At 42.2% G+C, this 71,210-nt stretch overlaps 2 protein-coding genes across 5 annotated transcripts; one reads left to right on the top strand and one right to left on the bottom strand.

Moving 5' to 3' along the window:
- Positions 1–19,845: 19,845 nt before the first annotated feature.
- Positions 19,846–29,084, bottom strand: LOC308398152 (annexin A2-B-like). 2 transcript variants are annotated; one of them, XM_080884610.1, is made up of 13 exons: positions 28,981–29,084; positions 26,194–26,255; positions 25,548–25,641; positions 23,878–23,972; positions 22,698–22,811; positions 22,480–22,570; positions 22,294–22,373; positions 21,789–21,848; positions 21,241–21,334; positions 20,791–20,886; positions 20,535–20,593; positions 20,320–20,442; positions 19,846–20,211 (listed from the first exon to the last, which is right to left on the bottom strand). In XM_080884610.1, the coding sequence occupies exons 2-13, from the start codon at positions 26,242–26,244 to the stop codon at positions 20,152–20,154; spliced, it is 1,017 nt and encodes a 338-aa protein (XP_080740736.1). In that variant the 5' UTR covers positions 26,245–26,255; positions 28,981–29,084; the 3' UTR covers positions 19,846–20,151. The 2 variants fall into 2 exon arrangements, with proteins under 2 accessions (XP_080740736.1, XP_080740737.1); XM_080884611.1 differs by lacking the exon at positions 28,981–29,084 and adding an exon at positions 26,332–26,481.
- Positions 29,085–33,388: 4,304 nt separating this feature from the next.
- cngb1a (cyclic nucleotide gated channel subunit beta 1a) lies at positions 33,389–70,519 on the top strand. 3 transcript variants are annotated; one of them, XM_080884607.1, is made up of 37 exons: positions 33,389–33,472; positions 35,880–36,006; positions 36,563–36,602; positions 36,701–36,752; positions 38,771–38,873; positions 40,057–40,076; positions 40,507–40,606; positions 41,104–41,128; positions 41,213–41,285; positions 41,868–41,968; positions 42,514–42,571; positions 42,922–42,951; positions 43,139–43,199; positions 43,298–43,325; positions 45,709–45,842; positions 46,785–46,882; positions 47,034–47,171; positions 47,360–47,398; positions 51,794–52,007; positions 54,180–54,216; positions 55,648–55,789; positions 57,924–58,025; positions 58,113–58,261; positions 58,510–58,740; positions 59,894–60,102; positions 60,191–60,241; positions 61,200–61,286; positions 61,366–61,430; positions 64,109–64,231; positions 64,858–64,999; positions 65,094–65,253; positions 65,346–65,443; positions 65,612–65,695; positions 65,781–65,899; positions 66,229–66,375; positions 67,317–67,509; positions 68,783–70,519. In XM_080884607.1, the coding sequence occupies exons 2-37, from the start codon at positions 35,881–35,883 to the stop codon at positions 69,041–69,043; spliced, it is 3,840 nt and encodes a 1,279-aa protein (XP_080740733.1). In that variant the 5' UTR covers positions 33,389–33,472; position 35,880; the 3' UTR covers positions 69,044–70,519. The 3 variants fall into 3 exon arrangements, with proteins under 3 accessions (XP_080740733.1, XP_080740734.1, XP_080740735.1); XM_080884608.1 differs by lacking the exon at positions 47,360–47,398; XM_080884609.1 differs by lacking the exon at positions 66,229–66,375.
- The last annotated feature ends 691 nt before the right edge of the window (positions 70,520–71,210 follow it).

The raw sequence follows: 71,210 nt of genomic DNA, 5'->3' as shown, positions 1-71,210 counted from the left end.
TGTAGTTGGTTTGTCATTTTTGTAGTTTGTATTTTTGTGCATCTTTGAAGTTTTTGTGTTTCCTTGAAGTTGGTTTGTGTCGCTTTTCAGTAGATTTTCTTTCACAGTATTGTATTTTTATAGTTCTTAAGTCACTTAAATGAAGACAGCATTCCTTAACAAGCACAAGCTGGTTATTCACTGACAGCGGCCCTCCACATCTCCTAATCTCTGCATTCACTTACACTATGCTTATTATTTCAAGCACAAACACTGATGCCATTGTGATTTCTTTTTTCTTTCATGTGTGAATTGTAACCTGCACCTGTGTTCACACACACACAGTACTTCACGTGATGAGTGCTTCTTTAATCCTGTCAAGTTGCTTCTTTGGTGGCAGGAGGGTTAATTCAGGCGGCGCTGAGCGGAACAATTCGAGATCGGCGCTCTCTCGCTGCCCAGGAGTCACATCATTAACAGGAAGTGCTGGAGCAGTGGCGTCTCCTCCTCTGTGTGGCGTTCAGGTCTGGATTAATCCCACAGAGTCTGAGAGGAGTTATTATCTCAGCAGCGTCGTCTCTGCCTCTCTGCTCGTCAACCTTCGCTCTTCATAATCCATTACGCTGTGATCAGAATGCGCGCTGTGTTGATTGATTCAAATGTGTATTAGATCAGGGGAGCGGAGGTAGATTTAGAGTAATGGAGTCTCAGACCTCGTTCACTCAGCAGATGGATGATGGCAGCATCAGCGCTCCATCAGTCCCGACGCTATGAGATAATATTTGAAGTGCGATGGATGTTCACGTCCACCGCCATGCGTTTCCCCGTGCCACCTTTATTTTTACCCCCCGCTTCTTCAGGTGATGTCGGCAGGCCGCGTTGTTGCTGAATCGCTGCAGGATATGACAGTAATGGCTTCTCACATCAGTACACGCTCAGCGCATCTTATGTTAACTCGCAGCGCTGCAGAGGAAGCATAGTTTGAGGTTCAGAGTCAAAATAAAGCACTTTGTGATGTGCGAAAATGTACATTTGGTGTCAATCCAATACCAAGTAAATACGGGGCCGGTATTGCTGATACCGAAACCAATACTGACGCTTTTAACCTGTAAAAGTAGCTTATGTTGGGGAGAGCAGTGTCTCATGTCCCTTATTGCCACTGGCTGAGATTTTTATTTTCCACAGTAATTAGTTAATTTGGTGTGGGTTTTGATAATCGATTTTCCGATTTAAAATCGATTCTAGCTTGAGTAACGCGATATCGATTCATTAAAATCCTGAATTCATTTTTAACTCATTCATGTATTTTGCCCAAAACGTCACAATCTCAGGATAAATCCCACAAAATTTCAACAACCACTGAACAGCTAAAACAGTAAACGAGAGCAGGTACACGGATTCTGCACAAAGACATAAACACAGCGCGCGGACCCGACGCATCTTTTTTTGCGCTGGATTCTGGAGCTGCAGGTTTTGTGTCTCTCCAACCAAAATATCAGTCTGTACATGCAGAGAGCTTTTCTTCTAGTGATGGGTCGTTCACGAACGAAATGGCTCTTAGAGCCGGTTCTTTCTGCACACGAGCCTTCTGCTTTACGCTTGGCAGAGGGGGGAGGGGCGGTAGTTACACTCAGTAGCACCAGTGTTGCCAACTTAGCGACTTTGTTGCTATATTTAGCAAATTTTCAGACCCCTTAGCGACTTTTTTTCTAAAAAAAAGTCGCTAAAAAAAGACGTGAAAGCGCGTATCGCTTTTACTCTCAACAAGCAGCGGGTGCTGTAACGCAGTCAGTTCTTCTTTTACTCTTATGCTGTTTTGTGGATCACAAGGTTTAAAACTACTTATAAACACACACACACAAAGTAACTCCACCAGAGTGCCAATTTCGGGTCACTTTTGCCGGTCCAAGCCCGGGTAAAGGAGCAGGGTTGGAATTGTGACATTAAAAAAAAACAATAATTGCTAAAAGAAATTTAATTTGTAGTTCTAAATAAACTTTAAATGCATTTAGGAAGTTTTTTACTCACTTTATGTCTCTTCCACGATGTTATTTCTCTCTCCAACAACATAGGTTACAATTAGATTAGCATGACCAATTATGCAAATTAGGCGATGACGTCATTTAGCGACTTCTAGCGACTTTTAGGACAGCCAATAGCGATTTTCCTTACTGAGGAGTTGGCAACACTGAGTAGCACAGGAACAGAGCGGGAGGGAGACAGAGAGAAAGAGAGCCAGGGACAACAACGTCACATTAGAAAGGTATAGTAATCATCCACAACTATATTCAGTTGCAGATGATAAAGGATTCAGAAAGTTCATGCATGACAGAGAATATGCATGAAGCTGGACACTCTGGTGACAGTGGCAGAGAAAAGGACATTAAAGAAACTGATGGACATTATGGACAATGCTGGGCATCCTCTGCACACGGCCATAAACAATCAGAAGAGTCTGTTCAGTGACAGGTTGCTTCTCCCCAAGACAAGAACTAACAGACTTAAAAACTCCTTTGTCCCACACGCCATCAAACTGTTTAACTCCTCTCTGGAGGGGAGAGGGAGGGGAAACAGGAGGACAAAGGAGGGGGGAACAACTAAGCTGTAGTGCCTCTTCACCTCACTGTACAATACCTTGTGCAATACTTTTTGTAAATAGTCAACAGTGCAATAGACTCAATACTTGAAATGTGCAATTCACTTGTATTTTTATTTTTTATTCCTATTTATTCTATTTATCCCCTTTGTATATTTTATTTATATTTGTCTCTGTATTTATATATGTGTGTGTGTGTGTGTGTATATATATATATATATATATATATATAACAGTTCTGTAACTGTAACTTCGGTCGTTGCTGTGCTTTTTTTGGAAGTCGAATTTCCCAGAGGAACCCACCCGAGGGATTAATAAAGTTCTATCTTATCTTATCTTATCTTATCTTGTTCTTTTTGTTTTCATATTATAAGTTATATTTAATTGTGTTGTGGTTTGCGGTGTTTTGTGTTGTTTCACTTTAAATTTGTAAAAGGAAAAAGCTGAAAATTTAAATAGTTAAAATTTGAAATGTGAATAGTTGATTTTTGTATTATGATTTATTTATTACATTTTATGTGGAGTGAATAAATAAAAGTATATTTACGGTGGCCCCTAGAGACAAAGCACGTAAAAACTCCAAAACACGTACGAACTCTGAAGCACGTACAAACCCTGAAGCACGTACAAACTCAAAAACACGTACAAACTCCCAAACACGTACAAAACTCCAAAACACGTACGAACTCTGAAGCACGTACAAACCCTGAAGCACGTGCAAACTCCAAAACATGTACAAACACGTACAAAACTCCAAAACACGTACGAACTCTGAAGCACGTACAAACCCTGAAGCACGTGCAAACTCCAAAACACGTAAAAACACGTACAAACTCCAAAACATGTACAAACTCTGAAGCACGTAAAAACTCAGGAGCACATAAAAACTCAAAACACGTACAAAATCAACAGAAGTGCTCCAGGATGCTAGGCGCAGTGTTGAGCTTTTGTTACCTACTGGCTACACAAGCCAGCAAGTACCAACGACCGGATTTGGTGTGTGGTAGTAACAGGTAAATGAACTTTTTTTTTAAATTATTTGAATATATATGAGTGCCTGTGTATAAATACACAAATACACACATGCTTTCAATTGTGTAATTTAAGTGATCTAGTAGCTCTGCTTTGGAAGTTCAGTTCATGCTAGAAATGTGTTTTGGAGTTTGTACGTGTTTTGTCTCTAGGGGCCACCGCATATATTTATATATAAATAAAACCACTTTTTTTTACGTTAGTAATTCCTTTTGTGCATAATTTTATATTATTGTTAATAATAAATTAACTAAAGCAACAAAACAACCTGAAGAGCCGGTTCGGAGCCGAAAGAGCCGGCTCTTTTTAGTGAGCCGAACCGAAAGAGCCGGAAATCCCATCACTATTTTTTTCAAATTCTGTAATTCTCACTCGCTTTGGCAACTTTGTACTTTTGTGTTACTCGGAGCAACAACTCCACCTCATTGTTAGTCCATTTAAAAAACTCGCTGCTTTTCCTCAACATTTTGCTGCGACGTTTCAAAGAGCCGGAAAGTAAATAAGCGGCAGACAGAAATGAGGCAGGTCGAATCTTCTTGCATTTTACACATGCGCAGGACTGGAACCGTAAGCGTTTTCGGCTGTTTCAATGTGGACGCACAACTCTGTGAAAACGATTGAAAACACTAGTGTGGACGCGTTTTCAAATCTATCCAGGCTAGCTAGCTATCTAGGCTCAACTTTTTAAATTATGCAAAATGTTTAACTGTATCTCTAATAGAAACTTCTTTAACTTTGCTCTGCTTCACTTCAGCAGCATCAGGTAATGTTCAGATGTTGATTCATGGTTTTCTTCCGTTTCTGTTCGTCTGCAGAATATTTTTAAGGTTATCTGTTAGAAAAAGCCAGACCAGGAAAATTTCCTTCATGTTTTTCTGTTTTATCCTCAGTTACTTTGACACAAAGGCATCTGCTGTGATGCTCACAGCTCTGATAAAGTCTCACAAATGTCAGCTTTCTTTTTATATATGTAGAATATGTATATGTACTGATTAGTGATCAGAATTATAATATTTCTGACTGTCTGAGGCAAAATTTCCCAGATTCAAATCCATTTGAATTGAATTGATTCAAGAAATCAGTGATGATACACAGCCCTATAGTTAATATAATAAAATACGCCTTTCAGCTTTTTATATATTTAGTTTTTTAGGAGAGCTGGAATGTAATTGTGCCCGCCTCTGAAGCACTCTGGGTCAAATGTGCTATAAACAAAACAGATGTAACAGTCAACACAAAAAGGTTCAGACACTTTCCATGGCAATGTTTCATTTAAAAAAAAAAAAAAAACGTATTTAACCCACTCAGTGGGCTACATCTGTTCATGCCAGTATCGATATTATCGATATTTGGTTCAATCTCTCCACCTCGAGTCTCGAGTTGAAAGATAGAGGAAATCCCCAAACAGCAACAACACACAAAGGTTTTTATGTTTAACAGCCTGACGTCTGTCCAGTCATCAGGTTAGCATTAGCTGTAATCTAACCTACGTTTCTGAGAAATGCTAGTATTTTTTCGTGCTATAATTAAAACGATCACAGAGGCCGAAGTTCAGGCTTCAGAGCGATGTTGTTTGATGTCAGATTAGCTCCAATCGTCTTTTTATATACACTCTGTGTAGCACTGATTTCCTGGGTGAATCAAAACCCAACCTTGGACGAGTCACTAATGAGCTGCTGGTGTTGACCACGTCAGGATTCATCTTCTTCTGTGTGCAAACTCAAAGAAGGTGAAAAGCCATAAACTAGAACTGTTGGTGTTTAGGAAATTTGTATTGAATTTATATGTTGAGAGGAGCAGAGACTGGGCCAATAATCCAACACAGCAAAGAATCACGAACTCGTGCTTCTGGGTACAAACGGTCACGTTTGAGTTCGTTTTTTTCGTCCTGCTGGAGAGTCCAGAGAGCATAAATGCTGCAGACACAGAGTATACTTACTTTAGAAGTACATCCATTTCTGTGTTGGTGTCACTGATAGAAAAAAACTTGACATATCTGTGAAATCGATTTTCTTTTGTGGATGGTTTGATGTATAATTGATTATTTTTCCTCTTATGTACACAAATGCTACTCTAAAAACCTGATATGTAACTCCAGGGGAAGAGATGTGAAACTAAACCTGAACTGATTGGAGAATTTAATTGAGTTGGATGTCTAGAGACCACTTTTACGTGGTCTTGGTCTCGTCTTGGTCTCGGCGGACTTTGGTCTTGGTCTTGTCTTGGTCTCGGCGGACTTTGGTCTTGGTCTTGTCTTCGTCTCGCTGTCTCGGTCTCGCTGTCTCGGTCTCGCTGTCTCAGATCGACATAGTGTTCGGGAGATTTGGATTCAACCATCGGCGGAGCGGTGATCACTTGACCCATATTACGTTACTTGCTCTTCGAGTGAATCAACAAAAGGCGAAATGAAAAGCCGAACAACAACAATGCTGTTTTTTAGAGTCTTAGCTCACATGTGTTTGTTTCATATTTTCAGTTGTTTCCCTCCACGGCTGAACAAAACTCTCTAAATCGGTTTCAGTTATGTACTGGTGAACACAACAATGGACATAAGGAGCTTCTTTCAAAGAAAAAACTCTGGTAGATGTTATTTTATATATTATGCTTTGTATGTTGTTCAGTATATTTCTATGCAAAACAAGAGGAACTTCAATACACAGCAGTATATTCACAGCTGAAACCAGATATTTACACTTTAGGGAAAAAACATAAAAACATTTTTTTATTTTTTTTACTGTTGAACATCAATTTAGAGTAAACTTGTTTGTTTTAGATAAATAAATATTGAAATGTCTTTTGAATTAGTTAAATGTCAGAATAAAGAGAGAGAGAGCTGTCTATTTTGACCACTTTCATCAAATTTAGGTTTACATGTACACTAAGTTTATTGTTAATTAATAAGAAAACTCTGGACGATTCCATTCTGAGCTGAAGAAGCTTCTGATAGGTTCGTAGACTCCATGTGAGTAAATTGGTGGCTGCAGTTTAAAGACTCTCTTGTCTTGGTCTTGACTCGGTCTGTCTTGGTCTCGATAGCCTCTGGTCTTGGTATTGTCTTGGTCTTGGTTTAGGCGGTCTTGACTACAAGTCTAGAATTTAATAACAACAAAAACTCTTTGACTGTCAAATAACATCTAACTCTATAACCGGTTGATTTATATCGATGGTTTTAAGCTTTAAGAAATGAGAGTTTCTTCTAATCTATGCGGACGCTTTTATTAGTTTCTTTTCTGCTGCTGCTGTTTCCTGATAATTTCCTAAAAATGACAAATAATAATTTCCCCAGGGAGGGAAAACAATTAAAGCTGTTCAAAACAAAACCACATCTTCACTCCTGTCAGTCGGTAAATTAATATTTGTGGAGGCAGAAAATAAACCCAAGGATCCGGCGAGGAGTTTAGCGGCCGGGCTGCGTCTCCCATCTATCAGCAGAGCTAATTCGCACCCAGGATGAAGCAGTGCTGGCTGAAAAACAGCCATAATTTTGACCGTCCTTATGTATTTATCAAGATGAATAATCAGGATGAAATACCCCCCCACCACCACCACCCACGCCCAGGAGCTGAGAGTGGAGGATCCTTCACTGCCGATCGCTCCGCCACATCAATATTCAGACGATCAGCGGCCCATGAGTAAACAGGAAGAAGCGCTGGCCTCGGCATATTTAAACGCAGCCAGTTTAGCGCGGCAGCTATTAACTGATCTGCCCGTTATTTATTTCCTTTCCTTGTTATTAACGCCGGACGTGATATTATTCTAATTATATCCGGCCCAATCAGCAGTATGGCCTGTCTGTGGCTCATTTCCATTAGCTTTGTCTTTCACACTGTGATACTAATTCAATGAGACATCAAACATTTAAATGGAGCTGAGATGCAGAGGTCAGGAGTTTCTCACTGGGTTTTTTTCCTCTCTTATTGCTTCGCTGTAATTGTGTTTGTCCCCCCGCCGGATGACTGATCACTTCGAGCGGCCCGTCCCATCAGATGAGCCGCACACTAATGTGTTAGTTTGCTCTCTAATGCTAATATGTGTTTTGTTGTGGAAGAGGTGCTGCCGGACTCTGAGCACCATCCAAGGCTTCGGGTTCGACAACAGGACGGGAAGAAAAGCGAGAAGGAAAAGTTTCAGAGAAAAACGCCAAACCAGAGGATGGACGCTCAAAAGACACAGCGAGCCACAAGAGGGTTCGGGAGAAAAACTAAAACCAGGTTTTCCATCAGAGTGCTTCACAAGTTTCACAATCTAACTTGAATTAAAGCCCGTTTTCCTATTCTATAAATATTAGCTCGGTGGCCAATAGTCACGTTGATTTAAATGGCACTTTTAAGCACACCAAAGAGCAGCACAACAATCAAGAAAATGCTATTTAAAAAGCCCGTAATTTAAAGCAAAATGAAAACATGAATAATTACAGATAACAATCAATCAATCAATCAATCAAAGCTTTATTCGCTGTACACCCTGTACAGTTCACAGAATGAGAGTTACAAGAAAAAGTGAGCTTTGGTGAAGCAGACGACCTGATTCGGAGGCTGTTCAAGGATGATTGTTGGTTGGCCTGGTCTGCATCAGGACGATCCAACAGAAAATAGAAGCTCAGCTGCAGAATTTATTCTGCAGAACGTAGCGCTACGGGGGTTTTATGTTCCTCATCAGCTCTATGTGCAGGTAGTGACATCTCTGAGTCCTGGGACGGTAACAAAAAGAGCTAAATTGGAGTACTTAAAGAAACAATAAAATAGACGAATACTGGAGTGGCTACTTTTAAGTCTACTGATTATCAACTAAATCAACTATTGTCCCCATGGCTTTTAAATATGGAATAAAAAGATGGTTTTATGTCTCGTATATACACATATTTGTCTCGATTCGACTCGACTCGTTTTGGTTGTTTTCCATTACAGTGGTATTCCACCTCAATGTGCACGGGGTTGTTATAGCAACGTGGGACAAAAGTCTCGTAATGTCATTTGTATGCAAAATAAACACAACACAACAATGGAGGACATCCAAACAACGGTGTACCTGCTGCTAAACTGAGGTAAGTGTCTGCACCTTGGTATTGGACCATGGCGTTGGTTTGTGTGCTGCCTTTCACCTCATTGTGGGTGTCAGGAATGTCGGGTTGGACTCTTGTGAAGGAGTCGCTCTCATGACTCATCCAGTGATGCTACTCCCTGACCAATCAGTGGCATGCAGTCTGTTGACATCACATTCACAGCATTCATTGGAACCCCGATAGAGTAGGTGCTAAAAATGACTTGGTACAAGGTCCTGTCATTCAATTTTATTTATACAGCACCAAATGACAGCAACAATCGCCTCAAGGCGCTTTATATTGTAAGGTATAAAGTACAGTAATACATACAGAGAAAAACCCAACAATCATATATCCCCTTATGAGCAAGCACTTTGGTGACAGTAGGAAGGAAAAACTCCCTTTTAATAGGAAGAAACCTCTGAAGAAGAACCAGGCACAGAGAGGGGCGGGGCCATCTGCCACGACTCACAGGGGACTGTTGTTGTGATTTGGCGATATATAAATAAAATTGAATTGAATTGAAAAAATTCGAACACGTGGTTTTAAAGGCAGACTGCATGGCTAGGAGCTCGAGTCCGTGACAAGAAGTTGTTGTGATTTTTCAGGCCAGATCTTTAAAAAAGTTACTTGTGAAGAACAAAGTCAAAATTCTGCAGTTACGTAGAAATCACTCCCACATGTGAAATGCTCGCCTGGCTTGTGGTCATGATAAGTGCTGGCGTGTTCGGTTTTCCTGTGTAGCGATGAAGCTGAAATGAGTGAGGAGAAAAAGGTGGGGGAGGAGTCCTGATAATAGTATTTAATTTATCACTTAAAGTGGTGGTCGACCTCTGGGTGTCCCGGTCCCTCCATCACCTCCTCAGCTGCTCCTTTTAATTGTTGAAGCCCAGAGAGTAAATGAAAATCAACTGGCCTCATAATGAATAGAGGCCATTACTCTACTGAAACCACACACACAGAGCAGCAGCACAAAGCCAACCGAAGGCTTTCAGTCTGAGATCCAAGAAAACATTAAACACAAAGTTGTTGGTGAAACCTGTAACGTTACACTGAGTGGTCGAGATGACTGAAATACAAAAATGAAGCCAAACTGTAGAGACTACTACTCCCATGATTCATAAAGGGTTTTGCGTCAGATCTTGTACCAAAAGCAGGAACAAATCAGTCATAAAGAGAATGACCGATTTTACCTAGCAACAGCAAGCTTCCGCAACCACTCGCCGACTGGATAGCGGTGGGCGGATACCAATTCTGTTGCTGAAGAGCCAAAGGTAACACGACACTAAAAGGTACAGTCATTCATTTTTGAGGTTACTTAACAGAAAAAAATAATACTGTACTCATGAATATGCACTTGTTAGTGCGTAATTACATCTTAAAATGAACTGAATTCCAGTTAACTAACAATGAAACTATTTAAAGTACATAAGCGCGAGATTGCAGTTTGTGGTAGCCGTCATGTTCGGTCTTCCAACTAATCGCAGTTTGCGTATGTACCTAGAGACCAGCCACATATGTATGACACAGGCTGAGCAGAAGAGAAATCACAGGGTTTCACGTGGCGTGACATTTAAATTCATGGCTGCACCTTCAGGCTCAACATACGAAAGATCGTACCTATATTTTATTGTTGAAGAAGCGGTTCCCTTTACCAAAGAAACGAAAATGATCATAATCCTCTTCCTCCTCACTTCAAGCTGCATCTCATAAACTGCAGTCAGGACTCTAATACATGGAAAGATGCATAAACATGATTATTTATTCCCAATAATATCACAATTACTTATTCCCACAGATGCGTGACCCTCCAGTCTCTGAACAGCCTACAAGAGCTAAACAAACAACAAAAGGTGGTTATAGAGATAAGACAACAGTTTATTGTCATTGCACAGTGATGCCTAGTACAACAGCAGGCACTAGGCACAACTAAACACGAAACACAGTAACTTAAATTGTTTGGGGGTTTTTTAAGTGCAAGAAAGATATGAGCAAAAATAAATAAAAGAATGAGTGAATGTTTATTGCACATTATCATTATTGTTATTGCCCGCCCAAAAGTAAATCAACATTATGCCAGCTAACGTTAGGCTAACTTTCCCTCTCATAAACAGCAGTTTGATTACATACAAGCATCAGAGTCCAACAAAGTTACTAACAGAGGCTAACAGCAGAGCTTACCAGCAGTTCAGCATATCCTCAGCAAACATCACTGACACATCGACTCATATCACACTCCTTTCACACAGTTTTACAGCCAAGTGAAAACTTCTCACCCGGCATTGACAGCTGAGGTAAACAGCAGACTGATACGGATGGGGAAAAAGTCTGGTGTCGCGGTCATTTCGGGGTGCAGTCTAAATGTTTTTGATTTCTCTTGGCTGACTGAAACATGTTTGTCCTCTAGGCGACACTGTAGGGTTATGCTTGAATTGGGGGGGGGATAGAAAACAGAGCTCAGTTACTGCAATCTACTGACATCTAGTAATAAAGACGGTGCACACTATACCTTTAAAGAAAACATAGACAAATCTCAACTTCACTAATTATTCTGACCGTTATGTCAGGATGTGAAAAATGCTGCGTGGGTCTCATTTGTCAGTATTTAAGTTTTAAATGCTTTAGAGAATATTTATTTGTCTGTTTCTGTGTTTTTACGAGCTGTAAAAGTATATTTATTGTTATTAAATTCCTATTTAAATACAAGATATTATTCTTATTTAGGTGATGTACAATTATGTTTGCAAAGTCTCTGATTCAAATACAGTTTATAATCTTTGCTGTTCTGAGTGTGGGAGTCAAAGTTATGGAGGCAAGGCTGAGATGGTTTGGACATGTGCAGAGAGGGAGAGTAGATTAAAAAAAAAGGATGATGAAGATGGAGCTGCCAGCCAGGAGAAAAAGAAGACCTCTGAGAAGATTCATGGATGTAGTGACAGAGGACATGCAGAGGGTTGGCGTGACAGAGGAGGATGCTGGGATAGAGTGAGAGGGAGGGAGATAAGGAAGAAGAGGCAACAGTTGACACAAAGATACATACATCGCCTTTTCTCTCCCCGCGCACTGATGGAGCTCGTAAAAACACGATCACATGTGTGTATATAAACAGACTCTTCTCCCCGTGCAGACCTGGACCTGGACCCGAGGTTCATCGGTGAGCCGGTCAGGACAGATCCGTGGATCCCGAGCGTCTTCGCTCAGGACGGTGTAATGAAAAGCCTGCGAGCTTCCACGTGCTAAAGAGTTCATTACGCCCCGTCATCAATCCTTCCTCTTTCTGAAGACTTACATTCATCAGGAAAATTAAAAAAGTGTCATGTCTGGAGTGATTTGTATTCTTCCATCAAAAATACACACCGTCGCTCTGCCTCAATTTGCATATTCTCAGGATGTAATAATAACTCATTGGGGCCTGGCTCAGCCTGAAGAGCGCCAGGGACGAGATGGCGTCCCAGCAGGCGGCGAGACCAGGAGAGTCTCGTAAACCATCAAGATTGTAGAGCTAAAAACCCCCGAAATAAAGTCTGGTAAACACTGTGGTTAGTTCCGTTATTTACATGCTGTTTTTTAACAGAATAGTTTAGTATACCCTGTGTTTTTTTCTTTGTACCGCGAAATTTAAATTTGGTAAGAAATAATGGATGAGCTGCTGCGAGTCCTCTGACCTTTTTCCTCAACACTACACCAAATAAACTAATCTTAAATCAAAGAAGCAGAGCTGGCCGAGATGTCAGAATCTTACGTCGTCGACGTGGGTTAGTGACATCCTGTAATGAAGCCTGTGCTGGATCCCCTCCATGCCTTTGGTAATAAATCCCAGTGGTGCTGCCAGTGCCTGAAGGTGGGTGGAGTCCTGTGGTCACCCAGGGGCGGGTGAGGGTGGATGAGGGTTATTATGCTGATGATATATATATAGGAGAGGAGGATCAGAGATGGAGGACACAGCTGACTGAGTCCATTTACATGACGGCTTTGTTAGGAAGTTCAGTGACAGATGACGATGAGGGTCTTGGAGTGAAAAGCTGTTTCTCAGAGACTGAAGAGCGAGCACGTGGGAGAGAATCGCCATCTTCTGTGGAGATGGGCTGGACATACAAAGTATATACAAAACAAAAGTGAGAACTGTGACGAGGAGGTGAAAACTGCCAACAGAGTCGGATCAAAGCTCAGCTCTGAATCACATCATTACCCGTTTCTTCTTTAAAGTGGCCGCACGGTGACACTCCCGTTAGCCATCATGCTGTGATGATGATGCCTTTGTTTAACTTTACATTCTGCATTTGTCAGATAGCGACACCGTGTTTCATAATCCATGAAGAAGAAGGCCCACGGACACAGGGAGGCCTTCGGGACTGATCGTTACCAACACTTCTGTTCAAAGGTTTTAATAATGAAACATTAAAGAAGACCAGAAACAGTCAACAGTGCTGAAGTTACTGTGTGATTCCTAATGTAAGTGTCATAAACCTGCATTCTTTTAATGTCCAGCGGGGGCGGTGTCTCTGGTTGTAGTCACCAGTAATCACTCATCACATCAAAAGGCCAAGATGGAAAAATGCTCGTGCTGGGTTTTTAAAGCAGGATGTCTCAAACCGTTGGTTGACGTCACAGTGACTACTGGGGATGGTCATGATTTAGAAATATAAATAATCTATTTGTTAGATCAAAATAGTTTGTAAAACTCTTCCTTGTCTTACAGTATATTTTTTGGTTTGTTGTTACTGATCACCAGCCTCCATCGTGCCACTCTAAGAGTCCTGAGATGAAATCGATCGATGACTCTGTGAAGGCGGTTGTTGTTCCACCACTTTCCCCAAAGAACCAATCAACAGCCAAAGCTGGAATCATATCAACCATTCACACTGTTATGCATGGCAGGGCTTCACAAGTTTTATCTGTGTGGTGGCAGCAAGCTCGAGTGCTAAAAGCTGCAGTTCCTCTAATGTCCACCAGAGGCTCCAGCAGTGAGTCAGACCCCATAGACTCATGTTATAACCTTATATCATGAATATGTTTACGTTTAGGGAGCAGTTAATAACACACCAGTTTAAACTGTTTTAAGGCATATCGTTTTAGGGATTATTAGGGGCGTGGCCTGTGACTGACAGGTGGCTGTAGCTACTAATAGTGAGCTGGGTAATTGTTAAAAATACACAGAACCGCTCACGGTGTATATCACTCTGTGTATTTGGTTAAAATGCCAATTCCTACAGGCTACAGCCATCTTTTATATCCAGTCTATGATTCTGGAGTATTGCTCCTGCCTCGTGGCGGGACACCGACGTTCTGGTTTCTGCACTCGTGGGATTTCTCTGGGTCACACGATGAGCCTCGATAAACTGGATTAGTCCAAACAAATCGGGGCCTCCGGTCGTATCTCAGGCTGCGTGTTTCTCTCGAGTTTTCGCCTTTTTCTTCTCGTTTTCTTTCGGTGAATGTTTCACTGGGGAGATAATCAGCTCCGATCCAACAGACGGCATCAAATAGTGAACGAAGAGCGTTTGACTGGAGTCGGCGGGCCGCGCGGTTTGTTTTGAAGTGCTGAGCGGTAGCCGGCGGCGGCGACTGGTAAAATTCTGTGCCTGCCTTTAATTTTAATGATGCTCTTCCTCCAGCTTAAGTAAAGTCTTCCACAGTGGGCACCGGGTTTCCACCCCCTTTGAAATCACATGTGAGTATATATTTAATTTTGCTGCTGGTGGCTGCGGGCGCTCGCAGACACAGAAATTAATTGGCACAACATAATGTGGCCTTATCACGTTCCTGCCTTCGTTTTCTCGCCGCCAACAACTGACGGAAAAGTTGCTCTGTGAGTTTTCTGCACTACTTACCTGAAAGTTTCTTGACTCTCTGTCGGCAGGGGAGCCGCGATTCCCTCGGTAAACTTCCAGCCGATTGCTTTCCATCTAGAATGTAAATAAGTTGGTGTGAAATACATAACGCGTACAAGTGTGGGGAGATTTGCATTTGCCTCGTAATCAAACTCTGCTCTCTTTGCTCCCAAATATGTTCAATAAAAGATTCCACAAAGGGTACATATGTTTGGCTGTTTGCCTCCCTCGCTTCATCTTTGTATGTTAACGGGGAGAAAAGTACACTTTACAAAGGTTTGCCGTTTTCCGGCAGCCTTTCAGCCGGATCCCATTTCAGCAGCAGCAGCAGCATCAGGGCGGAAGGAGATCAAATATTTATGCTAATTGTTGCAAAACTTCCCACAAAAGACGACAAGAGGCGCGTGACGAGGAGCTGTCAGCGGCGCTGTCATTATGACGAGCTGAAAGCGGCGGAGGCGCGGGAATCAAAGGCCAACACAGGCGGGCGCCGGGTCCCGCAGAAGGTCGGAGCTCCTAATGAAGGGCTGCCATCAGGAGCACGTCAGCGCCGATTAGCAGACACGGGCGTCACGCGGCCCTGCAGGCGAACTCTGCTCCTACCTGACTCCTCAATCTCTGTCAGCGGCGCCGTCGACGTGCTGAGGCCCGACATGAAAGCCGGGACGCAGGCCCTGCTGATAAACTTTGCATGTTCCCCAAGAACAAGAGCAGAAGAAAAGGAATGAGGAACATTAAACATGCGCGAATCAAACTTTTACAGCTGCTCCATTTGCATTTGGCTTCGGAGAGCAGAGTTGCAGAGAGCAGCGGGCCTCTTTGTTTTCACTCATGATGATTCAACAAGCCGCGGCTTTCATGGATCCTTCAGCAGGAAATATTTGTTGTGTTTTCTGCCTCTGTCGGTTTTTGCTCCTCTCTCTTCTGAGTGCTAATCCGCGTTTAGCCAGCGGGGGAAACGCGCCGTCGCGGGGCTCGATCGCCGCTCGGGGCCTCGCTTTGATCAAAGTGGGCCCGGTGGAAGAAGCTCCTCGAGGGCGGGGAGAGAAAGGCGCTTGATCTCTGCGCTTAATTAGCAACGCGCTTCTTAATTGTTCATTTTCCAGATCGCGGCCGCCTGGTGCGCTCATCAGAATTCAGGACTTGAAGCTTTGATTCGAGCTGAAAAGACACTAAATGGTTTCAGTGAAATCTGCTGCTCTGCATTATGCATGAATCGTTTGTCTTTTTATCTCTCAAATCTTCTGTAATTGCTTCTTCCTGTAAATTATCCACGTTCACAGCTGGAAGAACGACTCAGGTGTCCACCTTTTTTTTTCTAATCTGGGAACATTTTGGTTGCTCAGTGACAATAAAAAAGAAATCCAGGAGAGACCGGTCTGAGACGAAGCAGCCGAGAGCAACGCCACCATTAAAACCAAACCTGCGGCGGGACCACGACCGAGGGGAGTCCGAGGTAAACCCGCCCCCCAGCAGAGAGCGGCTCCTTGTGAATCAGGGTTATGACTGAAAAACAGATGATTGAAAACACCTCAAATCATCATTCAAACATTATTCATTCAGCTGCTTCCACAGACATACAAGAAAAATATCAAAAATAAATATTTAAACAGAATAAATTCAAATACATTTTTCTTTCAGAAATTATCTGAAGACTGTCATCTGAACAATTATCTAATTATATAATTAGAAGATGAAGGAACAATGGCTATGACCTCATGACTTTACGTCATCTTTGAATGTGTTTAAGAGATATTGGCTTGAGCTGAATCAGAGCAGGGGCTGTACTTTCATGTAATACCAGTTTGTACCACACGATGGTGCAGTGAGTTAACCAGGCAAAGTACATATTTACACTGAGTACAGTTTCCTGTTAAAGGTAGAGCCTGGGAAAAGGAAAGATGAGTAAAAGAAACATTAAACATTAAAACCAGCTGCACACATCGAAAACACTCGTCGGTAAAATGTCGTCAAAGTTTTCAACTACACAACGTATCTTTAAAATGCACATGAAACACCACATGTATAATGATACCGTCCACTGCACTGACTCGAGATGTTTAACGCCGTCTTGTGTCAGTCCAGAACATGACATCACCGGGTTATAAACAGATGATAGATAGATTTATATTAGTTTATGTTAGCCAAGCAGTCTAAGCGGCGTTTATTTTGTACTGCCCCGTCTGAGTTTTATGTTGAAAGACCAAAGATGTCCACTTTCACTCCGTCTCTGCTTTGGTACACTTGATCTTGTCTGATGATCTTGTCACAGACAGGTTGTCCTCCGCATCGCACTATTATCTACAAATCTCCACGTTAAGGCTAACAGGTGGATTTTCCTGTTGTAGTTTAGGTTACCAACAACAAATAACCACTTCCTGTTTAAGAGTAGGCGAGTGAAAGTGGACAGAATCTCGATGATTTTAGCCAGAGCTCCCTTAGACTGAGTTTTACTTTTAGTTTCGTTGTTTTGCTGTTTGCTGATCTTTTAGTTCTGCCTCCTGTTTCTAGTTTACCCGTTAACCCAACCATCACCACAGGACAGCCGCTGTTGGACAGTAAAGGTAGAAGGTGTGTTGGTCTAAGAGTTTTTACTTTTAATTTTTCACTCTGGACCAAAATTAAAGGTCAGAGGTAGAAACAGAAGTGGTTAAACATGGTCACCATCTTTCTTTAATCTCAGCACAGGTTGTTTGTTTTTTATTAACCCCGCCTCCTCTGCTAGTTTCCCCTCCTCAGTCCTCCACATACATTTGATGAGCTGTGACCTATGGTAGAGCAGCAGCTATAATTTGAGGCTGACATTTGGTTCATGTTGGAGTGGCGGTCGTGGTGATTTCTGAAGTCTGTGTGTGAGGAGAAAGGGGGGAGGCGGTGGGATTCAGAAGGAAGGCCAGCGATGGGATTAGAGGAGCGTGACAATCGAGGATTAGCCGGGCTCTAAACAAATAATGCTCGCAGAGGTCAGCAGAGCGACACTCGGTCTGTAGAGCTGCTGCCGACTTCATTATCACAAAATCTCCCCACGACTTTGATCCACGTCTGAACGAAGAGGTGATCTAAGAGTGGAAAGTGACACCTGTGAGCTGTTACTGTAGCTTGTGGCTGTTCACAGGTTGGAGAATCTGTGTTAGCAGCTCTGACTGTGATGAGCCAGTGAACGTTCAACAACCCCCACTGCAGTACTGAAGAAAGCATTAAAACCTTGGGATTCTCAGCCAGGTGCTGCCTAAGAATCCCTAAACCATCTTTTCCTCCACATTTACCTGTGGGAGGAAAGGTGTGCCTTAATTAAAAGCAGCGTAAGAGTCATTTTTGCATTTATTACCTTATGTGTGGCACTAGGGGTCACTTTTAGTGTTTGTAAACTAATATTTAAGGTAGGCAGATTTCATTAGCGTCAAGTGTTGTTGGTTGGAAGGAGCAACGAGTTTGTGACAGTTGTGATTCATGGTGGACGCTAAGAGAAACTGTCGAACAAGTAATGCAACCGATGGTGAGCAATAAATGTGTTAAACGGACCAGATAAGTGCGGCTGGAGTTATTGGACTTCCTCTGTAGTTTCATTCATAACGGTGGCATCGCGTCAACGCCGCCTCAAACACCTCAGTGGCTTCAAGCGTAGCCTCTACAAGCAGTTTACTATTCACTTAAATTTGATCATTCTCACACCAGCATCACCTGCTGGTTAGAAACAGGTCATGCTATTAAATTATTAATTACTCTTAAAGAAAGTGACTCCGTGTGCATGAATGTGAGACGCCAGAGGCTCTGATAAAATGTCCGAGCATATTAATAAAACACACAAACCGTAACAGCAAAACCTATAAAAAGCCTTTATAATTTGTATGTCCGCCATCTTGGTTTTTAGATCTAATGGAGCTAATGCTAGCAAGCTTGGTTAGCAACCACAGACTGTCTGAGAGCTTGTTAATGCTCAGTGACATCATGCTCCGCCTTCTCGGACAGTACGGTGACCTCACAGCAGCCATATTATTGGTCACATGATATCCTTACAAATGCCCCCAAAGGCTCCAACAGCACAAACACAGTGCAGAGGTCCAGGAATCATAATTCGGAGATTTCTGCTAATTATGACATTTTAACATTGCAGTCTGTGGACACTGACTCACTGCTGGAGCTTCCAGTGGACATTAGAGGAACTGCAGCTATAGGTGCATAAACAAAAAAATAATATCATTATAGCTTAGATGCTAAATTATATTCCTTGGAATGGAAGTTGGAAGTTGAACTGTTTGACTTCTTAGTTCAGGTCAGATTTCTTCACAGTGAACATGGAGATTCAAATCTTTTTCTCAGCTCTCTGCTCTCTCTTTCTTCCTCCTCTTCTTCCTCTCTCTCTACACAGCAAAAGCTTTTTTTCCTCAGCTCCACAAATGCAAATCGGCGAGTGTTGCTCGAGGTAAAATCAGCATCTTTAATTAAAAAATTAGCAGCAAACAAACAACAGAAAACCTACGAACGATTAAAGGAAAAACAAGCCGCAGGAGCAGCGGAGCCGTACAAACACAAACACACACCACAAATATGTGTCTACGTCAGTCTGCCAGGGACTAATTAATAACCAATATTTTGACATCAAATACAGACTTTGATCCTACAAACACTGATCAATCGTCAGGAGAGCCAGCTTCGGATTTTATTTTCAGCGCGGCAGCCTGACAGAATCCAAACCAACGTGTTCGTGGACCAAACCGCATAATAACAGCGAAAACAGCTCAGAGTTATCCTGCTCTGTGAGTTAAAGAATCATTCAGGATGTTTATGGCTCAGTGGTTAACTTAAACCTGCTGCACATCAAGTCTCTCCACACGGCAGACAACCACGAACGAGCCAGCGCTGATTTACACGAAGACGAAAAGCAGTGACTGTAATTTTATTGTCTATAAAACCTGAATACGAATAACTGCATAAATCAGATCTGATAAACGTGGCTCCAGAATAAAGGTCATACACTTTGGTCCCCTTTCCAGAAAAAGAGTCAAATGGAATTTTTTTAAAAATAAAATGGCAGTAATTATCTGATGTCTTTATTTCAGTGACAAAAAATCAGCATGTCAGAGTATAAGAACAGTTTAATCCATAACCTGATTTGAGAACTAAGAGATGGACTTAAAAGGAAGTGATTTTTTTTCTAATTTTTATTAGAAAAAATAATTTTCTGTTTTTTATTTTTGGCGTTTTTAGTTAAACTTTTATTTTTTTTAGATTTTATTCTCAATGTGATTCTTGTAAACGAGGCCATCTGTGTGTGTTTAACACGGAGTTTGATCCTTTGTGGTTTCCTGTACTGCGGCCTGCGCAGTGTTAAACATGCCTCTGCTGCCCCCTGGTGTTCTTTCACTCAAACAACACAAAGACAAATCATTTCTTTTCCCGTTTTTTTATTCCACAAACTGACGTCGATCACAGAGACAAACATGTTTAACCCTCTCGAGGCAGGCGTTGCCGATTTGCAACAGTTAAAAACTAACAACCCGATTACCCCACATACATATTTTATGAGTTTTTTTACTCAGAAGTACCACTGCAGGTATTCTTTTGTGCATTAGCAACAAAAACTTAATTTGAGCCTGAGAGGGTTAATCTGAGCACCGTGAAGGATTTCATCTGATGGTTGAAGGCCCTGCGGCCCTCTGGGAAATGTAGTTTCAGTCGTCTCCTCCGCACAGACTGAGCAGAGCTTTCTGGTAGTCTCCTTTAGTGTGCTCCTAAACACAAACGCACACACAAAATTATCCATCGGCAATAAACACAAACATGCCCTCTCCGTGGTGTGTTCGATGCCCTCCGTGTGTGTGGGATATTGCAGGACTCACAGTGATGGTCTGGTACAGCGACCTCTTGAAATGCTTCTTGAACTCTGTTCTGATCTTGATCAGGTCGACTTCACAGCGAGAAACGATGATCCTGGTCACCACCTTCTCCTTCGCTCCTTTACTCTGAGACACAAAATGTCAGCATGGACGGAGAAGGAGGAGGTGTTATGTTTAGTTCCAGGTGGAAACGTTGGACAGAAACGTGGGAAACTCACCTTCATGGCTTCGTTGAGTCTGCTGGCGAAGTACAGCTGCCTGTTTTCAAAGCACTCCACTGTGGACAAACGATACACACCTGCTTAATGTGTCCTGTCACCGTGAAGTAGAATTTCACTCTTACTTTGTTCTGATGGCGTCTATTTCTTTTAACGTGTGGCTGAAAATGAAAACGAGACTTGCCCTCGTGCTCGGTTTCCCCGTTAAACCGGGTCTAAATCTGTGACTTGAATATTTGATGTTTCTTAGACGTACCCAGAGTGAGGAAGGATTTCTCCAGATCCCCCTTCACCTCCTTCCTGATGCTCTCCTTCATGTCGTAGGGGCTGTAGCTCTTATACCTCTCAAACACTGACACACAACACACACATTAAACGTGAGACTTTGCTTCAAACACAAGCTATGCTTTTTCACAGCACTGGTTTCTTTCAAGTATACAACTATAATTCCATATTATTTGTACATTTGTTGGTTTCATGGGTCTTATTTTGTAGGTTTCATTACATTTCCTGTTGTTTAGTATTTCATTTCATCTGTCCTGCTTATATTTATAGTTCTCGTGTTTTCTGGCCTATTGTTGGTGTCGTTTGCCTTTTTGTTTTGTTTTTATTGCTCTTAGTTATTGACTGAGTTTTACATTAGCACTGTAATGTGCTGTCTGTATAAATAAAGCTTTGTTGCATCAGTGTTGAGGATGCAGTTCACCTTTCTGCAGGTGGGGGACGCTTCTCTGAGACATGATTTCGATCCAGGTCACCACGTCGGTTCCCTTCCTCTTCACTCCGGCTTCATACAGAGCCTGGGAGGTTCACACAGGAGGACGGTTTAATGAAGAAATTGTGAAAAAAAAGGTCAGGTTTACATAAAAAAGAGAAAAAGCACATGTACAAAACTAACAGTTATACCTCTGGATAGATTATCCCCTCAGAGGACACCAAACCTCGTTTCAAGTCTTTAAAGGTGCTTTTTGTAATCATGTCCTGTGAGTTTTAACTTTCACCACCAGGGGGCACCGAGATGTTTTCAGACACGTTGCTTCAAAGTTTCATCATTATTTTTGGTCCACCCCCGTTTATTTCACGCCATCGCTGTAACAATGATTACTCTTCTACCCCGTTCAATAACGGTCACTTTCTTTTGTTTTTTCATATTCTTTTGATAACTTTAACTCTTAGAAGGTTTCAAAGCATTTTTAAGTCACGTGAATTTACAAAAAGTACCTTTAAAGAAAAAAAAAGTATATTTTGACCTACTCTGGCATCCTCATCAATCTTTTCATAGTCGACGACATTCGAAGGTTCATCTCGTCTCGTCTGTGAAAAAAAGAACAGATTAAATAAAAACAGGTTTTTGTCGACTAAAATAAATCAAAGCTCATTTTCTTATCCAAGCATCAAAACTATAAATATCCTAGAAAAGCATTCGTGTTTTCAGAGTGTCGGTGAGAAACCAGTGTAACTGACACTGTCTGACAAAGTCTATCAACTTATTATTAAATATTGTGAAAGTAGTTTCTGTAGGTTTTTTCATATCTGTCTGAATATTTAACTGTTCTTAGAAAATATTTAGTTCTCTGAAATATTTTTACCAAATCCACTAAAGTCAAAATGAAGTCAGATGTGTTATTGCAGTTAAACACAGACCCGATACTCACAATAACATTTCCTGTGTTGTATGTGAAACATCATTTTTAGGATTTTATGGGAACCTGTCAGAGTTCTTATATTTCCTGCTTTGTGAAGATAAATGAAGTCCTACCTGAACCAGAGCCAGCAGCAGTTTAGCAAAGTTTCCCGACGTGTCTCCTGCGACGTCTTTCTCTAAGTCCTTCTTAAACACTGCAGAGAAAGTCAAAGTCACATTCTCTCACTTTTTGCCTTTAGCTCATGAAAACCTCTGTTATATATTTATTTAGTATTTTCAGGTTCCTGAAACGTGACTCACTGTCTCTGTAAACCCTCTTGATCTCAGCTAGTTCTTCATTGTTCCTGGAGCAGACGATCTCGATTAAGGTCTCCTCGTCGGTCCCCAGTCCCTGCATGAAAAAACCCCAAACTGCGTGAAACATCCAACAGCAGCTCTCAGCTATCAGAGTGAGTCTTTTCTGGAACGTTCAGATACCCGGTGAGCCATGTTCATTTGGTCTTTAGCGTGACACTGACCTTCATGGAGGCTTTGAGCTCCGAGGCGTCATACTGAGCGGTGCTTTTAATCAGACCCAAAATCAGAGCCTCCAGAGAACCGGATAGCGCCCCCTTCAGGGCACTGACCAGATCCTGACACAACCACAGACACAGGGTTAAAAATCACTTTAGAAATAATCATTTGTACAAAAGCAAAAAGTTCAGGATCTGTTGTATTTCTCACTGCCTTTTCTGTTTGTCAGTTTCCTTCATTTTCCATCGACCTTCAGAGTAAAGGTTCTATTTTTGGCTCATGATTCGAAGCATGAGATGTTAGCTGTTGGCTGGATTACCACCATGGCTGCTTCACGGCCTTTGGGTTTACATCAGGCTCCAAATGGAGGGTTGTCTGTGGACTTCAGGTTTATGCAAGTTTGGTTTGTGTACAGTTATTTTCCTGTCATTACAGAAATCGCTATTTTATTCATGATAATAATAATATCCCATTTATTAAAACAAGATTTAAAAAATAATCTCAGTGTTGCTGACTTTTGTTGTCCACCAAAAGTTTGTCGGTTCATGAAAAACTCTGAAGATAATTTATGAAATTATAAGTTTGCCAAAAATTAAAAGTAGTGGCAGTCGTGATTTGTTTTTATATTAAAATGAATGTAAATTACATCATCCAGCTGATTGATCTGTGCGATAATCTCTAGATCATGTTTAGCAAATTTCTTTTTGATGTTTCTTTTATTTCCTTATTTTTATCCTTATAAGTTATTATCCAAGATCATTGTTATTATCAATCAATCAGGGTCGATTTATTTTGAATGATTTATTGTTTAATTTATATTTAAACGTTACTGAGTAAAAACTGGGAAAAAAACAACAAATTTTTACGTTTATTTTTCATATTTAGGGAAATTACCAGAAACATTTTGGTGATTATTTTTTAATTATTCTATAAGACTACCCTTAAAAATTCTAAGCTATTTGGTCAATGATTATATAACATTTTCACTCACAACGAACAAAATGCAACAGAAATAATTTGACCTCAGTTATCTGGTTTTAATAATCACTGGAAGCCAAGATTTAAATTAAAATGTGATTAACTGATGGCCCTGATTAGTTTCTGTATATTGATTGATTGAAATAATGAAAGTAACGTATACGTTAAAGGTTCATTTTTGTTCGTTAACAGCGAAGCATCTCTGACCTTCTTGGCAAATCGTTCGTATTCAAAGGCGATCTCTCTGCGCTGCTCGCAGCTCCGTCTCGTCAGGATGTCGATGATGGTCTGTTCGTCCACACCTGCAAATTTGTCAAAGAAACTAAGTTACTTACTGTTTTCAACTACCAAATACCATATACAGACGTCAAAACAACTTTCGCCTGTTGATTGCATACATGTCTTTATTATTTTTCTAAAGAATCAGAGATCACACATTCTCACAGGGCCAGTGAGAATGGTGACGGTTCAGGTATCCGTCATCATTACAAGTGACTTTGACCCTGATAAACTGTTCCTCTGATTATCTCCAGCAGTTTCTTTTGTTCTGATGCTGGAAGTCTCTCTGCCGAGGGACATCCTGCTTTTCCAGCAGCTCTCACAAAGGAAGCTGGAAAATGGAGGCCGAGCCTCGCTCAGCAAGTCCTCTGCAGCGTCTGAGTGAGTCACTTTCCAGGCAGATGAAATTATGTTGTACTTTGAAGAGGACAGATGTGAACAGATGTGTTACCCTGTGATTCAGAGTGCTGGGAGCTTTTATTTGTTAGGATTTTATGTCCCCGTGTTCTTCCTTCCTCTTTCCATCAGGATTTTTTTTTTGTTGCTCAACCTTTTTGCTGTTTTTGTAAATACTACAATAATTAACCTCAGAACAAATTTGTTATTAACAAGACAAACACTCCTTTGCATTTACTGTAATGAGCATATTGACAGTGTAATGACTCCGAAGCTGACGTGGACGTGATGAGGCTACCTGTGTCTGATTCATGATGTGTGGCTCAGTTATAGCTGTAGGCATGTTGGATGTTACTGTAGAAGCTACATATTATACATTATGCATTTTGCTTTCTACCTGTACACATTTATTGATCATTAAAATCACTACTGTTTCACATTGTGCATGAATTTGCACCAATTAGCATTATGGGTCATATTAGCTGCTGAATAAATTTGGCAAGCTAGCTAACGTTAGCTGATAAACTAATCTGAAAATGAGCAGCTAAGTTACTAGATCAGTTTGGCTGAATTAGTCACTCAGATCTATTCTAGACACCATTTTCCTGAGATAGCTTTAAGTTGATTTATGTTTGCAGGAAAGCTAGCATTAAGCTAGCAAAAAAAAAACTTTTCAAAATAAAGGTTTTTATTTAAATAACTTAAAAAACAACAACAACCAAAAACCACTTTTTAAAATAACTTTTAAATAAAAAGATATATAAAATGTGCAGCTTTAAGGTCATGATTTAAAGTGCCTACTTTTTTTCTTCTCATGGTTGGTTATGGTGAAATCTCCTTAAAACTCGTTACCATAGCATTAATAAACCATTAGGCCCATTACAATACCAGTAAAACAGTAGCTAGTATCCGCTTGAGCAAAGCTCTGAACCCCTGACTGTTGGCTATACCGATATCTTTTCCTCTTTTTGTAATCCGTTAATTGCTAAAAACCGGTTAAGAAGCTGAAACACCATCAGAAAACTGTTGCTGCAGTGTCAGTGATGTCCGAGTCGTGGACACTGTGTTTCCTGTGCACAGTTGAACAGTTAAACTCGGAGAGAGAAGTGGTGGGATCACAGTTACATAACTCAGTGGAAACTTCCTGACCGGTGGGCTTGGCAGGGAAATATCAGGGAGGAAGTTTTCCTGGACTCGCTCACCTTTGGTTTTAATGGCCGTGTCGATCCTGGCAGCATCACGGGCCGGGTCGAAGTCTCGGGCCGGCACCACGGTGGGGTATTTGGCCTCTGGTTCCTACAGAGGACAGAAACTGACCATTAGCTCCTGTTAGCTGCTTGACAGAAAGCACCGGACGAGACGCTGATGCTGTGATTTAACCTCGTAATGCCCAACAGACTGTTAGAGACACACGCAGGGGTACGGGAGGAGTTCTCCATCAGGCAGCTTTCTGAGGTTGGAGTAATTCGTCTGTCAGCATCTGAATGAAGCACTGATCAGTCATCAGTTTATCTGCTTTCTAACTGTACAGATGAACTCCAGGTGGAGAACGACTCTTGTTCTCTGTTTATTGTTGACTTCATTATTCTTGTGTTAATTTAATGAATCTGAGGTGGTGAAAATATGTCAGTTCACTGCTTTGTTTTTGTTTGGATTTTTTCAGGTGTGCAGAAAACATTGAATAACACAGAAATGCCTCCAGTACCTGAGACCTGTGTTATGGTACAGTACCAGTAGTGTGATGTAATGCTGCTCTAATTAGGGCACAGTTGGGTTCATCAGTAATTGGAGGAATAACCTGATATATCAAAGTCATTTATGGTGATTGCTGTGTTATCGGTGACTCACCCCACTGTACGACAGCGTCAGCTGACCCAGAAACTCAGACACCAGCGCCATGATGGATTCACCTGCAACACAGTTCAAGCAGCTTAAAGGTGAGTTTACATCATTTTCTGCAGTCGTACAGTTTCTGTTATCGCTTACTTGATAGTTAAGAAAAAGGCAGTGAGAGAAGGTTCAGGATCAGAAAGTCTGCAGCCTGCTGGCAGTCGAGCTTCTCTGGAGGAGTCTCTGGAGCTGTGATATGTCCTCTTTAACCTTTGAGTGGAAACACTGGGTTTCCTCCTCTGACTGTCTAAAAACAGACCAACAATGGCCTTCAGACTCCAGCAGGCTGTAAACACTCATACGCTGGAGGGGTGTTTGATTTATTGAGCGGGACGTGCCAGCGGAGGGCGTGTGTGCAGATAAGGAGCATGAATCAAACAGATCTGCAGGAATCTCGAGTGCGTTGTGTAACACGGTGAAGCTGAAGCTGTAAAGTGATTACTGCAGAGTTTCCTCCACCTTTGACCCTCTTACAGACTCTGCCAGCATTTCATCTCGCAGCTGCTACAAACAGTCCTGAAGTCTCGGCTCGTCCCGTCGTCTGCTTGCTGCCGTTCAAAGAGGAATTCCACATATCGAAATAAATCACGGAGCACAGAGAGAACACGTCCCGATTAACCTCCTCAGGGAACCAACCAGATTAATAGTTGAAGAGAAATTAATTTACAACAATCTGACAATTTCTACTTTCCCAGTTTTCTATAGCAGCGTCTAAGAGACACCAATAATAATAATAAGTTTTTTTTCTATCACTTCACACAAAAATGTATTTATTAAAGGTACTTTTTGTAGATCTCATCGCCATATGTAACTAAGACATTCACCACCAGGGGGCAGTGTTTTACCGATCAGTACATTGAAATTTGGGGGTGGTTTGTAAATATTTGTATAGTTTTTTTAGTATTTCTAAAACTCGTAGTGATTTCTGTTTCTGCTGGTGTCTAATGGCCCAACATGGCAAAAGCATCTTTACATGAAGAAACAATATTATGGTTGTTTACAGAGTTATAATTATATTTCCAGAGTCTCCTTCAACTCAACATCCAAAACTAGTTGATCAATCATTATTACTCAAAAGTCCCTGAAAAGCCTTCAGCTAATCCAAAATGCTGCAGCAAGAGTCCTGACAGGGACGAGAAAGAGAGAGCAGATTTCTCCTGTTTTGGCTTCCTGTTAAATCCAGAATTCAAAATCCTGCTCCTCACATACAAGGTCTTAAATAATCAGGCCCCATCTTATCTTAATGACCTCATAGTGACCTATCACCCCAATAGAGCACTTTGCTCTCAGACTGGGAGAGCCTTCAGCTGGAAACCAGCTCCCAGTTTGGATAGAGAAAACAATGCCGCTAGTTTTAAGCTTTCCTTTTTGATAAAGCGTATAGTTAGAGCTGGATCAGCTGACCCCGATGGCCCTAAACCTCTGCTTAGTGGAGCGATAGGCTCAGGGGGACTTCCAGTGATGCACTGAGAACTTCTCCTTATTTGTGTTCTTTAGATTTTGGTCTTTTCTGTCCCTCAGTTAGTTTTTTCTTGTTTGTTATTCATGGTTTCCTCTTTTTCTCCCCTCACCCTCAGCCAGTCGTTGCAGATGGTTACCGCTTCATCAGCCTGGTTACGTTGGAGGTTTCTTCCTCTCTGATTGGTGGGTTTTCTCTCTGATACTGTAGTCTCTTTACTGTACTGTATGTAGGACTGCTGTCATGTTTAAAGTCCATATCATTTTAACCCTTTTTCACTCCTGTGTCTTTAAGTTTACCAGCTTAATTTAGTCTTCAGGAGCTCCCACTGTCTGGAAAGCCTGTCCCATAGGGGGTGCTCTTGAGCTGGTCCAAAATGATTGGGGCTCTTTGGGGCTGCAGAAAAAGTAAATGTCCTGGGAGAAATGTTGTTTTCACCTTAGATACAACAGATATAGCTCAGATTTTTAGATATTTTACAGGTTTATATTGTTGTAAAACAAGCTGTAGTTTCTACGACCCAAGTGTAAAATAAGAGCTTCCCTGAGCCTGAGGGTACATCTGTCATAGATAAAGAGCAGTGTGGAGATGATGGTCACAGCGATGTTTCCCTGTGAAGCTGTTTTTACTTCCAAACATCTGGAAGAACCTAAAACTACCTGTTGAACCAAACTCAGAGTCAGAAATGAGCCCACGCACTCACTTTAGTTGCTAACATAAGTTGAGCAGCTTGAAGAATGAAAGGCGACATGAAAGCACAGCGAACTGCAGCCAGTCCTCATTTATCGCTCCGAGGCGGCGGCTCGGCTCCATGCACGACAGAACGACTCCATCTGCAGCGGACTTTGAGCTTTATAACCCCGCAGACATTTTACATCAACAAAGCACTTCAGCTTTATAAAATCACTGTTGTTTGCAGCTTCTCTGTCCAGCATTAATCACCGGTGGCTTTAGGTTTCACTCATTTCACTCTTATTTTGGCGGATTTTAGAGGAAGCGTTTGTAAAAACTGCTCATGCTGCTTAAAAGATTACAAACAAACACTTGAATTGATGGTTTTGTTTCTGAATGTTTGGTTAAAAAATACTTTAAAAGTAAGTGAAACTACTTCTCCATCCTCTAGGCTTCAAAATAAAAGCCTCCAGTCATTGCTAAGTAAGGAAACAAACACGATTCGTTCTTTTTTGACTCTTTGAAGTAGAAAAAAGAAGAAAAGTCGTAAATCGTTCCTGCTGCTAAAGCTCTCTGATATCCCGATATCCCCGCTCACTCTGATGAGTTCTTACCTTTAGAGACGCAGCAGCAGCTCCGTTATGAGCCAGGACGAGGCTGGGTGTGGTGTTTAAATACAGGCTGACTCACACACACACACACACACTCTGCCTTCTGACTGCCTGCATGACTCACTGAGTTTTACACATCAGGCTGGACACATGGGCAGAAATTCCTCAGCGAGGCTCAAATCGCCTCGCCAGGGGCCGAGAAAACACTCGATTCTTATTGGCTGGCTGGCTGGTGGGAGGCTTTAAAAGTTAGATACAAATTTTTTCTTAAATTCAATCTGAGCTCATGATTTAACTCCTTCCTGCATCGTCTGTGAGTCAAGTTCATGAAACAAAGCAAAGTGAATGAGGGCGATTCAGAAAGGTTTCTGCTCGGTGATCAGTCAGGTGAAGTCAGGCTGCTAGTTTTATATCATCCGATGGGCCTAACAAGTTGGTTATATAACCACAGAGTCAGTCTGCCTTTCTCAAGTGTCGTGGCAGAGCGGGGTCCACAGGAGGTCACCGACTTTAGCTTGTTATCTTTGTCGTCACCCCGTCGGGCTGGTGGGCAGAAGATGTGAACACCTAAGCTTTAAATGCAATAACTCGAGAAGGAAGTCACCTAGGATTTTCAGATTGATACCATAGATGCATCTGCTAAAAACCTCAAGGTCAGAGGTCAGGTTTTCTAAAAGTCTTCTGAATGCACTAACTTGAGAACAAGGTGACGTAGGATTTTGAATCCTACCAGGGCTACCAGCCAGCCCACTCAGGCTGTGCAGGTAGTCCTGCTCCTCTGTGATGGCACATCCACATCCAAGTGTCATCAGAAGTAGGTTTGCTGTGTCTCTCAGCCCAGCAGCACAGGTATCATCTTCTTTGTGCAAGGAGGAACAAGAAGAGCAGTACTCAAGGTCCAGTAGTGACCTCTAACTCATGTGCATGCTTCTAAAACATCCAGGGTCCATCTATCTTCTGATTGATGGACCTTGAAGAGACAGGAGATAAAACAGCTTGTTTCATGGAGATGATGAATTAAGGAACTTAAAGATTTTTTTAAAATCTTTTTTTTTTATCGTGTTATTATGCAAAGCTGCTCTGATGCACTCCCACAATAAAAATACTAAACTCAAACTGAGCAGAATGGGTCGCCTTTAAAAACAAAATCAATTTATACTTGCACACTTTTAATTATGAGTTTTTTTTACAGTGGTGTCAGATCAGATTTAAGAGACTGTATGTCATGATCACTCTTCAGCAGTGACACTTCCCTTTTCTGTCCTCTTCTGAAGTTTATCGACAGGTTCACTGACAGTTTCTACGGCCCGAGTGAGACACAGCGTGGTTCAGCCCTGCTAATATTTATCCAGACAGTGTGTGATAAAGCAGGTGCGGCGGGGTGGAGCGGGACAGTGACGGAGTTTTATTGATCGTAACAGGGCCACATGGTCTCAGGTGTGTCCCAGCAGGAAGTGACCTCCCTGTGGAGGGAGGGGGTGATGGTGGCCAGAGAAATCGGGGCCTTGACGGGTTAGATTGTCTAAACGAGCTGCTATGGTGATGCTGAGCGAGTCGTCACACTCATTCAGCAGTCATCCATGAGTCAGCCTTTCTGATCCCAACAGTTTTAATCTTCCCTGCATGAACAGAAACAGGCACATTCATCGTTACCACAGACGGTCACAGCTGGAGCAGGATCAGCAGGAAACCCTCCTGGAGAACAGTTAACAGCTGGAAAAGGTGACCAGGATTCAGGGAGGATTCAGGGTTACCTGAATTATGCTGCAATAGGTCTAAGGTGCTGGAAGATTCCCATGATGCACTGGGTGTTTCTTCTTCACTCACTATGTGTTAATAGACCTCTCTGCACTGAATCATACCTGTTATTAATCTCTGTCTCTCTTCCTTCTCTCACCCCTCCACCATGTTAGACACATGATATGGATGCTTCTAGATCATGAGGTGTTTCTCTCCTTCTGCATACTTTTCTCTTCTCATTATCCTGGTAAAAGTTCATCTTGGTTTCCTCCACCAAACAATTTTTTTTCAGCGCTGTGTTGGCTCTTCTAGATTTTTTCGACTTCCTGTTCTTGAGTGTAATCCGTGGCTTGCACCTCGTTATAAACTCTTGATTGTAGACCTCGTTAATGACACCAGAGTAACACCTGAAAAAGAAGCTAAAGTTTTCTCTTCCTTTTTATCTGCTTCTCTTTTATAAAAAGCTTTTATGTGAGAAAAGTTAATAAAAGAAAAAACAGACACAAAGCCCACAGAGCTTCATGCTGTAAGCAGTTTCACAGTCTGTGGTCGATCCTTTTAGTTTATCCCTTTCTGTTGAAATCTGTATGGCTTGTAATTTTGTGCATAGCACAGGCAGGTTGACCTGCACGGTGATGACACCACCCTCGGCTTTCTCCACAGCTGCTGGATAAAATCCAGACTCAAAGCCATGAGTCAGTGCTTGATTGGGAAACCCTGGGATGATTTACTGAACCACCCTGATGATCCTGACAATGTTGTTGGGATGTGACAAGTCAGATAAGAAAAAGATATCCTGGGAATGCTGGACTGGATTCATGGTACAGGGTTTGGCTTCTGTGTATTGGGGCTATAAAAACGAGGTGTGCAGTATGGGGTCATGAGTGAGATTAGCTTCTCTGAATAAGTTGTGCAAAAGATTTCTTTCTTTAAAGGTTTCATACCGCTGCGTGCGTTTTATCTACAGTAATCTGTGCAGGTGTAAAACTCCCCTTTTTTTGGCTGCAGATATATTTTGTTTGGATAAACAACGTCTCTGAATATTACTTGTTCTAGAAAAATGTAAACATGTGATTCCTCCTTTGAAAGCTGTTCTCTAAAAGTGAAGAGTCCTGATGAAGGGTGTTTACTTGCTGGGAGGTGAGGAGCTTTACACAGTGGTGTAATGCAGAGGAATGCAAGCTGAGTTCAAGCTGCCCTCGAAGGGACGAGCTGAACTCTGAGGGGCAGAAAAAGAAAATGAGGGCTGTCTGCGTGGCGCTGATAACACAATCAGAAACTCAATGTCGTCAGAGATATGAGAGCTGAGAAACGAGAGCCAGGTCTGCTCCGTGTGTGGAACTGAGGACGACACAGATCATCCACAAGAGGGCAGCAAAGGCCCAGTTCACCCGAGTCCACTGCAGAGCATAAAGGCTCATTGTGTGACTGTTATTACACTTCATGACACAACACAAAGAAAAATGAAGCAAACAGGATGAAATTTTTATGATGCAGCAGAACTGAAGGTCAAACATCTGCCGGGTGCAGGAAAGGAGACAAGGGAAGGACAGAAGAGAAGATTACATTAAAAACAGAATGGAGACGGGAAAAGCAAAAGAAGCAGAGAAGAAGGAAGGAAGGACAGAAAAATGTCCGACCCTTATTTAAGGTGCACTCTGATCCTCATCCGATCCTCTGTTTTGCTGACACTGGACTTAACCTCGTTAGCAGCTAATCCTCAGGGCCACATTAACAGCTTTAACACGGAGTCGCCACAGTGTGCTGCAGCCCAGAGCTGTAAACAAGCTCCAGAGCCAAAACCAGGCCCTTACCAAACCACCTTTATCCAAACCAGAGACAAAAAAGGCAGTGAAACGTCCACGGCTCTGAGGACAAACGAGGCCTCTGACTTGTGGTATCAAACCTGTAAATTAGAGTTATTAACAGCTTTATTACAACAAGTCAGCGACAGTGATGGTACTGAACTTGACATGTTAGTCACCGTTGGACCTGGAAGCTTTTTCCCTGACGTAGATTCAGTCATATGGAGCAGGTGGGATTCTAATAACAGAGAAATAAATCAGTGGATCGTTTCATTAAAAACAGAACCTCAAAAGAAAGCTTTTTCATTTTCTGCCCCTTGTCTGTTCTATGCCCAAAACACCTCAACTAGGAGTCATTCAGGACGTGTCCCAGTCAGATGGTCAAGCCGCCTTAACTGGCTCCTTTCGATATAGAGGAGTAGCAGGTCTGCACCTCCTCAGCCCTCTAAGCCCAGAGGAAGCTTGTTTCTCGTGGCCATAGGTGAGGCAGGAACATAGACTGATCATCCCCAGTCCCATCAGCACTTCGGGCTCTTTGTTGCTCAGTGAGCTCTTCCTTAGCAAAGAGTGACTGACTAGGGGTCGGCTGTTGCCATTTGCACAGAGGGGATGTTCTTGGTCGGGGATAATGTTTACATCGATGGTACCCAAGGTTTCCATCGGAAGATTGTTTTTCAGTTATTTATTTGGTGTCCGGTTGCTGGATAGATCTGAACTTTATTGATAAACCATTGTGGTTTGGTTTGAGGACTGTGGTTCCCTTCATGGTTCAGCTTCTGAAAGTGTAACCTGATTCCATGTCTTGCCCTGCTCTGCCTTTCATCGGCTTAGTAATCTTGTTAGCAGAGTTCCTGCGTAATCCTCCCACAGTGTTCAGATCCCTGCAGGTCTACACGGCTTATTCCCCGCAGCTCTGTGGGATGCTGCTGGACCCCAACTGAGCAACTCAGGTAGGACAAGAGACGCCCAACACTTTGACCACTGACACCTCCATGGATGCTGCGTAGCTTTGAGAACAATGAAATAAAGTCGATTAGGTGCCTTGTTTCGCTTACAGTTCAGGTGCATGCCCTGGTTTCGAATGGTAGTAGCTGGTGATTTGTACTCTTTAAATTTGTTTATACTTATAGTTCAATTTGAGCTTCCTGAACCAACGAATCAGGGCAGGAGACACAAGGCTGAACCATAACTATTGTTTTCTTCTTGGTCTGTGGTTTTATCAGGTTGTCCTGTAAATTTGATAAACTTGATTGCTGCTGATGCCGTGAACTTCTGCTAACACACACTCATTTGTTTGATATTGATCCCCAGTTTTGGGTCTTGTGGATGTCTAACTGAGGCAGAGATTAATTAAACGTGGTTTCTGTTGAATTTTCAAAATATGTTTTTCTTTTTTAACATTTTAGCATAAGCATCAACAGGAGAGCTCCCAAAGTCGCAAAATTGAACCGGGTGAGGGGTATATTTAAGTAACTTTGAGCTCATGAAGTCAAAATGGTTTAAAACTCCCGAGTTATGTCTGCTGTAAACTCACCAGAGGTGCTCTTCTGTGAGTTTTTCTTTACCTGAACTGAAGCTGGAGGGTGTTGGTGACTCTGAAATCCTTTGAGAGCAATTTGTAATTTGGGATGACAGAGTTAAAACTGACTTAACACAAATAATGAGCTGCAGTGTGTGGAAACAAAAATCGAATCTTTTAGTAAAAAGTGGCACTACACTAATTTTAAAATCCAAAAAATCAGCCTATATTAAAAATATACTTATGTGAAAGTATTAATTAACCCAAAATATAAAGTGCAAAAGTAAAAATATCATTTATGCACTAATTCAATGTGTAAGTGTTCTGTTTTTAAATATTACACTCCTGAAATATAATAATATCTCTTTATATGGTTCGTTGGTTAAGTTTACGGTTTGTGTAACGCATCATTATGCAACAAAAGGTAGAATATTTACCTCATAAATAAGGAGGTGATGATGCATAAAGAAGCATAAAATGAAAGTAACTTAAAAAATATACTTAGTTACTTTACAGGATGAAAACAATGGTCCAGATTAGTTTTGATAAATCTGGTTTAACCTGAGGGTTCGATCAGTTAGGAAGCTCTCTCTTTTGGCAGTTATCTGAAAGTCTAAAAAGAATAACCAGTCAATTCGAAAAGCTCTACTGCTTTCCTAAACCAGCTGATTCGCTCACCTGGCGAAAGAGCCAACTAGCTTAGCAGCTACTTTATAGACAAAAACAAAAAGTGAGAGAGACACAGACACCATGAAGACACAGACAGATGAATCCTTAAGTTTTACTTTTTAAAGCTAGACTTGCGTATATTTAAAAAAAAAAAAAAGGTGAGTCTGTGATGTTATCTGCTAATACAACCCGGCTTGATTAGCTTTGCGACGGTAATCAAGATGCTAATTGTAGCATATGAAACCAGGCTAGCTAACCTAGCTAAATATATTAAAACTAAATATAAATATAAAAAATAAACAGCTGATTCTTTAGTGTGACTTAGTCCAACTAAACACTGAAAAAGACATTTTTAGTCGACCAACCTTTAAACTCCAGAAAAACAAAGAGACTTCAGGCTGTTAGATGAGTCCATTATTTCAATGCACGCAACATACTTTCACATTGCTGCGCCTTGATCCTGATGCCAGGTCGTCATGAGTCAGTCGGTGGTTTTTGTGGGACAGCCCTAAAATGGTAACATCTGTACCCTAAAAACACATTGCATAATGCTAACGTTGCATTTTATCACAATAATCATGCAGCTTTACCAGTTAACGCGTCAACTTTGTTCTGTGGTTGAAAACAAGCCAGATAGAGACTAATAACGTAAACACAATATACTTCAGTGTTAAATTTATGGTAATGTTGTTGTATTTCATTATCAAATGCAGTGTTTTAGAATATAAATATAACATGTTCACATCTTTCCATGTTGGCTTTCCTTTTTTAGAACTGGAAAAAAGGAAAACTGACTAACAAATTAGTCAGCTTCCCAACTGGTTAATTGGCACATACCCCAATTAGAAAGTAAAAGTGCCAAACTGGAGACCAGTGTAAATGAACGTATGGCTGCAGTGAAAAGCCGTTTTGTGCTGCCAGGCCTCCTGTGGAGGATTAGGGTCAGCATCGGTCTGATCTAATTCGGACTGACACTCAGCCAGACATGATCTAAACACCGTTAAGTGCAGCGGGAAGCTAATTGTGTTTGGTTTCCATGTGTCCTCATATCCACAGGCGTTTCCGTAGTGATTGTAAACACAGAGCCTGCCCTGACATGAAGAAGACGATAATATTTAGTAATAGGTTCACACTGTAATGGCTGACAGTGTCTGTTCTTCTTCTTTGAGGATGTTGAGCTGGGTGGTCAAAGTTGTTCCCCAGCCGCCTGAGCCCAAAAAATCAGAAGAACAGAAGGATGCTGCCCCGCCCCCTGCTCCTGCCCCGCCCCCTGCAGCTGCTCCGCCTCCAGTTACTGTAAGCTTTGCCCAACTAAAAAATGTTTTATTGTGTCATGTTTACGGAGCATTGTGAGGCAGAATGGGTTGTTTGCCTTAATAACTCAAATTTTTGTGCTGTTCTGGAAACCACAAGTCTGTGTGGTACCGCCACACTTTAACAAAAACACATGTTATTAACAATGTCTAATATTAAACTGAAACAACAATGTTGGTGATTGGCGGAGGTTACCGTTACTATGGAAATGTTGAGACCCATTATTTGAACCTGAAACTCATCATCAAAATCAAATATTTTTTTTAATAATCTTGATTCAGCTTGGAGCTAATTGGCTTGTTTCAAGGCTTAAAACTCTTTTTTCTGAAACTGATCAGAGAAAATGAACAGGAAATTCACTACGGTCACTGTTAAATCCATATGGACTATCATGATTCTGTAAACTATGGTGTTGAAGTGTGTGTGCTAAATGTCCATCATGATACTAATACTTTTATCCAGAAGTAGTATTTGCACTGTTACTTTTTATGCATTATTTTAGTTAAATATATATAAGATGACTTTGTGTGTTAAACAGGAGAAGAAAGTGAAGTTTCAAGATGAAGTCAAAAGTGAAAGTAAGATCATTCACATGCAAATCGTTTAACTTTGTGTAGCTCAGTCGGCATCTTTGTTTTTTAAAAATATTAAACATATATCAATGTTTGACTGACAGCACCAAAAGCTGAAAAACCAATGCAGGAACCTCAGACAGGAGCGGAGAATGGGTAAGTTATAACCTGCAAATATACCACACAAGACACAATGTTTAAACTTAAACACAATGTTAAACCTAAACTATACAAAAGGAGCCAGCAGTGCAGCTCATATTTTCCTCCTTATTTCCTGAAACCTTTCCTCATAGTTGCATAAAAATTAGTTGTTATTTATACGCAAGTTACAACTGTATTTCCAGCAAATCCCAACACACACTGGTTTTATTTATAAGGACAAATATTTTTCCAAATGAGTTTATTTGTTTGGAAAAGTACACATGAACAGTATTATAACAAACATTATGGTACAACTGATAAATATACAACTCTGAGTTCCCAGTTCAAGCTATGGCTGATAGCTACATTAGCCTAAACTGCTGCTAAATTAGCTGAAATCTAATGCTAACCTAGTCCTTCAAAGATAACTGAAAAACTAATTTTCCTCTGAATTTTCTTAATACTTCTATAGAAAAAATAGCTGGATATTTATGACATTTTATAAAATGTTTTTTTTATTGTTTTTATTTTTATTATTATTTTTCAGTAAAACCTAACTTAAAGGTTTTATTAATCCTAAAACCTAATATTATACAGATTTACTAATGAGTACTAATAGCTCTAAAATTCCTGTTTGATTCAGCTGTTAGACTTTATTAACAGTTACCGTATTTTTCGGCCTATAAGGCGCACTTAAAATCCTTTAATTTTCTCAAAAATCAACAGTGCCCCTTATAATCCGGTGCGCCTTATATAAGAATTCTGGTTGTGCTTACTGACCTCGAACTGATTTTATGTGCTACACGGCGCTCAAAAATCTTTCAAAAAAATGTTTTAGTACGACTTTGGTAAGCTATGAAGCCGCACCGCTTGATGGATTGTTGGAGCATTACGGCTGCCATAGTCAGGAGCCTCGCAGAGTAATCTGGATCCAAAACTCCGTCCGCTTCAGGTCCCAAAGTCAAACGAACACTGCAGCATCACTGAGAGTTACAAACTGTCTAAATTCTTTCATCTGTAATAAAATGATCAGCGTTGCTGCTTTACCAGGTGTAACAATTAAGTTTAAAATCCAGGCATCCATGAAAACAGGATTTATTAAATTTAACAGAGTTAGAAGTTAGCAGGAAGTTAGCTCGCTAGCTTCCACCTGAGCATGATATAGCATGTTCTGACGGAGAGATTTCTGAAACAATTCAAACCTACAGCTCTGCTACCACTTCCAACATAAATGAAGACAGAAAACTAAACAGTAGTGACGTTTGTAGGGTTACTGAAGTTGGGCTAGCTGGTATATAATGATGTGCTACGTGGTGGCTAGCGGCACAGCTATGTTAGCATAACATAAACACCGTGAAGCTGGTGGATAAACACTAACTTTTTTCCATTCAATAAAAGTTAACGTGAGGGTTCCCGATCATTAGGGACAAATGCCAAACTTCAGTCAGGAGAACAACTGAGATAATCCATCCACAATACGAGTTAGTCATTAATATACTGCAATAACATGGGAATAGAGCAGCTGTGAGAGAATTCAATATTAATGAATCATTGGTACAGAAGTGGAGGAAGCAAGAAGAACTAGTTGAGTAAAGTGTTTTGTTTTGCTCCTTATAATCCGGTGCGCCTTATGGTCCAAAAATACAGTACTACACGATGGAAACATGATGTTAATGATGGATTCTTCACTGTGAATGTCTCATAGTTTAATTTTATCTGTGATAATACTCCCCTGGAGAATGCACCATTAGCTTGCTAAGAGACTTTTCCCTTCTTAATGATTTTAGTACCTTTTTTCTTACCTCTGACTCCAGTGAGGGAAGTAACCAGGGACATTTTCCTTGTACACACTAAAGATTAAATATCTCTTTATGTTTTTCAGCCTTTAAACAAGCTGCATAATTTCAGTAGCATTTTTGATTTTGAGCCCTGATTATATTTCGGTTCAGTGTTACTTTAGAAGGGAAAAAAAATCTTTGCTTTGTTCCAGGAGAGTGAATAAAAAGCCTGAATTTAAACGTTTACATCCTCAGCCCAGCAGCTGGGTCTCAGAGCAGCATGCTGACGTGGATCAGCGGCGCTTTGCCTCAACCCGCAGTCTCACCGAAAATGAGCCGAGCAAACTCCACTGCCAAGGTGAGGTCCTGATAAACGACCCTGGGTCTGACGCAGAGTCAGACTCAAGCTTCATTTTTCAAAAAGATAAGTCTGTGAGGTTTTCATAAACATCAGATGAAATCTCTGTTGGTTTACAAGGTGGCAGTCCTGATTTTAGCCCTTAGTCAGTTTTTCAGTTTTTCAGATTTAGATTTTCAAAAAACAGAAAATTGATCGCAGCTTACACACACAGAGCCACTAGTCACAAACACTGTTGCATGTCAAGGTAGAGATCGACAACAATGAGGTCAATAAATAAATAAATACATTAAAAGTAAGATAAAAACTAGAATACAAGGAGAAATGTCTAAAAATGATCAACTACATAATCATTTTCTTTGTTATTGACACATTTAACTCCAGATAGTTATCATCACACCACTTTACAAATTCAGGTAAAACGGGATCACAGTGCTCTGTTCTCATAAGACGTCCTGCAGATGTCGGTGTACATAATAAAAAGAAGATGTGCCAGAACAAAGCCCTGAGGTGAACCAGAGCTTCACACAATCCCACTGGACATTTGTCCGTTAACAAGGACCTGGACAGACTCGCGCTCTCGCACAAATATGAGGCTGCATCTTGTTAAAAGCAGAGGAGAAATCAGCAAACGGAAGTCTTGCATAATAATGATACTTTTTAAAATCTCACTAGTGGTTTAAGTGTGCTGTGAACCTTCCAGAACATAAACTGTTCCTTCTTATAATAATAGGAGTCACAAAAAGACAAAAATAAACAGAAGCAGAGACACAAAGAGACCACTTACAGTCAGAAACTGATCTCTTTGCCCATTTCTTCTGCTGACTTATATTCTCCAAGCATGATCGACTCTTCTAGTGTCCAGACCTGCCCTGACCCTGAATGCTCACTATCTTTATAATTGGCTAACAATCTCACCTTAACAGTTTCCCAGGATTATACCTGTAGTCCTTCCTGAAAGCTTCATCTGAACCCCACACCTGCTTGATGTCTCTCTGAAAGCGCTCGTAGGGCCAGTTTGAGAAGTTAGTTTGTGATTCAGAAAACGCTGATGTTTTTACGAGTCTTGGTCTGATCGATTTGAACATCTGCTGCAGCTGGATCCAGCAGTTCTTTCAGGTCCAGCTCTTTTATTGTTCTCATAGTGTTTCCTTCTCTTTTCACTCATGCTGCCTACTCACAGGAGGAAGTTGAACCAGCCAGGTAAACAGCTGTGGGTGAAACAGCTCTGTGTTCAGTCTCGTGATATTTGTGTAGAAGCCGGAAACGTCAGAACTGTTAGACTCAGTAATGGACTTTGCATTTTCTGCCCTGACAGTAAACCCGAAGACGAGTGAGTAACCACCATAATAAAAACTAAATACTAATCTGATTCATAAGCCGATCAGCAGGCATATTGCCAAATAGTGAGCAGCTTGAAAAGCCTATCAATGAGCGGAATGCCAAATAGTGAGCAGCTTATCAAAGGCAGGATGCCAGAGATCGAGATTCTTTACGAAAAGCACCAATAGATCAGATGCCAGATAGCGAGCTGCTGTTTAATCCTTCATTAAGCTTCGCTGGATCTTCCGCAGCGCCTCCTAGTGTCCCGTAAAATCCCTCTCACAGTTATTAATGCATGTTTCTTCCTTAGCAAAGGGATGATTGCCTGGATATCTCAGGGTCTGGAGAAGGTTGTTCCTCAGCCTGAGTTGAAGAGCAAAGAGCCGCCCACAGCTGAGCAGCCGGCAGAGGTACGCCAGCACTGACTGATGGACTCCAGCAGCTTCATCTGAAAGCTGTTCATGTCTCGGCCAAGTTACTCCTGGCCAGTCCTTAATTGCACCTAAGCAGTCAGCATATTTTGAAGGTCTCACTGTTGTTGTAAATAGTGTTTGTTTTAAGTATCTGACCAAACCCAGCCATCGACTGTCAGCTAAAGTTATTAAAGCTAATTTACATCTCTGATTTCAATTTTATTTTAAACAAAAACACACATCTGACTCTGGAGTGTTTAGATCATTAATAGTTCTTTTTTTAAAAGTTCTGCTAAAGTCCAACATCCACCACAATCATTTAAAGAAATCCTGAACACAATCTGAAACCCCAACAGTGTGTGGAAAGCTAAAAGTAATCTTAAACATTGGGAAATCATTGATTACAGATTCTGCAGTGTTTCCATCTCCATGATCATATTTTTAGCTTTTACCAAAAATATTCCTGCCTTGGTTACATGCTTGTTTCTCCTCAGGTGCGTCAGGCTGCACCTGCTCCAGGTGAGAACAGACCTGAATATGTTTGCAGACACGGACTGGATTTTAGCTGCTGCTCAGTCAATCATCAGTTTCCTTGTCTTTCAGCTGCAGAGCCTCCGGTTACTGTGGTGGAGGTGAAACCGGACCGAGATGACAAAACTGAAAACAAGCCACCGAGGTCAGCGTCCTGTTTTACAACATTATCTTTCCTTTAAATAAGCGTCTGTGTTTTATTAAGATGCAGGGGCGGACAGAACTATTTATACATTAGATCAGCGGTCCCCAACCCCCGGGCCATTTGGTACCGGGCCACTAGGGCTGAGGCTCAGGTGTGAAATTCATGGTTTTCAAGATTTTTATCGTTTTTTAATTTTATTTTTTAAATGTCTTTATTGTTAACTCTGTTTCCCCAGGTCTTTTCCTTGTGTTATGAATAAATCTTCTTTTTCGTGGTACTGGTTCTGGTTTTATTTTGTTGTATTTATCTTTGACACCTTAAAGGCCGGTCCGTGAAAATATTGTCTGGCATAAAAGGTTGTGGACCGCTGCATCAGATGTTAGAGGTGAGAGATGGATGGGTAAATGAGACTCAGGTGAAGATAATTAAGCAAAACAAGAAGTAAAACTTGAGATAGACAGAGGAGAAAATGAGACAAACAAGACATAAACAGAAGGTTAACACAAAGAAACAGAACTCAGCCACCTCACAGGAGCTAACTGTTCATGTGATATTTCAATCTGCCTGTGTTCTTACTCACAGCATGATAGACTGGATCAAACAGGGCATCGAGAAGGTGGTTCCTCAGCCAGAGATCCATGTTCGCTCAAAAATGGAGGCTGAAGCTCCAGCTCCAGCTAAAGGTATCTTTACTTCTCATTCAGCCACAAATCATCATTATAGACCTATTTAGCTCAGAGATTTTCTTTCATGTTGTGGTGGTAAATGTTTGATTTGAACTGCTTTGCTTGGTTGAGCTCACCTGAAACATCATGTTCTGCTGACAGCTGGAGAAAAGAGAGTACTTATTCTTTCTAAAACAAACATTTGGACATTTAATCACCTTCGACTGGCTGTACTTTTGTGATATTTGGTCCTGGTTGAAAACACAGAGGTCAGCATAGTTGTAGATAACCTTCACAAAAACCAATAGAATCAGCATTTTATGGAAATACATGTTTAGATATTATTCAGCAAGAAAATCTTTACGAACTGATGACAGCTTTCTGATTTTTTTTTAAACTATAAATGCAGTTGCTAACAGCAGTGTAAGCTGCGTCCAACATCTGTAATTCTACTTAGCCTCTTTCTGCCAGATGCCTTTTCTTGGACATGTAAAACTTTAGGATTCAGTGGTGCCGTTTTGTAAAATTGTGCTAATATGATTTGCTCCTCCCCTTTTAAACAGCTGAAGCTCCGCCTCCAGCTCCTCCACCTGTCCCCAAACCAGCCCCAGAGACCGAGAAGTGAGTCAAACCTTTGTCACGGTGTTGTGTCCTGTTTTAAAGTCTTTAAAAGGGAATCAGGCCCTGCGGAATGATCTATTTTACTCTAAATTGGACCATAATTTACAAAATGAGCATCATGTTTCATTCGGTAAGATTTAAAACTAGTGATTGAGACCATAAACTCACCGGAAGGTGTTACTTAGCTCAGAGATCAGGTGAGCAGGAAGTACATTTTCTCACAGCCTTCTACAAAATCATGCCAGAGGAGTCGCCCCCTGCTGGTTATTAGGAAGAATGCAGGTTTAAGGCAGCTTTGCTTGATTTTTCAAAGCTGGAAGCTCAGGTCTCTCCTACTTTTGTCCTCACAGGTCCACCAAGGAAGCCGAGGAGCCACCAAAGTAAGTGGAAACATGTTTATGTTGAGATAGAAAAGTATTTTGTCCTTGTTAGCAGGGAAGCTAGCGTTAGTCCAGACAGAAGAAAAGCAGTTCAGCGTCAGGTTTGGTCCTGAAAACCAAACAAACCATACCTCCATGATTCTATGCGGATGTTGACTGTAGTCAACTCTTCTTGTTGTTCTTCCAGCATGATGGGCTGGATCGTCAATGGGATCGGTCGCATGTTGCCTCAGCCCGTGCAGAAGTCGGTGAGTTGCTGTTACACGACGCTCAGCTCTCGCAAACATGCCATAAAATTCCAGTTAGGTCAGGTGACCTGAAGGTGTCATCTGTTTCCTTCATACAGGATGCAGGAAATGACGAGGTGCAGACCAGTAAGTACAACAACAAACCAACATCAGAGTTGCATCACACTCAGTTGTGAGTTTATTAGTGGCCAATTGTACGATGAGCAGCTTGGACAGAAAATACTGAGATACAGATAATTTACATCCATCCATCCCAAAGGGAACAATACAACAGGAAACGCAGCTCGATGATCCGATATAAATGCACGTGAAAAGGAGACTTTTTATATGCTGTAGCTTGTTTTGAGCAGCCACCACTGACACATGAAGATCCCAATATAGACTTTCTGAAGTTGGCTGAAAGTTGGTTATAGAAATCATGCTGACTGAAAACCTGGTTCATCCTTACACTGTGACTCTTGGAGTGGGTGTAAAATGCATTTGGTTGTTTGGATGCCTTCATTAAATATACTAAAGTTCTATATAAAAACATTTACTGATTTAATAGAAGTGAGGTGGGAAATTTCTCGCGTTTCATTGTTACAACCAAACTTTTCGATGACAAACACCCTAAACCGAGCTACAGATTTAAGTCAATTAAAAAGTAATTTTCTTACTACATCTATTTTTTTAGAAGACCCCATTTATATTATTCTGTGACACGTGCACTGGCGAATTGATTGATTGGTTAGTGGTAGGTCAGGGGTTGGTGTCAGTGATGAGGCAGACTGTAACTGGGCTGCTCTTCTCCTTCTGTTTCAGGGGGGAAAGGCGGACAGAGCCCCTTAAAATAAAAGGAGAAGGAAGAGCGGGACAGAGTCGCTCACACTGACACTGACAGCAGCAGACACTTTAACTGACTGACGGACACTCAGAGCTGTTTGCGCACAGCTACGGCAAGATTCAGTCCTGTAGCGCTCACAAAGCTGCACTGCTTTTGTTTTGCACAGCCATCGTGCGGAACTTAAACTTAGAAAAGGGGCACAATTGTATGATTTTATTCAAGGGGACTCATTCTGCTTCTGCTCCCTGTTTTGATTGTTTGACTCTAACAGAGTAGCTTTGCATGATTCAAAGTCCAAAATAATCCTTTGTCTCACACCGGGTCGTTGTTCATTCACAAAGTTCTTTCTTTGTCTAAAACATTATGTTAGCTCCTCCCCCTTTCTTATGATAAGCTGCCCTTTATAAGGTGGGCGGGGCATCTGTGTCTGAGATGACCATATTAGGGTTAATCTCACTCTTTGCCCATGTTTAATATGAACTTCCACCATCTGAACAGGAGATATTTGAAGGAAAACAAACAAAAAGCAGAATATGTCCCCTTTAATGAACACCAGTTATGATTAGGAAGTCTTTATTGCTATGCTCTGTTTAAAGTCCAAGCCTTTGGTGCCCCTTCATACTGGGAACTCTGGATTGCTGGTAGTCCACGTCAACTGCTTGCTTGGTAAAGGGGACCAGTTGTTCTCATTTCCAGCTCTTTAATCTTTTAATCCTGGAACTTAACCAGAGTAACTTGGCAAGATTCTCAGGTGAAAATAATTCTTATTTATCGTATATTGCCCCTTTATGTATTTTCCTGTCTGAAACTAGCTGCTTTAGCTCCCGTCTCTTCCATGTACCCATCTCTAAAAGCCCAATGCCTTCTGATTGCCTGACTTATGGAAGCCTACAGAGGGGCAGCACCTTGTGTTTTTGAGATGTACTGCCTGTACGTCATGAGGGTGCTGTTCCTGTAGCAAGTGACTTCTGCGTAGTCTTTGAAACTTTGAATACAAATAAACATAAATATGTTTATTCATATTAAAATGATACCAGCCAGAAACTGAGGTAAAGCACAACTGGTCCCCTTTGAAGGTTTTTGCTAAATCATTGCAGACGACTACAAAGGAAGCCTTTTGCTTAATATTTATTATAATAAAGACATTATTTGGAAAAAAGGTGTCTGTTGTGTTGTTGTTATAAACCTGAAAAGGGCAATAGACCTATCAATCAACCAACCAATCAATCAGTTATCAACTGTTCAAAAATCTAATCATTTCTAGCAACTTAAGCTTTTTTAGGACTCAAAGCACATTTATTTCTAAATTCTTCAATTAAAATATTTATTTCAGACATGCCAGTTAAGTAGCAGGTGCTTAAATACTTCACAATATGGACCAAAAGGAGCCGTTTGAAAATCTAGACGTTCTAATAATTAAACCCGCACATCTAAAACGAATGAAAATGCAGTTACTCAGTATGAATTACCTGAATTACCCCAAACACAGTCCATTTCTTTACTTTAACCTTTTTAAAGCAAAAGTTTCATACTAGCCATCTGTTAGGATTACTAGATTGATGTATGTTTCTTATTACAACCTTTTAAATGAATACTCCAGCTTTTACTGCACCTTCTTGGAGACTTCTAAACACATAAATATAGAGAAAGTCTTCAGCCCTGTTCTTCCTGCCATGTGCCATTCAGTCAGTATCATACAGAAGAACACAGACCTGGTGCTGGAGGACATTGAACAGGAAGAAGTCAAGGAAACAAAGCCGGAGGTGAAGGAAGAGCCACAGCTGGAGAAGAAAGAGGATGTGAAGCCATCCAAAAAGGAGGTGAGCCTGACCTGACCGCATGATTGTAACACACAGCTCTGAGCCACACCAGTGTAATATGCTCACTATGAACATAAGTATTTTAAATCAAATTGTAGTTCTGCCACAGGTAACATGGTACTAACATGGTACTAACCCATGTGGAAGAATGGTATGGTAGCAGCTCTGCAGTCGTAGTCCCAGAAAGGCATGACAGCACTTCAGTTACCAGTACATGTCCTTCAGGATATCAGTATCCCAATGCCATGGGACAATCAACATGGTAGTACCAGTGTAGGCACTGTGTCTATTTATATGGTACCATGTTTGGTATTATGGTTTCACAGTAACTACAGGGCACTCTACTATGGTAGCACCAAAGTAATGGCAGCACTTCTATTACCACTGTAGTAAAGATTGTAGATGGTGTATAAACTTTTGTCCTTAAGAACAAGGGTCCAATAACCCCAGTGGCATTTGGAAGGATAAGTGTTAATACCAGTGCTGGTACTGTGGCCATCTAAATGTTACCACGGTCATTTTTGAATTAACACTTTCAGTGGGAAACTGGTACTACCAGAATAAGTTATTTAGTAAGCACTTTAGGTACTGCAGCACTTCAAATACCACTGTAGTACTGGTTGTACCATAGTATGTTTTGCAGACCCAGGATACCAGTATTCCAGTACCATGGCAAAAGTGAAATGGCAGGAGAACTGTAAACACTGTGGTAAATAGTGTGATATATGACAGCAGTCCCCAACCTTTTTTGCGCCATGGACCGGTTTATGTCTGACAATGTTTTCAGAATCAGACTCCAGTCTCAGCACTATGGGGAAGGATAAGGTAATACTAACAAAGGCCTTGTGTAAATGTTATCATGGTGCTACCAGAGTTCATTAGGTGACTGATGACTGCTCGAGTGAACTGTTGCTAAGTAACTAAAATCATGGCTGGTTGCAGACTGGAGATGCAGAATCACAGGTGGATGAGTTGAGTCCACTGATTGACAGCATCAAAAAGGAGGCTGGAGAGGCAGTCCTAGCTCACATGGAGGAAAGGTTAGCCTCAGTCTTTTGTCTCATATGTGCAATAAGGATGATGATGATGATGTCTCTTGGGCGTTCTTGGGGAGCAATTTTAGCAAGATGTCTTTGTTATTTAAGTCACATAAATTCTTCTATCCATGACTATTGATTGATCTTGTTACAGGCTGCAGCAGGAGCGTCTGGAGGCAGCTCGTGTGGCCGAGGAGATGGCCAGAAAGGCAGCGGAGGAGGCAGTCCGCCAGCTCGAGGTGGAGCATTCAGCTAAGATTGTAATAGAAACACTACCAGAGTCCAATGAACAGTAAGTAACATCAATTCAAAACATCACACATGAGCAGCGCCATGGCAAAGTGCTCTAACCTATGAGCTTATTGGGATTTATCAAAAAAGATCCTTGTTGTATCTCAAACATCTGAGCAGTAGTATGGTAAACAGAAAACAGTCCAACGTGACCTGAAACCTCGAATTGCTCCTGTTTGCTTTGAACAGGCTGCCCATCCTGGAAGAAGAAAATGAGGATGATCCAGAGTAAGTTTCCTTTGGTGAAGCCCAAATAACAATGCTGTGGGTCTTACATGCTGCTTTTGTGCTCCTAGCTTAGGCTGCTGCAGCTTTTATATCACCTGAAAGTGATGGGACAGGTGAGACAATGTTCTTATCTCAAACACAATCCACATAGCACTTTATATTCCAAGTGTTGGGTTGAACAGTGTGTTAAATAACTTACATGCTACTGCTGAACTTCTATCAGCAACATGTACGTTTTCATGAAAAGAGAAATTTCCCAGCTCTCTTTGCTGCCTTTAACAACAGGCTGGTTTCTCTCATCTTTGATTGCACTCAAATCAAAGGATGCCACATTAGCTAGCAACATTAGATAACAATAACTAGGAAAAAATCTTTTTTATCTAATGACTGCTGTCTAGCCAAATTGAAGTGTGGGGAAATGAGGATTATCGTCAGCAGAGCATTTTATTGATGGGGGCTCTTTGATTGAAAGCTGTCAATCTTGGCTAATATAAGCAAACACTAGTTTACTTGTTAGTCTTAAAGATTTGTAAGCTACCTCACACACCTCACTCCCAGGGCTGTTTGTGCAGATAAATTAGGTTTTTCTAAGTTACTTTATCAGCTAACATTAGCTAACATATTTAGCTAATAGTGTTATATTTAGCTAATAACACAGCTAACATATTTCTGTAGATAGCTTACATAGCTAAATTAGCTAGCTAGCTAACCGTAGTGTCCTCAAGTTACTACTTGAGAAAATCGCTGGAATGTAAATGCTTATTGGCTAGTTGGCTACATCTAAGTTAAAAACAACTGCTAACACTAACTAGTACTACATGTAACATTATACTGTACTGACCTTAGCCAACAGTAAGTCATGTAACAACACAAAGCCAAGGAGTATGGCAGCAATGTCACTGTACAGGACATACAGGTCATACAGACCCCTGATGTCGGTTTATACACCATGAGTGTCATTCATAACAGCTGTTTTTATGTCACGCCATCTGTAAGATCCTTCCCTGAACACTGACCTTCCACATCAGTCAGGTTCCGCAAACCAGTCGACTAGTTATTAAATGTCAAAAAAAAATAAAACCTTGAAGAATTCCAACTTCTATATGTTATAATTATGAGAACATCTAAAATAATTAGAAGAGCACGAAATCGTAAAAATACTATACATTCAGGTCCCATTCAAAGAACAGGCTGTTGGAATAGGAAGCGTTATTGTTGGATTCAGCCTGTTTTTCTTTAAATTGATAGAAAATTGATTTGAGATCGCTGCTGTCGCTCTGTGCGACTTGTTTCTGTTCTTGTAGAGTTATGAAATATTTTATCAACATTTTCAACATAAGGCCTCCAAAGGTTTGCTGTGTGCATATCCATGTGTCCATGGATAACAGTAGTGTAGTTTGTGGACAGTTTCTGCTGGCCTAGCCTCTTTAGTTTAACAGCAGGCTTCATCTTCACCTTCGCTGCTCTCTGCTTAGCTCTGTCGCTACCGCCTTTAGCTTCAGAATGGTTAAAAGATGAGCTCAGGTGTCTGACTGGGACTCTCCATCTTATTTAACATTTGCTGCACACTGTTCAGGTTACAAAACCTGCAGGAGGACAGTGAAGACAGCACAGAGAATCAGAGTCCTGAGGAAAATAAAGTGACAGAGGAAGATAAAATCAAGACCACTGTTGAGGAAGAGGCTAAATCTGAGCAGTAAGTTTGGTCATAGAATTTGGTCTGCTTGTAGAGTAAGAAACTAAAAGATACTCAAATAGTTTGCACACACAAGTGTGCACTAAGAGGCTGACGTGCCTGCTGGCATTATCAGATTTATGAAGCTTTAAACCTTTTACATCTTTTTAGAGCAAACTGAAGTCCTGCCCTGTTCCTGGCTGGCATCTCTTCTTTTTAACAGAAGGTGTTTGTTCGAACTTGACTCGCTGCACTAGAAGCTGAAATCAGTTTTGTCACTTGGAGAACATCCTGAAGGATAAAACCAGAGGGCCGCGCAGTCAGTTCTCCCATAGCTTTTTCCACAAACTTGGTTCACAGCTCGTTTACTTTTCCATAGCACTAATGTTGCCTGGGTACTAAAGAGTCCAATGTATTTGCAGGAATTGGTTGGCCAAATAAAACACTACCCGGTTTTATTTGGCTCCTTTCTAGCGCCAATGAATAAGACCTAACGAGAAATGGTCATTTCAAATCTTCAAGTTGTCATTCGGTTGTTAAACTAAACTTTCAGCGCCTTGAGGTAACTGGTGTTGTGATTTGGTGCTACAGAAATAAAATTGAATTGAATTAAACTGTATACCCAAGATGAATGTTAGAGACTTTTTTAAAATTTGCCATGTAGTTAAAACAAAATCCAGCCCTTCCTATGATGGGTCACTGATGACGTCCACCCTACACATTGTTTAATTTCCTACATGTGTTTTGGCCATACAGTGCTTCTGTGAAAACATTTTAAATGTGTCACATCAGTGACACCTGTACATAAATGCATATTTATAAAAAGTTCAAACCTAATCTGCACCAGCGTAGCCAGCTGTCATAACAGCTCGGCCCCAAAAAGCACAGCAGGCCAGACTTTGAACAACACAACCTCACACCACAGATTTAACCTAAGAAGCTGATTCCTGTTGTTAACGGTGAATGTCAGACACAGCCAGCTGAAGTAGCTCAGTTGGGAGAGCGTTACACCGTAGATCTAAAGGTCCCTGGTTTAATCCTGGGGTTTGGTAAGCAGACAATGGGCAAGCTTTTGGCAGCTGGATAGTGTAGTGGTAAGTTTGATTCCTTCCGAGTATCCAGTAAGGGTCCTGGCTAGGTCCAAAGGAATGGTAAATGGCCTGTATTTGTATAGCGCTTTTCTAGTCCCTAAGGACCCCAAAGCGCTTTACACATCCAGTCATCCACCCATTCACACACTGGTGATGGCAGCTACATTGTAACCACAGCCACCCTGGGGCGCACTGACAGAGGCGAGGCTGCCGGACACTGGCGCCACCGGGCCCTCTGACCACCACCAGTAGGCAACGGGTGAAGTGTCTCGCCCAAGGACACAACGACCGAGACTGTCCGAGCCGGGGCTCGAACCGGCAACCTTCCGATTACAAGGCGAACTCCCAACTCTTGAGCCACGATCGCCACGAATGCCCTGGAATGGTGTGGCTACGTCTGCAGCTCGGACGCAACACATTTCACTGCATGTTGTACTTGTTTCGTTACGCTGACAAAGGCCTGACTTCAGCAAACTGGCTTGATGGGTTCACGTGGAGTCTCCTGGTAAAGCTCTCTTTGGTCTCCAACAACTAACTTTCTGTCGTTAGATGTTTCCTTTGTTGTATGTATAGAGGGGCTTTCAGAGTTTATGGTTATCCAGAAATCAGGGCAGGACTTTGGTTCAAATAGTTTTTATGCCCAGACGTTTACTATGCACTACTTCTGTAGAAGTTGCTTCTTTCAGTTTTTCCAGTGATTACATTTACCTTTTATTTTCTGCTGCGTCTTGCCTACTTTTCTTCTGTGAATCAGGGCAGATCTCAAAAGGTAGGTTGGATTTTTTTATAGGCGGTATAACCACACAGAATAAAGCAGTTCTGTTTTTGTCAGCCAGCTACTGTGTTTCACCTGCTTCTGGTGGCTTCATTATGGTTAACTATAGTTGAAGATTCAGTCCAAGATACAGCCAAGAGGGCACATTTTGCTTTGTATAATCGATTACCTTGATTACTTAGAACAAAAAAATACTAACAGGCCCAGACACAGCCCAGTGTTGTCTTCTTTAGCAGTGTTGCTTGAACAGGGCAGGTATTGTAATCGATTATATTGATGTTCCCAAATAATGCTGACAGCATCCTGTTATTTCTAATATAACCGCCAACAATTAACAAAATAAACCAAACTAAACTGGCTCACCATTTCTAGAAAGAATTTGATGTGTTTAAATGCGATTCGTGTCCTCTGTACACACTTACCCATAATAACAACGTTATCCAGTGAACGGCAAAAATGAGAAAAGATCTCACCTCAGATATTTGCCCCATGGGGTTCAGGGTACAACCTTATGCCTGAATGTTTGACCAGTTGCAAACATTTTGTCTCATAATTTAGAAAAACAGGACCCAAGAGTACAAATGTCAGTATTTCCCTATCAGATCCTTCCACAGTAGATTATACCTCAAACAGAAGCCACTTACATTGCAATTGTAAGTTTTCCTGTGCCCACGTGCTTCTCATAGGAAACTCACTGAGATATTCACCTCACACTGTAAACTCTGACATGAACGTTGCTGTGAATTGTTGCTTGTCAGTGCAGATGATGTCAGTGGAAGGATCAGCTCTGCAGCTTTTGTGCAGGTCTGGTTCGCTCTTCTATGATGTTAATGACGGCTGCTCCTCTTCACCAGGTGCATGGTAGACGTCTGCCCAGCTGAAGATGAAATCAAAGCAACAACTCAAGTGGAAAAGGTGGAGCCTGCTCCAGACAAAACCCACAAGCCCCCAACTCCACCCACTGAATCTGAAGCACCAGAGGAAGCCACTCCTTCAACAGATGCAGAACCAGTCTCCCAACAACCTGAGCCACTGCCTCCAGAAACTCCACCCACTACCACGGATCAGGTGATGGTCTCCTGGATTCTGCTTCAGTAGATGGTAGTTTGATCCAAGCAGAAGAGTTCGAGTATGTTGACAGGTGAGCGGTAGATTGACAGAAGGGCTGTTTGATCTAGTTTCCTACCCTCACCTTTGGTCATGAGTAGGGATGGGTATCATTTAGGTTTTATCCGATACCAGTACCAAACCGGTACTTTTGAAACGGTGCTGGTGCTTAAACGGTGCTCGAACTGGTGCTCGAACTGGTGCTTAAAGAATGGAGAACACACACTTTGTCCAAAAACCTCGTTTAGCTGTCTTTTTGTAAAAAGATAACAATGTTAGCCTTTTCTGCAGCTATGGGGCATATATGGTATCACTCTTGGCTGGAAGCAGTGCTTAAACAATGGAAAAAACACAAACTTTGTCCTAAACCTCTCATGTTTAACTGTTTTCCACTTTTTCTTTGGTCATTTTAGCCTTTTTGGCCAGGGTGAAGGGAGTATCTGCCATCAAACAAGAAGACAGCCGCATGTAACTACGTCTGTGTTTGCTAGTTCACCTTACATGCATTAATGTAATAACGTGGTTAGCCTACTCAACGTAAATTACACACGAACAACATTAAGCTACTCATGCAGAGAAGAACGGCTGCTGCTGCATCATCATCCTCATCATTTCTGCTACACTGGCAGGGCTAGGGGCCAGGACTCTCCTCTTTGGGTTCTTGGGGGATATTGCTAACTCCGGGTCCGATAACAGGCACCACACCCGCAGTAGATGTGCTCGGTGTGAGGTCTCGCAGCAAGCTATCAAATACGGCGCATTTCTCGGCTTTTAAAAAAATGCTATGCGTTGCCAGGTGTTTCATCAGATTCGAGGTGTTACCTCCTTTGCACAGTATCACAGTATCAGCTTAAAGCACTTGTTGCTGCTGAGTTTGCATCTTTTGCTGTGAAGTACAGCCAGACTTTGACCGCTTCGCCTTGGGCATTTTTAATCTGTAGCTCTGCTCTAAAAGAACGGACGTACCTGGGCCTGCCTACTACGCTCGCAAAGGTAAAATGATTGGCTAGAATCCAAAGTGTGTGACATCTCAGTAAAAAAAAAAAAGGACCGAAATAAAGCACTGAAATGTGCACTGCTTTTCAGTCTGGTTACTACCGTTTATGTCAGAACCGGTGCCATCATGGCACCGGATACCGGTACACATCCCTAGTCATGAGGTAGTGACCCAAAGAATGAGATCGAGGACACATCCTGTGGAAAAGAGCTTCTCCTGAAGGGACTCTGGACGGAAGGGGAGGAACTCATTTAGAGTAGAGCCATGACTCCTACACACTGAAAAGGAGCCACCTGCAGTGGTTCATCATTTGCCCAGGATGTCTCCTGCATGCCTGCTGCATGTCGAACCAGGAGGAGACCCCATGTGAGGTAGAACCAACACAAGCTGGAGAGATTGTCTCTCGACTGGTTGGGAATGAATCGGTGTCCCTCCATGAGCTTGAAGGTGGAAGAGTACAGAGGGAGGTGTAGCTGAGAACCTGAGGAATGTAAGGAGGAATGTACAAAAGACCGAGTCAAAGTGGCTCTGAATCTTTGTGGCTTCTTTCCCAGAGAGCAAAAGGAAGAACCTGGTGAAAGTCAAAGAGACAATCTAGGAACTTGAAGAACTTATTATTGGAGGACACATTAGAAAAAGTTCTGGACTTGAAAGATCTGCTGACCTGGTGCCAGATACCACTGGCACTGTTATTTATTGGTCTTAATTTTTTTGGTATGTTCTCACTTCCTAAACCAGCACTCTACAACCTGAATTATACGTACTTCGAAGAGTTAATCTCTGATTAATTTCTTCTGATTATCCCAGATATTTCACCTAAAATGTCAGAAAGGAGTTCCAGCTGCTTGACTTTGTCCTGAGCTTTCAGTGTATTGAGTGGTCTCCATCAGAGGACCGAGCTGGCTAAGCTGTCGTGGAGATCAGTCTGTTGGTGTTAAAGGTCATTAGTTCGTGTGGACGTCGGTGAGAAATCCAATTCCTGTGGTTCCTTGGAAACAGTTGGAAAAGAGCATCTCTACTTGAGAATCACTCACTGGTTTTCTAAGGAAATTTCAACCATGTCATGTTCCTGTGACTGCAGGGCGGATTGACAGTTATATCTTGTTTTTAATAATTGTTTTCTTCTTAATTCTCAGACCAGCACAGCAGAAGCAGAAGAAGGTGGATGTGGAGGTGAGACTGAAAAATCAGGTTTTATCTGTTCGGTCTTCTTGTTTCTCTTGTTCCGACTGCTCTCTTCATGGATTTCTTTGCCCTTCGTTACCTTCACTGGTCCGGTTTTAGGACCCTAACGCTAACCCTTCTCACTGCTGTTTCTCTGTCTAGTTCCTGACATTTGCTCTCCGATAAAGAGCTTTCTGCTTCGATTCCCTCATGCTGCCGAGTGCCTGGAGAGCTGCACAAAGCTGATGCGTAACCATAACCTCACCCCTCCCACGCTGTCCGTGCCGGCACCACCGCCAGAGCTCGCCCAGCTGACCCAGGAGCTGTTGCAGCTCACCAAGCAGGCGCAGCAGTGCTGTATGAGCATCTACAGCCGCTTCAGGGGCCTTAACTCCAAGTCCCAGGATCCTTAGCAGCCGTAACCCCCACCCCCCTCCAGCAGACTCCTAGAGACACCTTATAGATTATAGACTAGATAATCTGTGTAGATCGAAACCTTTGAAGTGCCAAACCAAACAAACACACTTCCAGTGCCTCCGAACGTCCTATTTCCCCCTCATCCTCACTCCTATCATGCTCTGCAGCTCTGATGTGCTTCACCATCAGCTGCCAACTAAGCGCGCCACAGGTAATCAGGAGGAGGTGGATGTCTGAGCTGCTGTAGGCTGTGTGCTTGTCCCTTTGCTGTTTTTAATGAGTCGTTTAGAGCTGAATCACCAACAAAACTGGGCAACAGAATCTCCATGTTTACCTCGCGATAGTCTGTGTGATGGGATTTGTTACTGAAGAGTTCTTTATCTGCCACGTTGTTGCCCCTGGTGATGGATTTTCATGAAGCAGCGTGATGCAGATTTCCTGTTGAGGCCGAAATATTTAAGCAAGCATGAATCAGTTTTTGCTCCATTTATGTGGACACAGGAAATCAAAACTGGACTTCAGTCCTGTGATTCTCATTTAAGACTGAAGAGAAACTCTGTGACTTTACCTGCATCATATTTTCTGTGACCTGTTAGAATAAGAGAGGCCATTTATCGAGCTGGTAACATTAAATGCAGGGGGGCTTCTGTGGATTTGGGGTTATTTCCAGACAGTTTTACATATTTAATGCTGAATAACTCTTGTAAACACCACACATCTGTAAACTGGAGAACACACTTGGCCCGTAAACGTATAAAAATTTATATATTTATTTAAATACACATTTTTCTTACCATAAAACCTCATCAGTTCTTTTTTTTTTTTTCCTCTGGATGTGTCCAGAGGCAACAATCAGCATTTTATCATCTACAAATAAATGAAAGCAGAAGTTTAAAGTTGCGCTGGTGCTTTGGAAACAGCAGTTTAACACGTCGACCTGAAATGCGGTTCAGTTGAGGGCGAGTTGATTCGTGTAGGAAGACGTTGCCTGAGGTCCAACTGCATTTATTTTCTGGTCCTCAGAAAACTGCAGTAAACGTTTGGCTGAAGCTTCAGAGCTGAAGGTGGAGGCGATGGATGTGATGGAAGGGAAAGGTCTGAACATCCCCCAGATTATCACCACCCCAGAACCAGAACCGAACAATCTCACAGCCCCAGAGCTCAGGTAACACACAACGTGTATGCTGCTGCTCACGGCCTTCAGGGGGCGCTGTTACCACGCTAAGACATGTAAATGTATGAAAGAATCCATGTTTAATGTCTGTGTTATCCTGTCTTCATGTCCAACTTTGCATCCTTTCATGGTTGTTCTTGTCCTGCTAAAAGTTGCTGAGCGAAACATCTAACAGCTCCAAATATGATTAAAAACACAACTCTGAGTTAAAATCAATGTAAATGGTTTCCTTAAATCTTTCTTTAGCTCCATCCTTTCTGAAACTGTTTGAACTGATTCATATCTCCATGTTCAGAGGCCTGCACACCAAAGGACGTTTGACATACCCATGTTATCACTGTCAGGGTCAGAGGTCACCTGAAGGTGGTCTTCAGCTCCATAAGTTAACCCAGTTAACCTTCAGCACACAAACATCCAAGGAATTTTACAGGAATAGAGACGTGCTTTTCCAGAGATCCGATTGGCCAGTAGGTGGTATTTTTGTATCTGCTGATCTCAAAGATAACCAGAAATCTTCAGATATCAATGAAATTCCTCGACGTGTAGCAACAAGAGACGGAATAAACACGCAGTGGGCGGGTCCCAAGTCAATATTCTCGCAACTTTAATGAAAGCAGGCACCAATGGGAGCAAAGAATATTTGTAAATGACCAGTAGTGACAAACACTGCTGGTCAATACACACTACAATATACACAACTTTGTCAGTATTGACAAGCAGAGCAATGCACGGTTGCTCTGCTTGAAGGGTCTTCATCCCAAATCTTCCTGCGCAGTATCGGCCTCCGATGGTCTTTGAGGTAAGTCGTATGTTCAGATGACGTCTCGGTGGAATAAAAATAAAACAGAGCTACACGAAGCCAAAATCTTTAAAGCAGTTTTTAACCCAAAGAATTAAATTAGAATCACTTTTCACAGTGGTTCAGTCTAAATATCAGGAGAGCAAATCAATATGCTTTCAGATGTGTGGCCACAACTGAAGATTAGCTTCAGAGAGTCTGACAGTGTAAATGTAGGGGAGTACAGAGCTCGAATAAAAGCTTTGTGAATCTGAAACTGTGTTTGAAACCATTAATGAAGCTGACTTGTTAATCTGGTCGAAATTAGAAGCTGGTCTCGCCGCTAAGCAGCCGTGTGAGTAACGTCTTGGGTGGTTATTGGGGCAGTTATTCTAAGGCTACTATCTGAATGAGTCAGTGGAGAGTCTTGACTTTATTGTCATTGATCACTGAGACCAGTTAACAACAGTTTAAAGAGCTTTTTTTCTGCTTCTACTACACAAGTTAGACAACCATCAGTTGATTCAGGGGCCAATGCGATGTTCTGTTGTACCACGATAAACACATCTTTAAGATTGTCTGTCTCCACAGACGGTATGTGAGCATCATATGGACACCTGCGCTTTTGGTGAACTTCTCTCACTATAGTACAATAGTACTGTGACCTCAAAGCAGCCATATTATTGGTCACATGATGTCATTAACCCATTTAATCCCACTGGCAAAATTTTTTGCCGTTTTAACCCTCTATGACACAAAAAGTAAACATATTGTGTGTAGGGGAAGTCTAAGGAGTAAAATTATTTTGCAAAAGGCTCCAACAGCACAAACACGGTGCAGAGGTCCAGTTCAGGGTTCACCATCCCCCTCTGTCACAGAGGCCACGCCCACTAATATTGCAAATTTTAATCCCGATTGGCTCTCTGTTGAAAGAGCAGACAAATTTCTGTCCAGGACTCCCGTCTGGTCCGTGTCTGATGAAGATAAAAGCAAGTCTGAAGTCTGTGTTTGAACTCACAAGAGCTTCGGGTTCTCTGTGGGCCTTGAAACACCAAGCGTCTCCTGGAAATGTTGAAAATGATTCACAGTTTCTGGGTTTGAGCTTTCTTGATTTGACTGAGCTCTCTTCAGTATTGTGATTGGTGCTGTTGTTGATTTGTTGAGCTCACTAACGTTTTAGAGGCATTTTTTATCGTGCTGTGTTCTGGATGGAGGGACTTCCTTTAACCTCAGTAAGAGCATCAGTCTCTGACAGCTTTAATGTGTTCTGCCATTCTGAATCTGGACTAAATGCAGGCTGGAACATCTTATTGTTTCCTCTCCACGTGTCCGTGTTGATGTCTGTAGTGTTGCAGGTGATGTGTCTGCAGACGAGGACGATCCCGAGCTGCTGAGGGTCGGTTTGAAAGTCTGGTCCACTCAGGGAGACCACCTGTCTGCAGACGACGAGTGAGAGAAACCCCACAGACTCACAATGAGCTCCCTGCTTCCATCTGTCTGTCCACCATGTTTACCTTCCCGTTCTTCCTCCTGCAGGACACGTCCGCTGTCGGCGACCAGCGTCGGCAGCGTGGTGGTCCAGGACCGCCTCAACGAGCTCGTCAGACTGTTCAAAGGTCGGACGGAGCGGCAGAAAGAACGGCTGATCGACCCGGACGAATCGGAGGAAGAAAGTCCCGCAGCCTGTACGTAGAAACCGGTTTCACGAGTCAGGTCGAGTCAGAAGCTTTGATAAGATAGAACCAAATCCTGCATCAAAACGCCGCTGCAGTGGTTTGCTCAGTGATTGTATGAGTTTAACAATATTCGTGCATGAAGGATTTGAATAAATGATGAGATTAAACAGTTTGCATCAAATACTGAATGATTTTCAGCTGCATCAGTGTAAAACCATCAAAATGATGTTCTCGCGCTTCCTGTCTGATCCCTACAGCTCCAAGCAAAGCTCCGCCTCCCCCTCCTCCCCCGCCTCCCCCGGGAGAGGAGAAGAAAGACACAGCAGCAGGAGGAGGAGAAGAGGAAAAGGAGGAGGAAAAGGAGTTTAAATTTGAGCTTCTGGGATATGAGGTCAAAATTCCCAATCTGCCCAAACTTCCCCAGATGCCTGGCTGGCTCCGAGCCATCCTGGAGTTCCGCTTCCCCTCGAGCATCGACCCGTTCACCGGTGAGAAATCGAGTTCTCCATCACCGCACTTTTCAGGACAGCCATATTCACCCACTGCTTCAGCTTCTGGAGTTGGGTGGAGATGAGTTTCAGGGGTAATTTGTGACAGAAGGGAAGGGGAGGTTTACAGGATGGCAGTGAGACCTGCTGTGATTCGTTGGCACAGACACAAACACGGGAAGCCGAGCTGAAGATGTTCAGATGTTTATTGGGAGCGAGCGTCCATCAGGGGGACAGCTCAGAGAGGCTCAGATGGTTTGGACATGTGCAGAGGAGGGAGGGTGGAGGATGAAGACGGAGCTGCCAGGAAGACCTCAGTGGAGGTTCATGGATGTAGTGAAGGAGGACTGCAGGGGGTTGGTGTGACAGAGCTGGTGTGGTGGCCCCTAAAGGGAGGAGCCAAGAGACAAAGAAGTAGATTGTTTCCCCGTTGAATGGCAGTGCGCACCTTGCTTTGGTGTCCTTTCACCTTGTCGTGCACCTCTGGATCTTCAAACTCTGGCCCAGCAGGTGCAGCTCGGTCTTTAATATCTTTTCAGAGATAGATCAGTGAGGAGCTCAGAGGGTCCCAGACGAGTGAGAGGGCGATGCTGCAGCAGCATCAGGGCACCTTCTGGAGCAAAGTGTAAAACACAAGCTGTGCAGTCTCTCATGTATCCTGTGGAGGAGACACCTCAGAAGGTGCAGAGAGGCCAGAACACCGTAAGTGCCTGTATCAGGGGTCACAGGGATCTGATGATGTCACACTTGACGCACTGACCATAAAGTTTTAAGGTTGGATCGAAATTTGATTGAACTTGATTTTTATTTGTGGGACGTGGACGAAGTCAGAGGAAGTGAAATCTGGTGAGCAAAGGCCACGCTGGTGGCCAAAAAGTTTCTGAGCTGGTTTGAGATGAAACATGACGCGTCAGGTGAGGTCATCCCCCCGGGTCAGACTGTCACCGGGGGGGACGAATTTACGATGCGCTACACAAAGATCAGGTTCTTGGTTATCTGAAGTTCAGGTCACCACAAACAGGTGGCGCTGCAGTAAGAACATGAAGTTAAATGATAGTCAGCTCTCTGCTACCAGGGTTTTTTTATGGGTTCTTCTTTTTCCGTCATGTACGGAGGTCAGAGAGACGTTTGACTGTGGATTTCTGCCCCATAGACCTGATCTACGTCATCTGGCTGTTCTTCGTGGTGGCGGCGTGGAACTGGAACGTATGGCTGATCCCCGTCCGCTGGGCGTTTCCTTACCAAACCCCCGAAAACATCCACCTGTGGCTGCTGGCCGACTACACCTTTGACTTCATCTACATCATTGATATCCTCGTCTTCCAGCCCAGGTTGCAGTTCGTCCGCGGAGGAGACATCGTGGTCAGCAGAAATGAAACGATAAATAAAACTTTGATTTTATCTCATAAACTCTCACAAACACCTTTGATCTGGAACTTCTTTTCCACAGTGCGACAAGAAGGACATGAGGGAGCACTACATGACCACAGAGAGATTTAAGGTGAGAACTTTGGGCCAGGGCCACCTGGTGGATGGTAAAGGTACTGCAAGCGGGCCACAGGAAGTTAGAAAATACAATGAATAATTAAAAAAAAATTATGTTTTAATTGAGTTTACATTTTAATATTCCCTTTTTAAAAAACAAATCAAATCACTTAAAATAACAAACGTTATTCTCCCTTTGACCTTTTCTCAACCCGGAACTCTCTTTTTTCAAATAGCAGGAAAAACTAAAATGATGAGATCAAAAATAATAATAAAGAAACACAGCTGTCACTAAAGCTTCGGCTGGGATAGAAAAGATTTTCATATTTCTAAAACTGCTGCATTCATCTGAAGTTTAGGATCTGCTGTTGTATATAAAAACCATAACTCTCTGTGGAAGCCTGCATTCTCTCTAACGTCCAGCAGGGGGCGAATGTAAAGTCTGACCTCAGTAAACACAGTTTATAGTCTCAGTCTCTAGTTTTAAATATTAGTACATTAAAGTTGATCTTTATTTTGTGAATCATGGTCACATTACAGGGGAAAAGTGATAAAGCACATTTATGAGGTCTGGCTTCAAAAATCTAAGATGCCAATGGACAAGTCTTAAAAACAGGACCAGTGAGTTTATAAGATGTATAAATATAAACCGGTTTATAAAATCTGGCTTCTAGTGATGGCTGATGTATCTGGTAATGGTCATAATGTGGATGCTAAAATATGTGTACGCTGCTGGAAAAAAGATGTTATAATCCTATAGATTCATGAATCCTAACAAAACAAACGAGTCTGCATCTTTGATATTTTTGCGTCTTTACATTGTGCACACAGTTTTTTAAACTCAGCACAACCTCAGCTGTCTCCGTACTTTATATTCAGGTTCTCTGAATATAAAGTACGGATTGATTCAGATCTCTAGAACTTCTTTAACCCTTTGGTTTCCCCCTGGTGAGTGTTTGCTGTGTGCTTTGCAGATGGACATCATCAGCCTGTTTCCTTTGGAGGTATTTTACTATTTCACTGGAGTCAACTCTCTGCTGAGGTTCCCTCGCCTGCTGAAGGTCAGAAGGTTTTTCTGCTTTGTTCACAGCTGATCTTTGTGGTCGGGATGAACAGCTGACCTCTGTTTTCCTCTCTCAGTACATGGTTTTCTCTGAGTTCAACGACAGAATGGAATCTGTGATGAAGAAAGCGTACATCTATAGGTGAGAAGGTCTCCAGCCTCACTCTCCACTGTTTGTCCTGGACATAACATCACTCAGGATCACTGTTCAGGTTGGAGGTGTGAAGGTGAAAATGTAAAGAAAATGTTTTAAAGACCTCAGCAGTGACCGGTGTCCACCTGTTCCTGTTCCTGTGTTTGATGTTTGAACCCATCCTGGCACAAAATACCAAGACGCACCCAAAATTTGTAGGTCTTCAGATCTTGTCCCATATAATTTGAGGCGTTGTTGATGACATAATGAAATCGTCATCACAGCATCAAACACGCCCGGAGGCAGTAAGTAAACATAAGCCCTCAATTTCTCCACGTAACAGGCACGATGGTCACCCTGGAAGTGTTTCACTTCATTGCTGAGGGTGTAGTTTGTCCCGTTTACCTTCAGCAGGTTTATCAGTCGTTTAGGTCTCAGTCACACAGGCTTGCAGTCCATCCAGCAGCCTTTTGTCTTTACCGAAAGCATATTCCCTGACTGGCTGGTGAGTGGTTGCTGGCTGTTGCTGGATGTCATCAGTCCCAAAGAGTGCGATGCACCAAAACCGTCCATAGGATTGCTGCGGTCGTCTGTTATTTGATGGAAGACTCTGAATTGTCTGTAAACACTAACTGAATTCTTAGCTGCAGTGAAACTTGAAAAAGTGCAAGAAATGGAGAACGTTTGCCTCCAAGCCCATAATGCCAAGATGTGTACAATCAGACACATGCAGTCCTACTGTGAGCAATAACCAGGAAACACCAGGAACTATTCACAAACCAGTCAGGGAAGCACATTCTATATTTGTTACTAAGTTAAGTTACTTGAAAAAAGTAATCAGTAACTAATTACTGATTACTTCCCCCAAAAAGTAATCCCGTTACTTTACTGATTACTTATTTTCAAAAGTAATTAATTACTTAGTTACTTTTTAAAAACACGATTTACACCCTGAATAGGTGATAAAGTGATAGATCTTTCAGCCCAATTCTACTTTTTCTGCATAATCCATCATACAAAATGTAATCAAATGGAAAAGTCTCTTTTTAAAACTTGTTTTATTAGTTTTAATCTTTTAACTTTATGCATCAAGCAAAAATGTAATTATATGCAACATTCTCTGACTGGAAGAAATTAGTTTAACATTTAAACCTATTTTCTGCACATTCCAGCACATAAAATAAAATCTTTTTTGTGTTTACTTTCAAAGTAAGTAAGTAAAACACTGCAGAAAATAAATCAAATCAAAGACTCAGCGGTCCTGTTGCTCTATTTTCACCTGTAAAGCAGGAGTGGGGTAGGCGGAGGTTTACCCTGGTGCAGGTGAGCTGCAGCGGTCAGTTGAAGAATCCGGGGGGGGTGATCGTGGCTCAAGAGTTGGGTGTTCGTCTTGTAATCGGAAGGTTGCTGGTTCGAGCCCCGGCTGACAGTCTCGGTCGTTGTGTCCTTGGGCAAGACACTTCACCTACCACCTACTGGTGTTGGCCAGAGGGGCCGATGGCGCGATATGGCAGCCTCGCCTCTGTCAGTCTGCCCCAGGGCAGCTGTGGCTACAACTGTAGCTGCCTCCACCAGTGTGTGAATGTGAGAGTGAATGAATAGTGGTATTGTAAAGCGCTTTGAGGCATCCCAATATAAATGCAATCCATTATTATTATTAATCCGCGAGTTTCTCTGTGAGTTTCCCATTACGTCGTAGCTACTCGGTGCTTGCTTGGAAGTTTGGGGGGTTTTTTTCGCTGTAAAAAGAAGTTTTCTTCCCACACAGTGAGCAACGGACACTAATGTTTTGGTCACTTTTTATGGAATCAAACTCAAAGTAAGGTCAGTACTTCCACGCTTTAAACGCTGCACGCTCATACTCTCTCCTGCACTCGATATATGATCCACTGTTGATCTGCACACAGCTGTTGTCACGAACGTCGCACTCGCTTACGTCACTGTCATGAGACATTCTCGCAAAAAAAATCATGGTTTTAGTAACGCAGCAACGCAGCGCTCCTACGGGAAAGTAACGGTAATCTATTTACTGTTTTTGCAATAGTAATCCCTTACTTTACTCGTGACTTGAAAAAAGTAATCAGATTACTGCCCATCTCTGATTACCGGAGGTTCCCAGAAGGTTGCCAGTCTTGTCTCTAGCTCTATATGAATCTTCACACATCTAAACTGACAAGTGATGATGTCACAAACCTCGTTAAACTTCTTTTCTCCGATCAGGATAAATGTTTTTTTGACTCTGCCCTGTAAGAAATATTTACCTCAGAGATCATAGAAAATATGAAAATAGCAACATAAAAATGGTAAAATATTACATTTAACAGCATAAAAATATAAAATACACACCCAGAAAAACTATTTTATTCTTTTACTTTAGTTTAGTTTTCAGTGGCAGGGTTCAGGGACATGGTGCAGTTTTTTCAGCTGATAAGAATGGTCATCATTTTAGTTTTATTTTGATGGGAGAAAGTTTTGTCATTTAGGCACCAAAAAATGGCCAAAAGAGTTTTTACCCAGAGCAACAAAAACAGTGTACCATCTGCAAAAAGCCTAAATGCATTCGTAGTGGCCCCAGTTTGGATCCTTGAGGAACGCCCAGGTTAAATATAATTTATTTCAGTAGATCTCTTTCTTGTTGCTGTTCTTGAATTTTTGATGTTATTTTTGTTTCTGCCGCTGTATGTCAGGGTGATCCGAACCTCAATGTACCTGCTGTACTCCCTGCACATCAACGCCTGCCTCTTCTACTGGGGCTCCGATTATGAAGGACTGGGATCCACCAAGTGGGTCTACAATGGAAAAGGCAACGCGTAAGAATTCAGATTTATATTTTTGCAATAAGAAGGGTTCAATGTTAACGATGTGAGACTGATTCTGTCTGTTTCTGGATGTCAGAATGAGGAAGAAAGAGGAAATCTGAATATAGAAGAGCCATAACTGTTTGCTCTTCAACAGGGCAAACAGACTGTATGGCAGTTACGTCATCTGTAAAACTGGAGCAGTGTGATCGTGCTTCATTTTCACTGTGTCTGATTTGGTTATAGTTGTAGCTCAGACATCAGTGGACAGATCTACTAACATCAGGGTCACCGACTTATTGTAACAAAACCTTTTATTCACTGTAATTGACAGGAAATTTCTGATGTGAATGTGTTATACTGTGTCTCTGATCCACAGGTGATGGTTAGTTTGGCCTCACAGCTGTGGCTGGGTTATTGATTGAATTTACCCATATAATTAAATTTTAACTATCACAGATTCGTCAGCTTTATGTTGCATTTTGCTGAAATCCTTGAAGGAATCAAAACCCAGTAGAAGTTTGAATTTTAAAATGTTCTAGGTTCTTCAAATCAGGTTAGAATATCTTAAAAGTGCATTTCCACTAAACTAAAGCTGAAGCTCTTCATGAATCGATGGACTGTTTTCATTCCTGCAGGTACATCCGCTGTTACTACTTTGCCGTGAAGACGCTGATCACCATTGGAGGACTGCCCGACCCAACCACTGTCTTTGAAATCTGCTTCCAACTCATTAATTACTTTGTTGGCGTCTTTGCTTTCTCCATCATGATCGGTCAGGTCGGTAAAACCACCATTTACAGCTCTGCTTCTTTTTGGCCATCCATGACCTAACGTGGTTCCGCCCCCTTTGGTTTTTGGTGCAATGTGTCAGATGAGGGATGTAGTTGGAGCGGCGACTGCCGGGGAGAACTACTACCGTGCCTGTATGGACAGCACGGTTAAGTACATGACCTCCTACAACATCCCTCGCGAGGTCCAGAACCGCATCAAGACCTGGTACGACTACACCTGGAAGAGCCAGGGCATGCTGGGTAAGAAATGTCTGAGAGAAGCTGTCTGAGACCTGGTCCCTGAACGCCTCGAGTTCAAAGTAACAGTGAGCATTGTGGTGTCCCGTGTGCAGATGAGCAGGAGCTTCTGATCCAGCTTCCCGATAAGATGAGGATGGACATCGCCGTGGACGTTAACTACGCCATCGTCAGTAAAGTCGCCCTGTTTCAGGTCAGAAACGGCGAATAAAAAATAAAAACATTTTTATACACATGAATGCATAAATGTGTGTGTGTGTGTGTGTGTGTGTGTGTGTGTGTGTGTGTGTGTGTGTGTGTGTGTGTGTGTGTGTGTGTGTGTGTGTGTGTGTGTGTGTGTGTGTGTGTGTCTGTGTCTCAGGGCTGTGACAGGCAGATGGTGTTTGACATGCTAATGAGGCTCAAGTCTGTCGTGTACCTGCCCGGAGACTTTGTTTGTAAAAAGGTAAGAACGCACCTGTCGAGCCGGCAGAGGTGTTACTGAGCTGATGGTGACACAGACTGTGTGTGTGTGTGTGTTTGTGTTTCAGGGGGAGATCGGCAGGGAGATGTACATCATCAAGCAGGGCGAGGTTCAGGTGGTGGGCGGTCCTGACCTGCAGACGGTGTTCGTCACCATCAGAGCCGGCTCGGTGTTTGGAGAGATCAGGTCAGAGCTGCTTCCCGTCATCCTGTTAAACAATTAAAAACCTGCACGTGGCGGCTGCAAATAAAGACGTTCAATCGTTCTCAGGATGTGCGGCTGGGCAGCACGCCAGACTGAAATATATTATAGATATATCATCATACTGTGATTAGGTTTTGTTAAAATGATAAAAATAAGACAACTTTCATACCACAGAGGGAGAATGAAATTTACCCAACAGGGTGTTAAATGTTTCAAAAAAGTGAAATCATGTCAGTAGATTAGTTTTTCATGATCAATAATCATAATAAAGGATGTTTTGAAAAAACTCTCTGTGGTCTCTGATTGGTCAGTCTGCTGGCGGGAGGCGGAGGAAACCGGCGCACAGCCAACGTGAAGGCCCACGGATTTGCCAATTTGTTCATCCTGGATAAGAATGACCTGGCAGAGATCCTGGTGCATTACCCCGAGTCCGAAAAACTGCTGCGCAAGAAGGCCAAGTAAGACCGAGACCCTGTTAGAGCGGAACGCAGTTTAATTATTTTAATCCAAATGCGAGTCCTTTCACACCGAATTACGACATTTAAACACAACCAGCTCGTCTTCGAGTCAGCATCTTTACTCTCGCAGCAGCAAAGACTTCAGCTACAACCTTCTGGTTTATGGCTGCCATCGTAACCCCAAGAAACCTTCTTGGCATTTTTTAAAGCATATTGTCAGGGTTTATTGGGAAGTTAAGGTGGAGAACTATTACAGAACCTGCTAACCTGCAACACGTTGTCCAAACCACGGCCGTCGGGTGGAGAGACAACGAGGTTAGTGTTTGCGTCCCACCAGCTCTGTTTTATAAACAGCAGTGAAGACTCTCACACTGAGCTGGAAGGGTTAGGTCCTGTTGTCCTGTCACAGTAGGAACACTATTATTAATAAATACTGATTCACTGCATTCATGACCTTGCAGAGTCTGTAGAGACACACTTATGTTACCACAGTTTACAGATGAATACCTGAGGACAGATTTGTACTTTAACCAGCCGGACTCTGGTCACCATCCGGCTGGAGGCGGATCCAGCATGTCAGTAAAGCAGCCCCACTTGCTAATAACAACCATCAGTTAATAGGAGGCTGATTGTTTCTGCTGCTTCCTCAGCTCGCCTTCCTCTCGTTTGTCTGATCTCTCTGTCTGGGACAGGATTAGACTCACCTCTAATCAGCTCACGGCGCTCGCTCTAGTTTGTGTTTGAGAATCGGGTCAGCTCATTGAGGTGATCCACCTTCCTTTATCTGCTCAGTCAGGCCATGGCGCTGAAGCAGACCGGCCGGAGCCGCGGCAGCCGCCGGAGCTGCTGAATGTCAGATTGTGGAGGTTTGGAGATGTAGGAGCAAGGTTTTCAGTTTCTGAGCTTGTCTGGACTGCCGCCCTGTGTTTGTCTTTGTGCAGGAAGATGCTGACAAAGGACAAGAAGCCGGAGGAGAAGGAGGAGGGTAAAGGTGCAAAGACAGTCATCCCGCCACGACCGGACACACCAGAAATGTTCAAGGCCGCCCTGAAGGTGACGGAGCAGGCAGGCATCGAGGGAACCTTCGCCAAGCTGAAGAAAGTATACAGACCGTCTGAGGCGGGAGAGGCACAGGTAGGCCAGCATCACCACATCACCCCTGTGCAGCTGCAGGGAAGGAAGGATAGATAGATAAAGTGAGGAGACTGAAAGGTTCTTTTCAGTGCTTTATTCAGTGACTCCACCAGAGCAGCTTTGAATGATTCACAGTTTATAATAAGCCACCTTAATCTGATGCTGCACTGTTGTGGAGGCCCTCACGTTATCCCTTGTCTGAAATGAGCTGTTTAACTCCTCCTCTTTAAACCAGCTTTATTCTGACTGGGTCTTCTTCATGGACAGAAGGTTTGATCAGCAGGTGGGAGGGGCTACTGCGTCCACTGCCATATTAGGAATATCAGTAATGTGTCAAAACTGAAATGAAACGATTCATGTCCTAATGCGTGCTGATTGGTAAGAAACAGATTTAGAACATCATCCCTTGATAGAAATGTTCATATAAAAGCTAATTTGCTCGTTTGTTTTCGGGAAACATTCACCTCAATCACTAAAACTGCTTGACCTTAACTTACTTGATAACGTTAAACGCTCTCAGAACCTGGATCAGCTTTTATTTTTGTGCCCACATAGAGTTTTCTCAAATTAGCAGACTCCATTTCTTAGGTAGAGGTAGCTAACGTTAGCTAATGTTAGCTCATGTCAGCTAATGTTAGCTAATGTTAGCCATGGAGTTCTGTAGAGGAGCAAAGCACCTGGGAGACAGCACAAACTAGGAGGGAAGGAAGGAACAGTGGGGGGCGGTAAGGAATTTTAGAAAAAAAGTAGAAATGATGAAAGAAAGCAAGGAGGAGGTGAGGAAGGAAGTAACGGTGCAAGGAAGAAAGGAAATAATAAAGAAGTGAAGAAAGGAAAGGTGGAAAGAAAAGAAAGCAAGGAAAGAAGGGAGGAAGGAAAAGAGGAAGGAAGGATGTTTGTGAAGGAAAGAGGAAATAAAGGAAAGGAGCAGTTAGAAAGGAAGAAAGTGAGGAAGGATGGAAGGTAAAAAGAAGAAAAGAAGAGTGGGTAGGAAGAAAGAAAAGATGGAAGGAAGAAAGGAAGGGTGGAAGGACAGGAGAATGAAAGTTGGAAAGGAAAGAAGGAATAAAGAAAAGCATGAAGGAAGTAAAAAGAAAGACTGTAAAGGAAAGATGGAAAGGAAGGAAGATAAAAAGGATCAAAAATTAATCGTGGGTTTTTCAGGATTTGGATTTTTCCTGTGTGTTTTGGAGACGCCCTTAGAGACCAGCAGCAAAGGAAAGTCATTTTGTCCTCCATCTTTCATCCTGTCCTTTCCTTCTTTGTTCTTCAGGCTCCTCCCTCCATTTCTCCAATCCCGCCCCCTTCTCCAATGCACCGCCGGTCTCCGGTACCCCTGAGTCCAGCTCCGGAAGACGGAGAGGAAACGGTGGCAGAAACAGCCGACAGCTCGGTCATCATCAGGATGACGCCGCGGCACAAAGGGGAGGAGGTTCTCACCGTGGAGATGAAGGCAGGAGAGAGAGGGGGGGAGGAGGAGAAGGAGGAGAAGGAGGAGACGAAGGAGAAGGAAGAGGAGCCGTCAAAGGAGTGAGCTGACAGGAAGCTGCTGCCCTCCACCTGCTCCAAGGAGGAAACAGGACACTCTCAGGTGTAGGACATGCTTCTTCTTCTGTGGTGGATTTTATTGTCACAGAAAAACACATTTCATCTAAACTGTCACATGACAGGAAGGAAGGAGAAGAATGATGTAAATGAAAGGAAGCAGGAAATAAAGCAAGGACGGAAAGAATACTTCCTTCTTTTCTTCCTTCCTCCCACCTTAATTCAGGTTTTTTCAGGTCTCAGAGCTTCAGAGAACTTTGATCTCACGGAGGTTACTGTCTGGCTGCAGTACCGTCTTTGGCCACACGAACTGACTTACATGTACCAGCCATTAGAACCCAGAGGGGCGCTGTTTCACCACGCAGGAGGAGTGTGTCTGTAACAGAAATGATTAAAGAAACTCATTTTCCCAGAATCCCCGGTTTCTGTCCTGCAGCTTCTTAACCACTGACTTTCTGGGGCCCTCCCTCAGCTGATTTTAGAGGCATGTGTTGGGAACTACAGGAAGCAGCCGGAAGAAGAAGAAGAAAGGCGTGAGCTGCGTCTTCTTCATGTAAAAACAGACTGAACATGTATTTGTGGCGTGTGAGAGATCTGACAGCCGCTGATTGATTTTCCACCGAGAGCTGCTCGATAACGCTGTCTGACATCAGCTGAGCTCTGAGGACATCCAATGATTTTAGCCGGCAGCTTCCAGGTCATTCAGGGTCACCAGGATGACGGTTCAGGGTTAGCGGGTCAGTTTGGACCTCTGAGTCATGAGGTCTTCATCAGCACGCACAAAAGTGCAGCATATATTTTAATGTCTGAACATGTTGCTTTTCCTATAACACAGTAAAAAATATCATAGTTAGAACAAATGGTTCACTGTTTGAACTCTGGAAGCTTGTTTCTATCATAGAAAAAAAGATTTTCTGCCATTTATGAACCAAAATTTGCCCAAAAAGTTTGACTAAGTAAGATAAAATTTGGGGATACTGAACCTGAAATTTTGAATTTATGATGTCAAAAATGTACTGAAACAAGCTTCTGTTCATAACAAAAACCGCACATGAAAAATCTAAAATAAGCAATTAAAAATGAAATCATGAGGCAAGCTTTAATACAATAAAGCCTACAGTCATTTTAGCTGTAGCTGCTGGAGGGCGCTGCTGAGCTTTATGATAGGATAAAGAGCCTGGGGGTAGAAGCTCCTGCCCACAGAGCTGCTGCAGTGTTTATACAGGACAGGAAAAGCTTCAGGAAGCGCAGGAAACTGTGTCGGCCGAGCCGAGAAAAAGGCGGGAAAACAGAAACAATGCAGCACAGGAAGCTTCGTGATTACTGCTGATTGTCGAGAGTAGAAGAAGAAACATGTGACAGTGCTGCTTTGGCTCAGAATTCAGGTTTTATTGTATTTGTACTGAAGCAACGACGTCACTGTAAGAATTAAAAACCAGTTTGTAAATAAAATGATTATAACGAGCGTCTGTGTTTCAGCTAAGATTGCTGCACATTTCATTTCTTCATATTTTGTAGGGAAACATGCAAACACACATGGAAATAAAGGCAAAATCAGAGTTTGCGCGACTCCGGTGAGCTTAAAGCGAATATTTGGTGTAGCACCTTTATTCTCAGGGCTTCTTGAAGGATGTTCAAAGCTCTTCTTTGGGTGTTTCTGCCTTTCCTTCTGTTCTCTGTCAGGATGATCCCACACTGCTTCAGTAACGCTGAGGTCCGACTCTGGGGAGGCCGACCCATGACCGATAGACCAGGTGTGCTTTTACGGCATTGTTATGCTGAAAATGAAGCTGCTGCCAATATGCACATAGTAATAAAACCAGACATAGCAATAAAATAAAAAATAATAATGAATCAGTTATCCACAGAGTTAAAAGCCAGGGAATAAAAATAGGTTTTTAACAAAGACTTAAAACTGGCACTGATGCAGCCTGTCTAATGTGGAGAGGAAGGTTATTCCAAAGCATCGGCGCAGCAACAGAGAACGCTCGGTCTCCTCTAAGTTTCAGCCGTGACTTTGGGACCGAAAGCAGCAACTGCTCAGCTGACCGAAGGGAACGAGTGGGGACGTGGGGCTGTCAGACAAATAAACAGGTGCCAGACCATTTTAGAGATTTAAAAACCAATAAAAGGACTTTAAAACGGATCCTAAATTC

Source organism: Rhamphochromis sp. 'chilingali' (genome assembly GCF_963969265.1).
Source record: "Rhamphochromis sp. 'chilingali' genome assembly, chromosome: 6".
NCBI lineage: Eukaryota > Metazoa > Chordata > Actinopteri > Cichliformes > Cichlidae > Rhamphochromis > Rhamphochromis sp. 'chilingali'.
This window is presented reverse-complemented; position numbering and strand designations above follow the sequence as displayed.

Excerpts from the sequence above, each read along its gene's own strand:
- LOC308398152 (XM_080884610.1), bottom strand. The coding sequence starts at position 26,244 with ATGGCGCTGGTGTCTGAGTTTCTGGGTCAGCTGACGCTGTCGTACAGT. Across the intron at positions 21,849-22,293 it reads TGCTGCTGGCTCTGGTTCAG|ACGAGACGAGATGAACCTTC; the intron begins GTAGGACTTCAT and ends TTTTTTTCACAG. Across the intron at positions 20,212-20,319 it reads CGCTGTACCAGACCATCACT|GAGCACACTAAAGGAGACTA; the intron begins GTGAGTCCTGCA and ends GTTTGTGTTTAG.
- cngb1a (XM_080884607.1), top strand. The coding sequence starts at position 35,881 with ATGTTGAGCTGGGTGGTCAAAGTTGTTCCCCAGCCGCCTGAGCCCAAA. Across the intron at positions 41,129-41,212 it reads TCAGGCTGCACCTGCTCCAG|CTGCAGAGCCTCCGGTTACT; the intron begins GTGAGAACAGAC and ends CTTGTCTTTCAG. Across the intron at positions 60,242-61,199 it reads TGACCACAGAGAGATTTAAG|ATGGACATCATCAGCCTGTT; the intron begins GTGAGAACTTTG and ends TGTGCTTTGCAG.